At 44.7% G+C, this 72089-nt stretch overlaps 2 protein-coding genes across 2 annotated transcripts; one reads left to right on the plus strand and one right to left on the minus strand.

The window, feature by feature from the left end:
* Positions 1-9187: 9187 nt before the first annotated feature.
* LOC124654707 (endoribonuclease Dicer homolog 3a-like) lies at positions 9188-20729 on the plus strand. The gene is made up of 25 exons (XM_047193702.1): positions 9188-9364; positions 9494-9607; positions 10099-10233; positions 10332-10401; positions 10951-11015; positions 11186-11317; positions 11419-11571; positions 11701-11860; positions 14458-14563; positions 14638-14830; positions 14921-15081; positions 15191-15409; positions 15559-15833; positions 15966-16237; positions 16334-16841; positions 16926-17009; positions 17258-17478; positions 17570-17779; positions 17891-18367; positions 18478-18759; positions 18865-19188; positions 19292-19469; positions 19569-19793; positions 19923-20034; positions 20145-20729. The coding sequence occupies exons 1-25, from the start codon at positions 9230-9232 to the stop codon at positions 20329-20331; spliced, it is 4998 nt and encodes a 1665-aa protein (XP_047049658.1). The 5' UTR covers positions 9188-9229; the 3' UTR covers positions 20332-20729.
* An 8545-nt stretch (positions 20730-29274) lies between these two features.
* On the minus strand, positions 29275-31873 carry LOC124652339 (protein CLMP1). Its single transcript, XM_047191361.1, has one exon. The coding sequence runs from the start codon at positions 31856-31858 to the stop codon at positions 29513-29515; it is 2346 nt and encodes a 781-aa protein (XP_047047317.1). The 5' UTR covers positions 31859-31873; the 3' UTR covers positions 29275-29512.
* Between the last annotated feature and the right edge of the window lie 40216 nt (positions 31874-72089).

Genomic DNA, 72089 nt, shown 5'->3' on the forward strand with positions numbered 1-72089 from the left:
CGGCTCGCCCCGCCCCGCCCCGGCGACCTCCGCCGCGTCCCGGCAGGCCACGCCGGCGGCCAGCTCCGTCCCGCCCACGCCCGTGCCCGTCGCGGCGACCGCCGCCCCCGCCCGGCCACGGCTCGCCCCGCCCGGCGACAACCGCGCCCGCCTGCCCGCCCGTGGCCGAGCTGCAGCTGCTGCCTGGCCGGGCCTGCTCGCCCGTGCCCACGAGTGGCCGACGCGGCCGGCGGCGTGCCCGCCCGTGCGTGCCCGACGCGGCCGGAGTCGAGGCACGCACGGACAGCTCCGACCGGCTCCACCCCTGCTGACCGTTTCTCCCGTCTCGCCTCGGGGAACCTCGGCCCGACACAACGCCCACCACTCAGCGACCGGCGCTCCCCACTGCCGGTGTCGCGATTCGTGGCAAAACGGGGAGGCTCGCTCTCTGGTTTCTCTGTTCGCGGTAAGGTTCCCTAGGGGCGCCGCCGCCACTCACCGCCGGCCGCCTTCCACGTCCTCGAAGCGCCTCATCGGACGACCTGCACCGCCTCCTCCGTCCACCTCTCCTCCATCGACCTGCAATTCCTCCCCCAGCCACGCTTCCGCAGGTCGGCCTGCACCACCTCCTCTGCCAGACCTGCAGCGTGGTCGACCTGCACCACCTCCTCTGGCCGACCTACAGCGCTTCAACCACCGTGGCCAGCCTGCACCATCTCCTCTCCGACCTGCAGCACCTCAACCACCACGGAAAACAGGTATGATTATTTTTCCTTCTCTCAAAGTTTTGTCTCTGTTTTTGCCAAATATTAGATGATTGTACAACTCAGTGAGCAAATAGTTGATTGTACAATTCAGTGAGAAAATAGATGATTGCACAATTCAGTGAGCAAATTTGTTGTGATTAGGATGTTAGAAATTATTTGCATGTTAGATAGTAAGCTTTTTCCTGTCTTCCTGCAGCAGCTCATCACCTCGCGGTGGCGCCTCGACCCTACCGGGTGGTCGGCCCACACTCGACAACCTGCAGCGCCGCCGGAGCGCGCAGGAGCGTGGCCGGCCAGGGAGAAAGCCCGCAGCATGGCATGGCAGAGTTGGAGTGGTGCACGAGCTGACGGGATTATATTTTCTCTCTGGTGGCTCATACCAGATCAGTTGAGGTGGCCATACAACCTCTTCTCTAATTTCCGGTGACACTCTTGCCGTGCTGCTGGAGTTGTCCACGGATTGCCCATTTTTGCATTCGGCCGCCAGTGACATGGGTTTTTTTTTAGTTTGGCTGGTACATGCTGCTCCCGGTTGAGGTGAAGATTAGTGTTCGTGGGAGTTATTTCTTGGGATGTTCTGTTATCCATGTGTGTTCTTGATTCGATTTGCTGTTCCGTAGGCTGCCATGGGAAGGTGCACTTTTAAACATGCAGTAATTGTTGCAGGCTGGTTGGTTTGATGGATGAGTTGTCAGGTCATTTTTACGGTTTAACAGGATCAGCTAGCAAATTCGCCAAGGCAGGCGGCTGACTAATTGGCTCCATGGTTCTACTTCCTATTTGTGTTGGAAACAACCATCTTATATTATGTTGAGTGCTATTAAAATGAGAGAAACAATGTTAATTCCACGGCAATGTCTGTCCTCAATGCTTCATGTATTTGAATTACACAAAAGAATCATGTATTTATAAAGCCAAAGGTGGATTTGCGAAAAAATGTTTTATTTCTTTAATTTGTTTTGTAGGTACTTCGGATTTCGGTGACGTTGTTGGGTCATCAGTGCAAATGCCTGGACTGGTTATGGCTCTTCATTGCAATTTGGTTCGTCCGGTGTTGCTTCAGGTGAACTTTGTCAGCATCCTTATCAGTCACGTTTGCTAACCTATGTATACCTCAAATATTACTTGATGATATTTTCATGTTCTTTTGTTTATATATTTATAGTTTAAGATGAAAAATACTGGTGTCTTTCCGTATTGGTATATTACTTTGTACACCTCCACCGCCTTCCAGAATTTGCATGTTGCTGGTCCGATCCATTGTTGTACAAATCCGAGTATTCTATTTTGTTTTCTGTTGTTCTGATTTGGACCTTTTGGTCAGCTCAATTCGTACTGTCATGTCCTTTCGTGACATATGCACAATTTGCCTAGACTGGAATCGTCATAACCTGGAATTCATTGAGAAGTGTCGTCTTTTAGTATAGAGTGGCATGTTTTCCGTATTGTTTCTTGCATATTTCATAATTTTGTTTCACCTTTGCACACTCTTATATTCCTTTCTACAAGTAATGCTGAAGTTGGTTTTAGTTGATGCATCCGAAGATGATTATTGCACAGAATTAGTGCTACCTATAGTCGTTTTTCGTATAAAGAAATGGAGCTTAGTTTTACCAGTTTGTATTTAGGTGGTTACATGACAGACCATATGATATTTTAGGAAGGTCTGTACTACCACACTATTGTTTTGAGAAAAGAATCGGTAACATATTTTGGATGGGGAGGTTGTTCCTGCGATGGGACTGTCGCAACTGATTATCAGTGGCTTATAGCTGCCGGTGTGTCATTTACTGCGTAGTTTTCAGAGTAATCTATCTCAGCATGAACATGCTCGACGAGTTTTCAGATGATGTGCAGAGATTCAAAAATTATGCTACCTTTGTTGTTTAAGGGTGACAAAAAGGAAGAAGCCATGCAATTATTTACTGCCATTCTCAAAAATGGTTTAGCACATAGTGTGTGAACATGGTTGCTACATGGTCCTGATGATCCCTTTGTATCCATGACGCAGAATTATCTCCCTCACTCCAGGGACTGCCTAACTCCCATATGTCTGAGTTCAAAAAATGACTCCAATATACTTTGTTCTGCACCGAGGATAGGGAGGCAACATTTATCAGGGTTGATGATTCTCCTTCCCGGTTGACATCTCTTTTCTCTAGATGTGAGTATACACAACACTTGAGATATCTGATATCAGTCCTTTATAGAGTTCAAGTGTTGTAGTCTTTTATTCTTCGCTGCACGATAACCCTACGGGCGCGGCCGTTCCTGCTGGGAAGTCCTGTGATAGATTTAACTCAAATTTCTATTGATGGAGGTTGCAAGTGCCCAATCCTCGATGTATCTATGTGACACAGCTCCAGGTGCTGAACACTTTGTTTAAGCGCTGCAGTGCTTGGTTCTTAATTGTTATTATGTAGTAACTGCAGGCTCCTGTTATATGATAGTGTCGTGATATCTTTTTGTTGGAGTCGTTTTTGTTATTCTGAACTGTGCTGAGAGTTGGTAAATGCGTGTTGAATCCTATTGTGTTGCTTCTTTACTACTACTAAACAATGTTGCTCCTCATGGTTCTAATGTACCTCTCAAAGAGTAATCTCTATGCCCTTTACATTTTGTTCCTATCTGATTAGTAATTTCTCCCGTTTTAATTTTACCCAACTGCACTGCTGAACAAATAAAAGGGCCACCGGCTCTACATATCTCTACTTTTTTACTAGCTCTAACCTATGTGACCAGTTCACTTAGGAATGAGGTGCGACCTCTTTGTACTATATATTTGCTCTCCCATTGCAATTTTGCTTCATTATGAAAACATGCAGAAGGCCTCGATATGCATTGTTGGGTCCCTTTCTCATGTGTGATGCTTAGTCCTTAGACTGCCCTTAATAACTCAATTGTGCAGCTGCTAAGTGTTCTTCCTTCACTCTTTGCCATGAATGATATACAACAGTAATGGATGCATGATTGACATGTTGATTAATTCGTACAATGCTACCCGGATTACTTTCATTTTTTGGACAAGGAGAAGACCCCAGGTCACCAATTCTGTTTCAGCACAACCACAATATACATACTGAATTACATAGGCAATAATTTTTTCTGAATTTAGACCAGCACAAATAGGGCATTGCCTACTGCTATGAGTTGTACAATTGTATCTAAAGATAGGCTTTGAATCATTGCTATTGGCTTGATGTGCACAGTCAGGACTAACCAAACTGATGTCTCTTTTTTTCTTTCAAATATTGCAGCCTGTAGTTGAGCAACATTCTGAAAGGAGGCAAGGACACTAATTTCCAGCGTCACCTGTTGCACGGAAATGGAGTTTGTTGTTCAAGCTCTAGGGAGGCTAAGAGTTTTTTTTCCGGCGGTAGTGAGGGATTGCCGATAAGAAAAATGACTAGCACGGTATTTTCATGTAGTATATGAACTCTTGTTTTCATAGCTGGAGGCACGAACAATATGTATTTGTAGATGACCTATCAGTTTAATCTGGCCAGTTTGTGTTTGGCGTTCTTTTATTGTTTAGCATGACAAGATTTGAACTGTGCAATTATTGAGTGGTATACACTTCTGAAATTATTTCTTTGTGATAATTAGGATATATAATTTTCCAGTTCTGTATGACTGTGTATACATGGGGAGAAATCTTGCACAATTGCAGTGTCATATTTGCTTGTGCGTACTCAATGGCATTTTAGCAGAGCCCTATCCCTCTCCCTGTGTTAAACCCATTCTTTATGTCAGATTATAATCTCCTAATATGGCCATGTACTCACCTCACAAGTACAACATACCATGAAATTTCCTCCGCTTTTCAACTCGCAGGTACCACCTAGGCGCGGCGTGCTGCCGCGCCATTACATGCTAGCTACTATACCAAACCTGAACAGCTTCGATTTTTCTCAGTTTTTTGAATTTTTTTGGGATTAATGTGGTGCTAACACGTGGCTTAAACTGCTCTGTTATTGTTTTGTGTCCAGTTTTTGGTGCGTCTTGCATTTTCGGTCGGTTCTGTTTGGTCTGATTCTTCCAGTGGTGTTAGTTTTCGTTTTAGGCCTGGGTGTGTGTAGCCTTTTGTTCTTCGTGGTAGGGTCCACAGCCATGTGATGGGCGGTGCGGTCGTCAACCGTGTCACATGCTCCCTCTTCTCACTCATATTCTTCTCTCTCTCCAAACCGCCGTGGGAGACGACAGAGCAATGAGGGGAGGACGCACGGCGCGAGAGGCTCCGCGAGGTTGCCTCCGACGAGCGCGAGGAGGCACATCGTGCCGCCGGAGGATCCGCCACGCCGCCGCCCGCGAGCACGACGAGGCGCCACGCCGCCGGTGACGAACTGTGAGGCGCCTCGCGTCTCGGGAGACGCGCCTCTCGGGAGGCTCCGCCATGCCGCCAGAGACGACCGCGCCGACGCGAGTCGCCGGCAGCTCCTCCGCCAGACACCGCGAGAGGCTCCGCCACGCCGCCGACGACGACCACGACGAGGCGCGCCGCGTCTCGGGAGGGCACGCCTCGGGAGGTTGCGCCACGCCGCCGCCGCACGACGGTCGCGCCTCGGGAGGTTCTGCCACGCCGCCGCCAAGCAGGAGACGTGTCGCGTCTCGGGAGGCTCCGCCACACCGCCGGCGACGAGCACGAGGAGGCGCGCCGCGTCTCGGGAGGATGCGCCACGCCGCCGGCGACGAGCACGACGACGCGAGTCGCCGGCAGCTCCTCCGCCAGACGCCGCGTGAGCCTCCGCCACGCCGCCGGCGACGAGCACGACGAGGCGCGCCGCATCTCGGGAGGTTGCGCCACGACGCGGGGCGCGGGTGAAAGCGAAATGAGCGCGTGTGAGCTGGAGCGACCGATTTCGCGGACGCGATCGGTCGGCTCATTACAAATGTTTTCCTTCTTCTATCCCCACGCCTTCCATGTCGCCTACCGATTTTCCATTGCCTCGCCGCCGCCACCTACGGCTTTATCCGAGGGCCGCTGTCGAGGACAGGGACATCAGCGACGGGAGTATCACGCGGGTAGGAGCGGCATCGCACCGACTTTCCTAACCATTCCTCTATGGTTAGGAAGCACACCTCGCTGTAGACATCGCCTGAAGGCCAACAAACAAAGGGGGGCTTCAAAAGGTAGGAAACACTCTTAGCATGTAATTCAGTTTTGAGTGTGCTTCTTACCCTTACTGTGCAATTTAATATACTCTTCTTTCGATAAAAAACATCTACTCAGAGATTTGGATGGTGTATGACTGCCTATGCTACCATCCACCTTTTAGATTCAATACATTATGGTCGTCAATAGGTTTTGAGTTTTTTACAAGCCAATTTTTCTATAACTATTTTTGGGTGGTTTTATCTATGTGTTATAGGTCTCTCTATGCTTACTTTGCACTCTATCAACCCATCCATATCCTTAATTTTCTTTTTTGCAGGGCTTCCTTTCCGCCTTGGTTTTAGAACTTGTGTTCATGTTATTAGCTATAGAAATGCAACTGTGTTGTGTATGGAAATGGGGTTGCGACAAAGCAGAGCTCATTGCACTGCGCCCTCACATATCCCCACCAGCTACATGGGCCACATCACCTCCTGCGACAGCCTTGGCGCTCCAGGGCGATTCGAGCAACGCCCGGAGCCATCTCGGGCATCTGTGTGGCGTTGGACATCGAAAACTCAACGGGAAACGGTGGCCTCAAGCGCGGGTCTGTCTTAAGTCCATGTGCATTCTGTCCCACCGGTGCCCGGCAGCGTCGACGACCATTTTCTCCTTCCGTTGTCTTCTTTTCATCGCCCCAGCCAGATGTACTTCCGGCAAGAAGGGTGTAGATACGTGTCCCTGTTCTAACAGCTGTTCAGAAATTCATCTAATTCTTGCGTGCATTATATGCCTCATCTTAGTTCTAACACATGTTCAGAGATACTGATTTTGAAATTTGGCAGTCCAGTAATAATCTGTTAGCCATCAAACACATGCATACATTTGTTGATACTGACCGTATACGTACTAAAGACGCATAGGCACTACGTGGCGTAAACCTTATGCAGTATATATAGAGATGTAATGGTACCTACACGATATATTGCCCCTTAGGCTTTGGCCTGCCAAAACACCATAAGGTTCTTTACATCCATGTTTCTTCTTGCATATGTTTTCTGATTTTTTATGTAGATTGTTCTCTTGCAGTGGGAGTCAGCTGTGTTTTGTTCATCTTCCATTTTTTTAGCTATTTAGCTATTTTTTTATTTTACTACTCCCGTTAGACTTTGTGAGACTCGAAACTGTTTCTGAATCATTATTGCTTTCATGTAGAATATGATGATGATACTGAGGCTGGACAGGTCAGTGCAATCACTAATGAAACCCTTACTGTTAGTTAGTTCTCCACGAGCATACAAAATGTAAAAAAGCAGGAGAAAAACTCAATAGTTAATTCTCCATGAGCACCTCAACTATTTCTCATGTTGCAATCTACTGTCGCTCTTATTTTTTGAACTGGACACTACTGGATCGTCGCTTCCAGTATAAAAAAAATCGACAATACATAGTAGCCCTCCAGCGTGTCTGTTGTATTTGTCTTCCACCTGATGTGAGTACATATTTAGATATCTACAGGCAATAATAGCTGAGGTGTATTTTATTTCTACCAGTTAGGACATGTGCTCTTCGCATTGATTTAGCCCGAGTAGGTTTCTTACTCTATTCCAGCTACATCAATAGAGAATACTCTTTTTGATTCTTTATCACACCAGGCACATGGTTCTGTCTTCATTTTACATGCAAGAATACTGAGACGACCGGTAAATTTGCATGATTGCACACACTAATAAGTAAGATAATACTCATACTTCCAATTTGCGGCAACAATTATAAATATTCATCAGTGCACTATGTGCTGTGGATTTATTCAATGGCATATTGGCAGTGATAGCCCATTCTTTTCCCCTTAATTACGATGTCTAATATTTGACATGTCCAACATGAGCCGATAAGAGATAAAAGCATGGGATAGCTTCCTGCCTTCATATTCCTCATTTTCATGGCTGCAGACTCAAATTGTTCAAAACTTAACAACATGTGTTGTAACTTTATAAATAAAGTCCTCAAGTAAACAATTTTGTTCACAATGTCTTCTCCTATTGAAACTATGCAACATATTCTAAAAAAGGCCTACCTTTTGTTCTTCAACTTGCAACCACAATGGGCGTGGCGTGCCGCCGCGCCTTTCTTTGCTAGTCTAAATCATGGGGGATGGATACGGAAGATCCACTTTATATAGTTGCTCTAAGAAGTAAGAACCGAGAAGTTTTTTTTTTTTTTTGAGACACATAAGAACCGAGAAGTGCGACCCCTCTATCCCAGCCCATTGACAATCAATGGATCACCAGCCCACAGCGCCCCACGGTTCAGTATCCAGGCACACATGCCTTCCCGGGCAAGGAAAGCCGTAAATTCAGCTGCCAGTTTCCGGATACATAGGCGCCCGAGTAAATCTACAAGTACAGGTACGAGAGCCACAAGGCGTACCCGGCCGGTTGTCAAGCCCGCATCAGGAACCTGTCCCTGGACCTACCGAGGCGTACAATACAAGCACAGGAAGCAGGGCGTTCAAGCAGATGCGTCCTGGCTTGACGATTGCCTCGTACGAGTTGGGAGATTCATCCATGGCTGAAGCGGAAGCTAGAGCGGAGGCCACCCGTTTCACGGCCGGCGGCGAGGCCGCCGCCGCCGTCTCTGATGGTAACTAAACTAACCGAGAGACGCAGCTTTTGCTTGGCTTTGCCGTTGGGGTTTTTGTGTCAGATTCCGAGTTAGCGGGTGCACTGCAGTGCTGTTTAGGGCGTGATCAGGTCCGGGACTTGGTAATGCGCGCTAGATCTCCCCGAATCGTTCGCGTTACTGCGGGGGAATCAGAGCCATAGCCTGTTTTTGGAGCTGTGGTGCTGAATCGGGGCATATTGATGTTCACAGAAGCTTCCAGAACATTCGGGCGGCGTTTGTTTCTGCCGCGTCCACTTCGGCGTTTCTGCTTCGCTGGGTTTTGTTGGGCGGTTTTTCGCGAGGGTTTTTCATAACTCTTTTTTTGGTCGGCCCCTCTTGAGGATTAATCCTTTCTGTGCAAATCGGCTTTTCTAGTCGCCAAGGGGATTGCCACTGACCTCCATTGTTAAATTGATTTTTGCCTTTCTTTTTTAATAATAAACAGATCTGCTGTTGGATTTGCAGTTAACATGAACCCTCTGAAGAGGTCGTCGGAGTCGGAGTCATCTGCCCACGAAGATGAACCAGACACGCAGAAGCGGCACAAGAAAGGCTACACTCCAAGAGGGTATTTGTTTTCCTATTGCTTTCGCGTTCACTATCCTAGCATGATCTGAAAGGCAGAGTGTACGTTGTTCCCTGATGGACTTTGCTTCGCGGGATTAAAATCTCGGTCAGGTACCAGCTCGATGTCTGCGAGGTTGCCAAGAAGCGAAACACCATCGCGATGCTTGACACGGGAGCCGGGAAGACGATGATCGCCGTAATGCTCATGAAAGCTTTTGCGAGGGAGATCGACAGATCCAAGGACGATTGGAAGATCACCATTTTCCTTGCACCAAATGTTCAGCTTGTGGAACAGGTTGTACAACAAGCATGAAAGCTGGGTTTTTTTCTTTTCGAAATGGGGGATGACCCCAGCCTCTACATGAAAGCTGCTAGTTGTACATTCACTTGAGAGTTTGTTCTGACACTTTTTGTTTTGCCATAGCAATGCAAGGTGATTAAAACCCACACAGATTTCGAAGTGGGACTCTATTGTGGTGCGACGAGGGCCGATCAGTGGGGGGGTGATAGGTGGAGGGAACAAGTATCGAAACATCAGGTAAGTGCTGAGCCAAGCTTGGTGGTTCCTTTTGCTCTAAACGGGATCTGTATCCAAGTTAGTAACAATGGTTGTCTGAATTCATTATATCATGGGATGCTTTTTTTTTTCATGTCCTGTCGCCTTGTATTGAAAGGCCTTGACAAATACCCTTGTGTGACATGATTAATTGACTTACAAGCATATTCGTGCTTTCTGTTGTCGTGGCGAGAACTTTATTTTTATCTGTACTTGTCCTTAATCTCCCCTACTACCCCCCCCATGATATAATATTTTAAGATATCATTTTTTGAAGCTTTATCCATCGTAACTTCTGCCAATTGTCATCTGAGCAATAATATACATCTGATTCTCTACCGCTTTATTGATGCATTGGACTGATAGATAGGCTCCTTTCCTTACACCATCCTTAAATTTGATCAAGAACTACACTTTATTTCATTTGTATGTGGATTCTACAGTCACTTTGGAGCGTCATTGAAAAACTGCAGGTCATGGTGATGATACCAGATGTGTTGCTAAACGCTTTACGCAAAGCTTTCTTCAGCTTGGACATGGTTAATCTTATGATATTCGATGAGTGTCATAATGCAACTGGCAGTCACCCTTATTCGATGATAATGAAGGTATTGTGAAACAATAGAGCACCTTCTTACGCTCAACACTTCCTTTTGGAATAATCATTCTGAAATTTTCGTGTTCACCATCCCCGTGTTCTGAGCAGGAGTTCTATCACCACTCCGAATATAAGCCGAAGGTGTTCGGTATGACGGCATCACCTGTTATAAAAAAAGGCAAGCATTCACAAAGACAGAGAGAACTCTTTCGTTGTGTTACACTGCACAGAGCACCACATACTCTGCATTGCTTCTCTACTTACATGTCACATATGCATTAAATAAACCGATGGACATCGGGTCAGATACATAATTCAAGTTAAACAAATAATATCTAAACATAAATACGATGACATAGATGAACTTGATTGCAAACTATAACGAAATTAAGGTGTTGGAGTGGTGACAAGAGAGCTCCCAGTATCCACCAATTCAAGATGGCTGACACAAATATAGGTTGAACAACTTTACTGTTACATTCTTTTTGACAATAGCATATAGGTCATGTGCTAAATTACTAATCATGACTTGTGATGCCAAGCGAAAAAAAAAATGAAACCAGAGAAATAACACTTGGAGGGCATCATCTTCAGTTGTTCTTCTGCCATGGACTGCCAATATTTCTGAAGTCCCCTTGCTTCGTAGTTTCTACCATAAATTTTATTTGCTCTCTACACCCCATAAATCTTGTTCAACAATTTTTATTTTTATTCTTCATCTTTATAGGTGTCTCTTCTGATTTGGATTGTGAAGTTCAGTTCTCTGAACTGGAAAAGCTTCTAAATGCGAAGGTAAATCCTATTTTCTGGTTGCACATGTTCCGTAAAATTATGCAAGATATTCTAGTTGTGGTCACTGCAACACTCTATTTCGTATACTAAAGTACAAACGGATACCCATATCCAAATATGTTTCCAGATTTGTGGTTTTGAACATATGTGTTTATGATTTGCTCGAACAGATCTACACAGTGGCTGATAGAGAAGAGATAGAGCTTTGTGCCCCTCCCCCAGAATATTTGAAAATATACTATGACCAGAGAACCGTTTCTTTCAATGATTTGAGTGAAGAGTTGGCACTTCTACATTCCAAGGTTTCTCATCTTAGTTTTCCTGCTCTATTGTTCAAGCATGTTACAAAAGTTCTGTGGCCCGAAATTTTATGTCTAAGAACAGTTCGTTTTTGTCTGTGCAGTATGATGCATTAATAACAGCTTTGCAGAATAAACCAAACTACCAGAATGAAGAAGCGTATGCAATAGCAAAAGAATCACGAAAGTGCATATCTAATTATTCAGCAAAAATCTTGTATTGCCTCGACGATGTTGGTCTTCTTTGTGCTAGTGAGGTACCCCTTAGACTCATTGGTTCTAATTTCTCATGTACAAGACTTCTGTTGCAATTTTTATCTTATTTTTGTATCACCATTTGACATTTAGAGCTTCATGGTAATAGTTAACTAGCTTCTCTCTTGTAGGCCACCAAAATCTACAGAGGTTGGCTGAAAGTTTCTGATGCCACAAATATTCAAAGTGCTGCAAATAGTTCATTCCTGCATGCAGAAATCTCAGCCCTTTATCCGAAGTTCTTCGAGGCAGTGTCACATGTGTTAGACCTTGCTACTAGCTCCCACCCAGGTTTCACCCTACACAGATGGGCTTCACACGCACACCTTCCTCTTTTTCTCTTATGTTAGTCTTAGATGAGATGAAACTATATTTAATTTTCTCAATTAAGTGCAACCATGGTTTTCTTACAAAGGGTATACAACCTTATATAGGCCTTCTAAGTCGGTTACTGGATTCCAACTTGTAACATCTGGAAAATATTACAAAACTGCTCCTTTACAGGGTTATTCAAAACTGACTTGAACACCAAGACTCATGACTCTTATTTCTACAAGGACTCCTACATACCCTGAACTCCAAGATTACCCTGTACACTCTGTACAGGGTAATCTTGGAGTTCAGGGTATGTAGGAGTCCTTGTAGAAATAAGATTTTGTGAGTTTTGGTGTCCGGGTCAGTTTTGAATAACTTTGTAAACAAACAGTTTTGTAATACTTTCCAGCTGTTACAAGCTAGAGTTGTTGTAACCGGCAACAGACCTACAGAGTCTATATAATGATGTATCCCCTTTGTAAGAAAATCAAACTTGTACTGCATTGAGAGGAATAAATATAGCTTCATCTAACAACCAACTGTATCTTCTTAGATACACCACAACTATGGATATGCTCATATCCATAGTTGTGGTGTATCTAAGAAGATACAGTTGGTTGTTAGATGAAGCTATATTTATTCTTCTTATTGCACTACAAGCTTGTTTATTTTACAAAGGAGATGCATCATTTATAGGCTTTCTAGGTGTTGTTGTTCAATCCGGCTTGTAATAGTGGTAAACTATTACAAAACAGCTCCTTAGCTATTCGAAACTAACTTGAACACATATCATGGATATTTCAGGATTAAGCTAGCTCAATCTATCACTCAACTAGATTAGTTTAGATACACCGCAATTGTGGATATGATGATGATAAGATTACTGCCAGCATTCTTCCCCTTAATCTTGTCATGTCAACTTCTATATTCGCTAATTCAGATCACTTGTACCATGTTCTTCATCTTTTGATGGCCTCACGTCTAGCAACGACATCACAATTGTGGTTATGATGATGACAAGATTACTACCAACATTCTCTCCCTTCATCTTGTTGTCATCTATATCCGATAAGCCAGGGACCGTGTTCTTCATCTTGTGACGGCCTTACATCGCCTAGCAACGACATCACACCTTGCTTGTTAGCTTTGCACCAACCCCATATGAGATGGCATCACACCGCCGATGTCAGTCTCACTCTCACACCAACTCTTTCCACTTGACAATGGCATCGCAGCACTGTCATCTGCTTCCACGCCAACCATTCTGTTGACCATGTCATCACACCATAGTGGTCAGCCTCACACCAGCACTCTTTTTTAGGGAAACTTCAAGCTTTATATTAACTTAAGACCATAGTGTTACAATCAGTTGAAAGAACGCAATAAAAAGGCCGGTGGCTCATCATCCCATAAAAATGGCGCCTCTTGTAAAATAGCTGTCACACTGACACTCTCTACAAGGATGGTATCACACCACCGCCTCTGCACGCTGTCCAATATTGCACTTTCATCACCCCTCTCACAGGAGTACTATTCTTCACAAAGATCCTTAGCGGAATGCTTTATTTTTCTTCTTTGGACACTCATAAGCATAACGTCCAAATGAAAGACAGTTTTAACACGGGTGCTCTTTGTGAGCATAGCGTATGGAATGGAAACAATCTCTCCTTTCTCCATATCTCACTCTCTCTAACACAATGTAGCTCCACAACTAATTGTTAGAGCTAGATAGTAGCTCTCACCCAGGTCTCGCCCTTTCTAAACAGATGTGCTCCACACACACATTCCTCCATTTCTCTTGGTATATGTCATCACACACACAAGAGGCGAAGCTATATTTTATTCTTCTCAATGCAGTACAAGCTTGATTTTCTTACAAAGGGGTTACATCCTTATGTGTGCTTTCTAGGTTGGTGAGTATTTACTGAACAATAGGTGTCAGTTTAGTTACAGTAACTCCAGCTTGTAACAGCTGAAAATATTACAAAACTACTCCTTCACAGAGCTATTCAAGACTGACTTGAACACAATTACTTAGGACTCATACATACCCTTGATACTTCAAGACTAAGCTAGATCCATATAAAAGCCAACTGGATTCTCTTAGATACACTAGATTAAGTATGATATACCATATGGATGCCTGACGGCCAGTCAGAGCTGCTCCAGTGGTGGACATCGCTCTCCTGCCCGGCGCCTCACCACCGCGACCTGTGTACTGCCATTGCTCATGTATCTTGGGTGCATTTGGAGGCACCTAAACGCCACGGTCTTCAACGGGGCAACGCCTATGGCATCCGCGATCAGGAACAAGGTCAAGGAAGAGTATGATAGGTGGCACCTTGAGAAGCTTTTTCGCGGCGATGTTTTTTGGATTTCCAGAGCCGGTGCCCCCTTGGTTGCTTGTAAGAGAGTAATCACCTTCGTTTTTCTGAGGATTTGTGACCTCTTATTGACAGCAGAAAACAGCCTTCTTTGGCCTTGTTGATGCCTTTACATCCCTTCTATACAATTGATACACCTCTCCATGGTATATTCTCGAAAAAAATATCTTTGATAAATTATCATTTCAGGTAGCGATGTGCTTCTAAATTCTGAGAGTGGATGTGTGGAAGCAAGAAATATGGGTTATATTTCACCAAAGCTTTATGAACTCATCCAAATCTTTAACTCTTTCAGGTAGTGCTATTTTTAGCTGACTTGACATAATTCTGCTTCTTTACACTTACAAGACATTCTTCTGTTCCTAACAGTAACTCTGACCATGTCCGATGCCTCGTTTTTGTGGACCGAAAGATCACTGCTAGAGTTATCGAACGGACAATGAAGAAAATTGGACAACTCTCACATCTTACATTTTCTTTTCTTACTGGAGGGAATTCTTCGGTGGATTCTCTGACCCCTAAAATGCAAAAGGACACACTGGATTCGTTTCGCTCCGGAAAGGTTATTATAATCTGTAAACATTCGGAGAAAGAAAAACTCAACCTCATGTTCTAACACATTTTTGTCTTCCCATTATTAACTAAAATGTAGGTGAACATACTATTTACTACAGACGTTGCAGAAGAGGGTATCGATGTCCCAGACTGTTCATGTGTAATAAAATTTGATTTGCCGAAGACAACACGTAGTTTTGTGCAGTCATGTGGACGAGCACGCCAGAAGGCTTCTCAGTACATACTAATGATTGAGCGGTAAATTATTCAATTGGCCATTCTAAACTTTTTATGCTTGTGGTGAATGGTTACGGAAAGGAACAGTAAAAAGGAAAACAATAAGCCATAATTTTGGTGTTTTTTGCAGGGGAAATGTGAAACAAGATAATTTGGTATGTACCATTTTGAGAAGCAAGACCTCCATGGATGAGACTGCTTTGAACAGAGAGTCCGAGGATCTACTCCCTCGTTTCTTCCCTGTTAATGATACAAATGAATACATTGTAGGCACAACAGGTGCAAAAGTAACTGCCGCATCTAGTATTGCCATTGTCGTTGAATACTGTAACAAGATTCCAAAGAACAAGTATGGTGATCACATTTCAATTCTTTTTTCTCTGCAAGTATAGCAGATTTAACTGGTGTAGCCGATTCTAACATTGCTATACCAGTTTGTTTTTATTTTTGTGTGCAGAACCTTAATTCCATGTTCTTACATTTGCACTCATGTCACAGGTACTACACCACAAGACCTTTGTTTGAGTCCATCGCTCATAGTGATGGTTTTGAATGTGTATTAACACTACCATCTAGTGATGTATTGCCACCTTTGCGGGGTCCAAAAGCAAGAAGCAAGAAGGCGGCAAAACAACTTGTTTGTTTTGATGCATGCAAGAAGCTCCATCAACTGGGAGTACTTGATGAGTCCCTTCGTCCATTTGTTGTTAAGCCACTGCCACTGCCAGGAATTTCGAAAAAAGCAACCGCTCACTCATCTAGTGATGGTGTTGGTATGTGATTACTAAGCTCTAAAAACATGTCACATATAGTAGGGCTGGTCTTTGCAATATTGTTTGCTAAGATAATCCTGGTAAAGAAGTAACCGAAATTTCTCATGACAATCTTTTGTTACCTTCTGGAAGGTACAACCAAACGAAAGGAGCTTCATGGTACAACTGGAGTGCGTGCCTTGTATGGTACCTGGGCACTCGAGAAGAATGTTGTTAAGCTTCAAGGCTATAGATTGAAATTTTCTTGCAATCAAGTTGGCCAGAGATACTCTGATTTTGTTCTGCTGGTTGATGCAACTCTAGAAATTGAAGGTGATAATTTGGATATTGATCTGTATCTTCATGACAAGATGGTAAAAGCTTCAGTCTCTCCTTGCGGCCTTCTTGAGTTGGGTGTTCAACAGGTCTGTTCAAGTTTGTGTCTTCTCCTTGCAACGTTTATTGCTCCTTCTTTGCTTTTATTTATTATGAAATATTTCTTCTGTTTTTTTCTCGGTTAGATGGAGCAAGCAAAGCTATTTCAAGCGCTTATGTTCAACAGTTTGTTCGGGAAGTTGTTTACTGGATCAAAATCGTCAAGCATTCTGAGGGAGTTTATTTTCAATAAAAATGATGCATTTATCTGGAATGTTGCAAAAATGTATCTCATTTTACCTATTGATCCTACCCTGAAGCCTCATGACAATTTTTGCATTAACTGGAGAGTGATCGATGAAGCTGCTACAACTGTCAAACTAATGAAAAGGATATATTCTGGAGACAAAATGAATATACAAGGAATACTTGATTTCGAGCAAAACGATACAGAACTAATTCATTTAGCTAACATCTCATGTGAGGCTCATGCTCTTAGAAATGCGGTGGTGCTTGCAGTTCACACAGGGAGGATATATACTGCTATTCATGCTGTTGATTTATCTGCCAATAGCACATTTGATGGTGTATCAGACAAGAAAGAAACAAAGTTCCACACATTCACAGAATACTTTGAAAATACGTACGTTTGTTGTTGTCCACAATTGTGTTCTTCTCAAGCATAGATGTGTTCAACTCTGTTTGGATTAACATTTTTCATGTGCAGGCATGGGATAGTTCTTCGTCATCCTTCACAGCCATTACTAGCGGTGAAACCAAATCATAAACCTCATAACCTTCTTTCCTCAAAGTTCAATGAAGGTACTTATCTTGCCCTATGTAGCCATTTACAATTTCAAGTACTTCGTAGTTTTTTAAAGAATTATTACATAAAGAATCTTCATTTTTCATATGTCAAACATGAGTGGAAATAAGCTCATATAGACATGGAAATAAGCTCATATAGACAGGTGGATTCGCTATATATATCCTTGTTGTCCATGTTTATTTGTTGATTTTTTTCTGGGATCCTGTTAAAATTATTCGTGTTTGCTTGTTGCCTTTTCTAGGTAACCATGCGAAGACAAATGGTGACACATCACATGTAAATACTGGGGACAGCTGTGTTCACATGCCCCCAGAGTTGCTAATTCCCCTTCATTTATCTGAGGACATTTTAAGAGCATTTTATTTGTTCCCCTCTTTGATGCATCGTATAGAGACATTAATGCTAGCCAGTCAACTAAGAAGTGAAATTTCATATGACGATTCAAATATATCCAGCTTTCTGGTAAGAAATCGACATTTGTATTTTGGTCAATTATATGCATAATTTTCTACTTACTTGAAATGGACTTAATCAATTTGCGCACGATCTTTAGATTCTAGAAGCTATTACAACACTTCGATGCTCTGAAGACTTCTCAATGGAGCGCCTAGAATTATTGGGAGATTCTGTGCTAAAGTACGCCGTGAGTTGTCACCTTTTCCTGGAATCTCCTGATAAGGACGAGGGGCATTTATCATCCAGTAGGGCTGCTATAATATCCAATGCTGCACTTTATGGGCTTGGAATGGAACGCAAAATACAGGTAAATTGCATCTCATCCTGGGAAATCTATACAAATGTTGCATCTGCTCAATTGATTTCTAACATTATCACAGACTAATCCCATAACTGGTGGCATCCATGTGATTCATAGGGGTACGTACGTGATGCTGCATTTGATCCTCGCCGATGGCTTGCACCAGGACAGCTCTCAATTCGCCCCGTTCCTTGTAATTGCTCGGTAGATTCTGAGGTTGTAACTCAGGATATTCATGTTGTTGAGGACACGCCTACTGTTAAGATAGGCCAGGCTTGTGACAAGGGACATAGATGGATCTGTTCCAAAACGATTTCTGATTGTGTTGAAGCCGTAATCGGTGCATATTATGTAGGAGGTGGCTTAAGAGCAGCTGTGGCTGTTCTCAAATGGCTGGGTGTTGATGCTGAAATTGAGGAAGAATTGATTTTCCATACCATCTTGAGTGCTCCTGTGAAGAATTATCTTCCGAAAATTGGTGTAATTGGAATGCTTGAAGCAAAACTAGGCTATACTTTTTCATCGAAAGGTCTTCTGCTAGAAGCTCTTACCCACCCATCACAGCGTGAATTGGCAGAAAGATACACCTACCAGGTATTGGTCGATGTTATCCTAGAACTTTTAGCTTGTTAGTCATACTGGGTGTCTTTTAATCTTGTTATGCAATTTCTCTACAAGAAAACACTAAATATTCTTTGTACCAGCGTCTCGAGTTCCTTGGTGATGCTGTGTTGGATATCCTCATAACACGGCATCTTTTCAATAGTCATGAAAACACCGATGAGGGGGAGCTGACAGATTTACGGTCTGCATCAGTAAACAATGAAAATTTTGCGCAAGTCGCAGTAAAGCATAAGCTCCATCATTTTCTTCAGCATTCTTGCAGGAGTTTAGCAGACCAAATTACTGAATATGAGAATAGTTTGGAAAATTCTTCCATGGAAAAAATACAACTTTTATCAGATGCAGCATTAAGAGGGCCTAAAGTATGTTTCTCTTCCTCTGTCTTCGATGTGTCTCATGATGGGCTAGATAGATCATTAGTCACATTCTATGATCATGTCATAGTTTACTTGTCTTTTGCCGTGCAGGTTCTAGGTGATATCGTTGAAAGTATTGCAGGTGCGATTCTTGTAGATGCCAAACTTGATTTGGATGTAGTTTGGGGCGTTTTCAGACCTCTTCTTTCCCCGATTATCACGCCTGCGAACCTGGAGCTACCTCCTTTCAGAGAGCTTCTTGAATTGTGCAGCAAAAATGGATACTTCCTAGAAACTAACTTTACATATGGAGATAAAATTGAGGCTACTCTGCTAGTCCAGCTCAAGGAGAAACTCATTGTCAGGCGAAGTTGTGGCAAGAGCAAAAAAGATGCTAAAGCGCATGCAGCTTCCAAGTTACTCGAGGACCTTGAGGTATCCCTTTTCTTTTTTACACTTAACTATTTTCACATTACGGTTGTTGTTTAAGGTCCAGGAAAGTTTCTCAACCCCTTGATATTCAATTTTTCTTCTGCAGAAAGAAGGACTTCTAATCCCCAAGAATGCAGGCAGGATGCAACAATTACAGAAGCAACATGGTGTTACTGCAAGTCGTTGCAACAACGTGTTTGATGCAATGGATACACAGCCTCCAACACCAACGAGCGGAAAAAAGTCAGATGCTTCAAAGATAATTGCTAGCCTTGATAAACCAGGTATGTTTTTAATTCTCAGTGATGTTGTTTTGTTTGTTATCTGAAGTACGAGTTCTTGGTTCATGTCTGGACCTCATATATGGATACTCACCTACGCAGTGCACGTGCCTGTGAACACGAGTAGAGGAGGACCTCGTGCAGCGCTGCAGGGAGAAGGACTTCTAATCCCCAAGAATGCAAGCAGGAATGAACAATTACAGAAGCAAGGTGGCACTGCAGATCTTTGTAACAACTTGTTCGACGCAATGGATACACAGCTTCCAACAACAACCAACGGAAAGACATCATATGGTTCAAAGATAGTTGCTAGCCTTGATAAACCAGGTATGTTTTCAGTTCTCAGCAGTCTTGTTTTGTTTGTTGTCCCAAGTACGAGTTCTTCGTTCATGTCTAGACTTCAGATATGGACATCTAGCCAAGAGAGCTGTGTATGATATCTCACCACCTATGCAGTAAACGTGCTGGTGAAAACGAGTAAAGGAGGACCTCGTGCAGCGCTGTATGAGTTCTGCCAAAAGTTACAATGGCCAGTGCCTTATTTTAATTCTGTGAAAGTAGAACCAAGGTAGTGCTTCTGCCTCAAACTGATCTTTGGCTGTGATGAGTGTCCTTTGGGATAACTTGTGTCAAACTGTAAACTAACCTCTTGCATTTTTTATTTTTTTTGCACAATAGCTGTGCGAAGGCTACACCACAAGGGTTCTCCTTTGCTTCAACGGTAATATTAAACATACCAAATAGTGATGTGATCAGCCTCACAGGAGACAGTTTCGCGGATAAGAAGAGCACGATGGATTCCGCTGCACTGCTCATGCTCCAGGAGCTTCAGCGGCGGGGTAGACTGCAAGTCCAGGAGGCATGATTGAAGCAGCCGCCTGCGCACCGCCACAGAGTTGTGGCTGTTGAGGGCTCCCCCATTGACAGGGCATGTGTTAAGAGCATGTGTGGCATCTTCTGAATACATGGATGCAGGATGATTGCAAGAGGCAACTGGACACAGCTGAGCTGATCTGGTTTCTCCTGGTTCTGCGTTCAGTCGTTATGTATGTTGTATACTTTGCCTCCCTATGTTTGTGGTGTCAGGAACTAGATGAGCGGGAATGTTCCAGTTCGGCAGTACATCTATCTGTTCATCTTTGGCAAGCTCGGACAGGACTTATTTCATGCTCCTCTTCAGCAACAAAAAACATACTCTTTCCGTTCTATAAAGGTTGTCTAAGATTTATTAAAATGATCTTGTCGAGCAACTGTGGAGGCTTAAAGGAAACAATTAGATGATTTTACTTATTTTATGTCTATCATTCCTTATTGTAAAACTATTTATTCTGTGTGCTGCACTATTTGCTTGTATGCTAGACTATTTATCTGTGTGGTACAATATTTATTTTGCAATCACGGTTAAAGTTGAAAAAATAATAAACCATAGCCGAACAGTCATTTTGGAGGATGCCACTGGGTAGATACATTCCCCAAAGGCGACAACTCGCGCCGGCTCCCCAAACAGCTTGTGTGCGCCGGACGCCGTTTGAAAGACTTGGCTGGGGATGTCCTGGAAGAGCAATAAGCTCTCGTTGCTCCCAGTGTTATGTCCGTACCTATCAGTCTGTTATCTTCTGTTTTTCTTTTCAGCTCATGTGGCCGTGTGTCTGGCCGTCTGTTATTTTATCTGGTATGATACATCGGTCTAACAGTAGGCTCCACGTGTCATAATCCTTGTTAACACGGATGAAGAGAGCGGTCAGTGTTTTCTTTTAACTGTTACTCAATGCCAGTGGTTTTTTTTTGTCACGAAACACAATTGTGGTCTTTTTTCTTATAGTGACCTCAATTATAGTGTTTTTTTTTTTTTGTAATTTTCTCCATTGCAGCAGAGAAGAGACGCGATGAGCCCAAGCTTCTAGACAGTGTGTCCCACACCCCTCACGATTGCTGACTACGGTTGCCTCCTATCCTGGCACCCAGTGGCGGACGCAGTTGCCTCCTATCCTGGCACCCAGTGGCGGATGTAGGAAAGAATTGGAGGGGGCACACCTCAACAAAAAATTACGCCCCCTAAAATGTGAAAAACCTTTGCATAATGAATTAATGAATAGTATACAAGATAAATTCATTGTAAACATTAAAGTTTAAATACATATATCAAATATGCACGACATACAGAGACACATGTACGGAGCAGTTCATCTGAAAATAGCTGAAAGGTTGAATAGCAGAAATGCAGATTAGGGGCTCACTTCTGGTCGTGGCCTCGGTGGGAAGATCAGGGGCGACGCTCGGTGTTCAGTGCGGTGGCCGGCGGTCAGTGAGGCACTGCGGCGGCCGGGTGGCGGGGCTAGGCCTATCCTGACAATTGACACCACCTCTTCGCGCTGCCCGCTCCTGCATTGATCCTCTCTTTTCGTCCTCTCCTAGAAGGTTGCAGCAGCGAGCTAGGTTCCGGGGGAGGAGTGCTGGATACTGGAAACGGTAGCGTTGGGTTTGCTCATTGCATGTGCTTCACCTTTGTCGCCGACCGTTTGTTGCGTCTGCAAGGTCTTCCGCCGTTAACCTCAACCAGCCGTGTGAATGCCAACCAATCGCCGAGTTCCCCACAAAGCCGCATGGGTATCTGTATGGTGCCAACATCACTCTCTCTATGTGATCCTTTGGTGGCCTTCTCCTTCATCCCTCCCTCAAAATCTATTCAAATACGACATTCATTTGCCTAAAACGGGTCCCTGGATCCAGAAATCCCAACAATTGTCACTCCATTTTGCCAAAATATCTTACTTTGCAATAGCTAGTTCATCTCAAGCATGTGGGACACTGTTGTTTTGAGATCTCCCACATTGGAATTATTAGGACAATGCATATTTATTTTTTGTTTACGCTCGTTATAACTTCAATGGGTTTCTTTTGGAGGAACACCCATTCCTGCTCTTAACGTAATCTATTTCTGTAACCATATTCTGTTTTCATGACAGTGATCTGTGTGTACATTATTTTGATGTAGGAATAAAACAATGTGGTTTTCCTCTCCATTACAACTTCTCGGGTATTGGCTGAGAGTGACATGATATCGACTCTACACATGTTTCGTCGAGTTACCGGGTTCACTGAGGATATTATATTTTCTAGAAATTCTGAAACTGATTTAGAGCCGAGACTCATACTAGTTTCTCTCCTAACAATTAGGTAAGCCCTTGCACATCACATTGGCACAATGAAAACTGATTAAGAAAATAATCATACAGTCTTTCTACTTGGACATGTGCATTAGATAAAATCATGTTTTGTTAATTTTATACCATTCAGTCAATCTTTTAAGCTACATATTTCATCAGAATATAACTATACTATTACTTAAGCCTCTATGGAAGTCTGGACCTACGAGCTTCAAGTGGGAATGCATTTAATGTTTATTAATCAACCATTACTATTTAGCAAACATATTGCCAGTTGAGATTCTTAGGTTGGTCATAGTGGTAAGTATCATGTAGTAGTATCATGTCTGGACCTACGAGCTTCAAGTGGGAATGCATTTAATGTTTATTAATCAACCATTACTAGTATTTAGCAAACATATTGCCAGTTGAGATTCTTAGGTTGGTCATAGTGGTAAGTATCATGTAGTAGTAGATACTACTACATGATACTATCTCTATTGTGGTTAGTATCATGGAGTAGTATCTGTCATGCTATATTTATTGTTTTTTAGAATCTTAATGTGAATTTGTGTACAAGATTTGTTTAGCATTAAATTTTCTCGTTGTTTGCGCTATGATACGGTATCTATCTATCTATCTATGTTACTCTAATCTTCTCTATCTTCCTTAATTAGCTGTCACATCAGCATTTTTGTGGGACCAATGTGCATGATACAGGTATGATAATAGCACTATGGCTAGCCTTATACTTCCTATTTCATACTTAAAGCATCTCTAGCGTGTTCCCCAAAGCGACCATCAAAGGTTTTTGGGGTGCGCCGGATATTTTATCGGCCCCGGTCGCGCGTCCCAAAGACCCTTCCGGCCCCGCGCGGCTCAATATGTTGTCCGGCGCCTCGAGCCTGTCCCCACTCCATAGGGGACGCTTTGAGCGCGCCGAGCAGAGCACGAAACTGCGTCGCGAGTGGCGACTGTTTAAAAAATCTAAATTTAAATTCGACATCACCATCCGCGAACCAGCATAGCAACAGTAGAGGCGCGCTGGTGGCGCCCTCCTCGTTCTGAAACCGGAGGTGAAGGAGGAGCAGGACGACGAGGAGGCCACAAAGATGGCGGGGTACGAGCGGCGGCAGCGCCTCATCGCCAGCAGCGACGACCTCAAGGACTTCCCAGTTAATGGTGTTGTTGAACGACAAGGACGCCTGGAGGGGCGACATCGATGTGGCAATGGCCATGTCCATCCGCGACGCTGGGATGCCCACTCGTCGACCTCACCAACGACGACAAAGCTGGGCCCAGCCCGCCGAGCGCGGCAAGAAGGATGCCGTCGACGACAGCATGTACAACTTTCACCAGTACTACGACCCATTTGGGCGCCACAAGTACTACTAGATTAGGGTTTAGGTTTAAATTTCATCAAATTTCGTTCAAATCCATGTAATATATAGCAAGTTTGAATAAATTCGACTGTTTTTTATTCAATTTAAAAAAATCTAAATTTCTGTTTGGGGGACGCGACTGGGCAGCGATGCGCTCCAAACGCGGCACCAAAAAACAGTGTCCCCAAACGCTAAATCCGGCACCCGCTTGGGGAACGCAACTGGAGATGCTCTTAGTATCCCTTCTCTATTTGAATCTCGTGATTCTAGTATGAATGAACCTGGTCTATGTGACTATGTCGGTACATACTTATGGATTTTATTCTATAACTTCTGCATGTATAAGATCACTATTTTGATATAATCTTGTATCATAAGTAATGAAATATATTTGTATTCAGAAGCTTATTGTGCAAACAGTGTAGTATCTGCCTAGCTATTGCTCTTTTCAGTTTTGCCCGTCTACTACTATCTGGGCTTACGATGGTAAGGGTTGCATTTTTTGTATAATGTCCATGCATATTGTAGCAGCATATATCATATGACAAATTTACGCAATGTTAGCTACCAGAAATAGCCGTCGAGATTGGCTTTGCGTTTTCCTTTCATATATCCTCTCTTATGGGAGAAGACACTCCATAGCTTTGTCAAACAACTCATTCAGGCAACCGCCTGACAGTGGATTGAGTTTGGCAGAACAAGGATTGTCAAAACTTTCAAGTGCTTCTACTGATGTCACTGCTTCCAATTTTATTTCTGAAGAGATGGAAAATATCAAACCTGGAAGGTAATGTACATGCACATTTTTTATTTTCCCAGGGAATTTTCCTCCTTTAGTATAACTTCCAGTATTATAAGCCAAGCAATGTTCATTGCAATTCTGTCCTAGGGAATCTAATAACAACGGGAGAACACAGCCAGAATTTCAAGAAGCTAATTTCGAATCTCGTGGAGAAATTAATATAGATGTTAGCAGAGGTAAAATTGCTAAAACTAGGTTCCTTGTTTCTTTTTTTCTTTCTTGGTGGAGCATCCTAATTTTATCCTCATTGGCAGTCGATTTATGTTCAGAGGAGTAATTGCACAACTGTGGATTAAAGAGCGTACAACCGATAGAAGCAATTGAAATGATGAGCTTGATGTTATCACTCTGCCTGTTGGTGTAAAATCTCCTGGATCTCATTATGATCATTCTTCAAATATACAGCCTGAAACTTGTGATGCTACTGATAGCACATCGCCAGCTACTGGGCATGCTGCCTCTCGACCCTCACTTTCTGATGTTGGTTTGGAGAAAATGATGGAGATACATAATTAACATTCATATAATATTTGAAAACTAACATATTCAATTTGTGCTGATTCAAACAACATAGAGAAGTCCCATATACAAGAAATATATAAGAAAGATAAACTGCAAATTAGAAAGGGAAATCCCATGCAACAGATACGGGGTGGACTGACTGCATGATACGGGGTGGCCTTCGGACACCACCGCCTCAAGATCACCAAGTCCACTACGTGGACCGATGACTCGAGCCCGTGTCAAGGCCATCCAACACGAGGTGAATTCATTCCTCTCCACATATGATCTTGACACCCCGTTGGACGGATTGCTACTCAACGCAAACACTATCTATGTCATCAGGTGCATTGTGCAAGAACTACATCCATGGAACCAAGCCAACGGGAGAGAAGAAGACGATGAAAATGAGCTCCCAACAACAGGGCATGTACTACCGCCCGCACGCACTGGTACTACCGCCCCAAGCCTCCCAGAAGATCCACAGCCGGAACTTCCGCTGATCCTACCGGTACTACCGCCCAAGTTTCGATAAGCGCAGTTTTGCTCGTAGTAACCTTCTGTGGCCTCGGTAACCATTTCCAGAACTTGGCTAGGACTAGACCGGTACTTTCGCCACGGTACTACCGGCCTAAGTGACCGGAAGTTCCGGTCAACACTGTCAACACCCAAATCTGCCTATTTCGGCTTGTAACTTACCGTTTCGTACCTACCAGGCATAGCCTTCTTCGCTCAGATCTAGGATTAGAACGAGATTGAGATTAGAATTGAGCTATGCTCTTGACCCCTTGTGGGACAACCCCTACCATAGACTAAACATCTATTGTACCACCCATTCTCCATATCAAAGGATCTTTCCTCTTTGGTGACTTCTACCATAGTTGATATTTTGCTTGCACTTCTACCTTATTTGGTCTTTTGCTTGCACTTCTATCAACTTAGTCTTTTCACCCTTCTAGGGTTCTATCCATTGATTTGTCGATCTCTTTTCGGGACTACCAAAAGATCTTTTCTCACAACCTATCGAGTAGGTGTTTCAGCCCAACGAGGACAAAACCGATTTATGTGTGTGAGTTCCCATCCCAGACTTCCGCCCCGCGTTCATCCACCTCCCATGAATCCTACCCAAATCCGTGAAGATCAGGCCACATCTAGGGCTTAGCCCATGTATCGCCCCTTCAAGAAGAGCCTAAAAATACTAGTAAATCATGATGTCAGTGCGTTGTGACTACACTGGTTTGCTATATTGGAGTATGTTGCATCTGTGACCACCATTATTTTTTTCATGGACTTATTTATTCTACACTCTTTTCCGAGTCCAGGAAACATCCCTAACTAACTGGTGGGAAATCAACATCAACCTTTCGATAATACAGATTTGTTCACGGATGTATCAGGTGAAAATGGCCCAACTTCTGCAAATCTGAAAATGCCAACGTAAACTGTCGGATCGTGTACGAGCGCACAGATTTTCCTAGCTCAACCCACCCCGACTGTTTTGCAAAACAAACCCTAAACTCGTACCACCCTCTCGTTCTCACACATTGTTGTGATTTCTCTCTCTCTCTCTCTCTCTCTCTTCCCCATCCTCAGCACTCCCCAGGGAGGAAGCCTGCCAGCAGTTCGAAGAACGGAGGCGGTGTGAATAGCAAAACCAGCGGCGGGGAAGACCAGCAAGATGGCAGTATTTACTTCCATCTTCTCTCTCATTGCGGCCTGATTTGGAGCAGACTAGAACACATATTCAGTTTGTTTGTTGCCATTTTTTTTCCTCAAGCTGTACCAGATCTAATGGAATCATCATATATTTGGTAAGAACTTTTGTTTTGTTTTCTGTAAAAAAAAGTGAAGTCTATTTCAGATCTGAAATATTCATTTGGACAGTGAAATTTGATGTTCATTCTGGAATGTTCATCCAGAATGTTCCAGAAATATTTTTATTATGTCAATTCAGATTCGAAGTTTCTTTCAAAACCGGAACAAATTCTTTTGCCTGGAATTTCGAGGCTTTTTCAGATCGGAATTGTTCTTCAATTGTGAGTTTTTGGGTTGCCAATTTCAGGGTCGCTACCAAATACAGGAATCTCCAAAGTCCAAACTGACTAGGCTAATGATTTCCTGGAACATGAAATCTGTTAGTACTAGGGTGGTATGTGAAAAAACGTGCTTCATATCTGGTGCTGGTACAAAGACTCAAATCTCACCCTTGGTACATGATCGAAAGGCCAGGAGTAGAAATTTTCAGATTTTCAGAACATACGCATTTGCACCTGATATGTCCCCTCAGATTTGTTCTATGTAGATACTAGACAGCCATGTTACAGAACTTACTCACCTAAACATGGACCTACCACCGGCCAAATCACCTTTCTTCTCAATGACCCTTTCATGAGTCCACGATATGCTAAGTATGACTGGTCTCTGCACAGGGTTTTTTTTAGTCAAAAATAGTGGTACATTTTAGAGTGTACCAGATGCCATATCAATAAAAACGTGAACACGCGGATAAAACATTAACCGAAACCAGGGTGGTTTAGGGGAAGGGGCTGATATGCACCAGTTTCGACAATGAAGGGCTATAAAGTGACCAATTTCAAAGCTAAGGTATGTATAGTGGAATCCTTAAACATTTTAGGGAGTATAATGGACTTTGTAAATAAAAATTATACCAGATATTATTTTATATAAGAGGACCATGACTACACCCTTTGATAGTGACCACCAAATAGACAATGTCAGTAATACTAACAAAATAAGGAAGCATCACAAGAAAAAGTCTGATGAAAACTTGGAAAGCATTAGCCAATGATATGCAAATATATGCAATTAAGTTCAAACAAATACAGACACAAGTGGGCTGCACTGTGGAGAAACATACCAACTATCAGAGTCCTGTATCCAACTCATCAGAGCTGTCACGGCATCGCAGCACACCTTGCTGTTATTGCAAATGGCATTATATCCTGTAGCCTGTAATCTCCATCAGCATGGATGAATTAAATGATTGCTGGATAGGGATTAAATAGAACAAAACAAGTAATATAATCTAGCCACTCAATGTTTGCGATTACAGTCATCACTTGCTGGTAGGTGTTTACTGGCTTTGCTATCCCAAAGGATCCAGCATTTGTCCAGTTACCTTTTTGGTTGAATTTTCCCTTATCCATTTCTTTCATTTCATTTGTAGGTCGTGTGCGGAGCCTACTGCTCGCATGTTCCCCCCAGCCCTAAATACTTGCCACAGATTTAGGCAAAATGTAGGCTAAAATGTGTCTAGGTTCATTGAACCTGCGACAAGTAATTAGGTCAGGACGGAGTACTACGTTTGTCATTCTGTGGCTTTCTTTCTCAAATGCACAGATGTGCCGATCCCCTGTGTATTATATGTACTAGAGTCTAGAGAAAAGCCGGAGTTGTAGGACATGCAGTTAGTCAACGGAGATACTATGTTATAGCTTTGACACGAATTTTGAACCAAACTGAAAGTAATATGTTTTCCTGTTTCTCTGGAGCCAAATCCAATCGAATTCGAAGGCACACTTGCTACTAAGAAACATAAGATATTAGGGAGCGTTGCAATCTATATCAATGCTTCACAAATATATGTATAAGGTTCAGTAACTATATATACCCTGAAATATCATTGCAGTGACTGGAACATGCACTATGAATTTAAAAAAATGATTAGAGAACATTTACAAACATTCTGACAGTGGCTCATGTGATGTTCAAAATCTCCAATTATATACTCTGAAATACCATTGCAGTGACTGGAATATGCACTATCAATATAAAAAAAAATGATTAGAGAACATTTACAAACATTCTGACAGTGGGTCATGTGATGTTCAATATCTCCCATTATATACTCTGAAATACCATTGCGGTGACTGGAATAAGCACTATCAGTTTTAGAGAACATCATTTACGAACATTCTGACAGTGGCTCATGTGATGTTCAAAAATCTCCCATTATATATCCAATAACTGGCTCAAGAAATTCATCAAGAAATATTAAGATAAGACGAATCAATTATCAAGATGTTCATGTGAAGTCCACACTAGTTCTGCATATAAAAAACTCAGTATGATAATCATCTCTAAACTGGTGATCATGATACAACACCATGAAGATGTTATCAAGAACAAATAAGTCCTACCAAACAATAGAATACGTGACGCATCGCTTTCACCTTAGCTTAAAACAATGAGAACTTAGCTTTCAACAACAGACTCATCATCGATGTTTTCGCTTGTTTGGGAGCTTTCTGTGCCTGAAGGTGCGACATTCTTCTCTCCGGACTCAGAGACTGCGTTTGAAAAATGATTCTTGAGCACTGTGGAGATATCTGATTCTGAAGCTCCAGCCAGCTTAAACCTTTCGACAGAAGCATCGAGATTCTTCTTCCAATCACCAACACTAAGTTTGAATTCCACTTGAGAGCGCTCAAAAAGCATATTGCCCCAGAATAGGTGGATCTGTTGCCTCATTACCGCTGCCTGCTCAGCTGCCTCATCTGGTGTCAACTCCCCTTGACCATCTGCACTGTGTTGTTTTCTTCTTTTCTTCAATACCTCATCCTTGTCACTCGCGCCAGGTGTTTTTAAGTCTAACATTCTCTGTTCTTCCACTTTCTCCCACATGTCTGTTGCAGCCCTCATTTTCTCCTCAGCACTATCAAAAAGCTTGAATGTCTCTGAAGAATCCCAGATAGACAGGTCAACCTTGTCTGCCAATGCAAACGACCAATGAAGCTTTGCAGTCTCAAAGTGTTGCTGGCCTAGAGCAAGAAGGCCTTCATAGAAGTCTTGCTTGATTTTCAGGGACTCCTCGTACTTGTGCCCTGCAAGAGCATACCTCTCGCGCACCCAATCGTAAGCTGTGCGGAGCTGAGCAGACATGATTTCCTTTGGAGAAGATTCATCAAGAGGGATGCGCTTCCTTGCTGCGCACATATGCACATTTCCCCAGTTAAATAATGCCAGGGCGGCGACCTCCTGGAATTTCGCTGCAGCCATCTCAAAAAGGGATTGGGCCTCCTCGCTGGTGACCGTTTCCTCGAGTGCTTCGGAACACAGCTCCATTCCCAGTTCATGAAGGTCCAGATGCGCATCAGCATCAATCCCAACCTGGTTCCGGAACAGCTCTGCAAACTGAAGCAGCCAATCATCAATCTCAGCTTCCTTGCACTCGGAATGGCCACAATCTTTCTTCCCTGCCAGAGTGCTCTGTTCAGCAACTCCGTTCTCCAGAGCTGGCTTTGCCACCTCGGCATTGGTCACCTCTGCAGAAATATGTGAAGAGCTATCTTCAGCGGCGACCAACAACTCTTCCTCCTCCTCCTCCTCCAGCTTGATCTCCTCTATTGGCAGAGCAGGCTCCTGCTCTGGGCTTACTTCAACAACGTGCAGCCTCAACGTAGGGAGCTTATTATCAGCTTCTGCTACACCGGCGCCAACACCACAAGCCTCGGCCAACCGGAGCTCTGCCGTGCAAGTGATGGTAACTAGATCCCCATCGGCATCTTTATACTTTATCAGCACAGCCTTGGATGACGGGAACCGCTTAGAGACAACTTCCCGGAGCGTCTGGAAGGTGCATTTTTCTGGCATCTGCCCGAGCCTAATGTCATGGCCATACACCAGCTTGAGAGGCCTCCATCTGGTCACAACCTTCCTGTCGATGAGCGCCGTCCGCGTCGCTGGTTGGGATGAGGGCACTGAGAGTGCCGGCACGGTCTTCTGGGAAATGTCGGCAGCTGAAGCCTTGGCAGAGGATGACGGGGAGTTGGAGAAAGGCACCAGCTTGGGCGCTGGCGAGGGATTGAATTTAGACATGGCTGGTGGAGTTGGTTGCTGCTGCTGCGCAGGTGGAGGTGAGGGAGGCGACTGTTTCTTGGGGAAGGGGCGGGAGGGGAGGGATGGGCCAAGGCCGGCCACGACGGCGGAGGCGCCAAGGGCGGCGGGGGAGGGGCGGCTGGTGGGCTCGTGGGTGGAGGTGTTGGGGGAGGTGGAGATGCGGGAGCGTAGGCGGTGGGCGAGGTCGAGGGCGTCGCGGTGGTCGGGGTCGAGGGCGAGGAGCGCGAGGGTGTCGGCGAGCGCGAGGTCGTAGCGGCCGAGCGCGTCGAGCGCGCGGGCGCGGCGGAGGAGCGCCCGCGGGAAGCGCGGCTCGGCCTGGAGCGCGAGGGAGCACTCGTCGGCGACGGCCCTGTGGTCGACGGGGCGGAGCTGGAGGAGGCAGGCGGCGCGGTTGCTGTGGAAGACGGCGCGGTCCGGGTGGCCGCGCGGGGCGAGGCGGAGCGCGAGCTCGTACTGGCGCAGCGCGCCCGGGTAGTCGCGCGCCTGGAAGAGGCGGTTGCCCTCCTCCTTGAGCTCGTGCGCGCTGCGCAGGAGCACGGCCGGGGCCAGCGGGAGCTCGTGCGGCGCCGCCCCGTTCGCTGCGGGGGGCGCGGACGGCGGAGCCTTCTGCTCGGCTGCGACCGGAGGCGATTTGGCGGTGGCGGTGGGGACGGGGGCGGCGGCGGGGGACGGCTTCTTCTTTCGGGCGCCGGACTTGCCCATGGGGATAAGTTGGAGGAAGGGGAGGGGCGGGGTTGCGGAGACCGAGCAGAGCCGCAGTTGTGGCCTTGTGGGTGGGGGAGTGAACCCTAAACGAGAGAGACGGATGGGTCTGCACTCTGAAACTCTGCTATCATATGAACGTGTTTCTCTGTTACGAGTTTCAGCAGCTGTTGCAATTGGGGTCGACCTGGTGCTGGTTTGGGAAAAGGCAAGTGGTGGATATGAGATCTCTAAATTTGAATCAAAAAGTTGATGATAATCAGCAAATTGAAGTCGACTCTAGGCAACCTTAAGCAAACACACAATTCATGCCACACAAACTCACAAGCAAATCACAAAAGCTCAAGGAGCGATTTCGACAACTAGACAAAAAAAATTGTTCTCAGAGCTCGACACGATCATATATCTTGCTATGTAGTCGTCGTGACCTAGTATGTGTCCGAGACATCTAATCTCACAAAGACCCAGCCTTCTTACTCACGGTTAGCGAAACGAAGTAAACACAAGGTAATTGTAAAGAAAGAAAAGCGTAGTTCAAGAGGTCCCAAGGAAATCACAAAATTTTCTATATGAAAAACATAATAGATCAAAACGGTAGGGAAAATTGTAGACCGGTGAACCGCTCGGAAACACCTAGTGGCGGGTATCAGGTGTCCAGAACAATATGTGCCTCGTACCATGGTAGAGAAAATCATGCTTTTACTTTCATATGAACATTCTCCTAGAAATAAATTCTTCTACATTTTCTTCTTCTTGGTTGAGACTACTGATACGTCTCCGACGTATCGATAATTTCTTATGTTCCATGCCATATTATTGATGATACCTACATGTTTTATGCACACTTTATGTTATATTCGTGCATTTTCTGGAACTAACCTATTAACAAGATGCCGAAGTGTCGATTCGTTGTTTCTGCTGTTTTTGGTTTCAGAAATGCTAGTAACGAAATATTCTCGGAATTGGACGAAATCAAGACCCAGGGTCCTATTTTGCCACGAACCTTCCAGAAGACCGAAGAGGAGTCGAAGTGGGGCCACGAGGGGCCACCACCATAGGGCGGCGCGGCCCAGGCCTTGGCCGCGCCGACCGTGGTGTGGGGCCCCGTGTGGCCCCCCACGTTGCCCTTCCGCCTACTTAAAGTCTTCGTCGCGAAACCCCCGATGCGAAAAACCACGATACGGAAAACCTTCCGGAGACGCCGCCGCCGCCAATCCCATCTCGGGGGATTACGGAGATCTCCTCCGGCACCCTGCCGGAGAGGGGATTCATCTCCCGGAGGACTCTACACCGCCATGGTCGCCTCCGGAGTGATGAGTGAGTAGTTCACCCCTGGACTATGGGTCCATAGCAGTAGCTAGATGGTTGTCTTCTCCTCATTGTGCTTCATTGTTGGATCTTGTGAGCTGCCTAACATGATCAAGATCATCTATCTGTAATGCTATATGTTGTGTTTGTCGGGATCCGATGGATAGGGAATACCATGTTATGTTAATTATCAAGTTATTACCTATGTGTTGTTTATGATCTTGCATGCTCTCCGTTATTAGTAGAGGCTTTGGCCAAGTTGATGCTAGTAACTCCAAGAGGGAGTATTTATGCTCGATAGTGGGTTCATGCCTGCATTGACACCTGGGGAGTGACAGAAACCCCTAAGGTTGTGTTGTGTTGTTGCCACTAGGGATAAAACATTGATGCTATGTCCGAGGATGTAGTTGTTGATTACATTACGCACCATACTTAATGCAATTGTCTGTTGCTTTGCAACTTAATACTGGAGGGGGTTCGGATGATAACCTGAAGGTGGACTTTTTAGGCATAGATGTTGTTGGATGGCGGTCTATGTACTTTGTCGTAATGCCCAATTAAATCTCACTGTACTTATCATGACATGTATGTGCATTGTTATGCCCTCTCTATTTGTCAATTGCCCGACTGTAATTTGTTCACCCAACATTCTTTTATCTTACGGGAGAGACACCTCTAGTGAACTGTGGACCCCGGTCCATTCTTTTATACTGAAATACAAATCTGCTGCAATATTTGTTCTTTACTATTTTCTCTGCAAACAATCATCTTCCACACAATACGGTTAATCCTTTGTTACAGCAAGCCGGTGAGATTGACAACCTCATCTGTTTCGTTGGGGCGAGTACTTTGGTTGTGTTGTGCGGGTTCCACGTTGGCGCCGGAATCCCTGGTGTTGCGCCGCACTACATCCCGCCGCCATCAACCTTCAACGTGCTTCTTGGCTCCTCCTGGTTCGATAAACCTTGGTTTCTTTCGAGGGAAAACTTGCTGCTGTGCGCATCATACCTTCCTCTTGGGGTTCCCAACGAACGTGTGAGTTACACGCCATCAAGCTCTTTTCCGGCGCCGTTCCGGGGAGATCAAGACACGCTGCAAGGGGAGTCTCCACTTCTCAATCTCTTTACTTTGTTTTTGTCTTGCTTTATTTTATTTACTAATTTGTTTGCTGCATTATATCAAAATACAAAAAAATTAGTTGCTAGCTTTACTTTATTTACTATCTTGTTTGCTATATCAAAAACACAAAAAAATTAGTTTACTTGCATTTACTTTATCTAGTTTGCTTTATTTACTACTGCTAAAATGGCCACCCCTGAAAATACTAAGTTGTGTGACTTCACAACCACAAATAATAATGATTTCTTATGCACACCTATTGCTCCACCTGCTACTACAGCAGAATTCTTTGAAATTAAACCTGCTTTACTGAATCTTGTTATGAGAGAGCAATTTTCTGGTGTTAGTTCTGATGATGATGCTGCCCATCTCTATAATTTTGTTGAACTATGTGAAATGCAAAACTATAAAGATGTAGATGGTGATATTATTAAATTATAATTGTTTCCTTTCTCATTAAGAGGAAGAGCTAAAGATTGGTTGCTATCTCTGCCTAAGAATAGTATTGATTCCTGGACTAAATGCAAGGATGCTTTTATTGGTAGATATTATCCCCTGCTAAAATTATATCTTTGAGGAGTAGCATAATGAATTTTAAACAATTGGATAATGAACATGTTGCTCAAGCTTGGGAAAGAATGAAATCTCTGGTTAAAAATTGCCCAACCCATGGACTGACTACTTGGATGATCATCCAAACCTTCTATGCAGGATTAAATTTTTCTTCGCGGAATTTATTGGATTCAGCTGCTGGAGGTACCTTTATGTCCATCACTCTTGGTGAAGCAACAAAGCTTCTTGACAATATGATGATTAATTACTCCGAATGGCACACGGAAAGAGCTCCACAAGGTAAGAAGGTAAATTCTGTTGAAGAATCCTCTTCCTTGAATGATAAGATTGATGCTATTATGTCTATGCTTGTGAATGATAGGACTAATGTTGATCCTAATAATGTTCCGTTAGCTTCATTGGTTGCTCAAGAAGAACTTGTTGATGTAAACTTCATTAAAAATAATAATTTCAACAACAATGCTTATCGGAACAATTCTAGTAATAACTATAGGCCATATACTTATAATAATGGTAACGGTTATGCTAATTCTTATGGGAATTCTTACAAAAATAATAGGAATACACCCCCTGGACTTGAAGCTATGCTTAAAGAATTTATTAGTACACAAACTGCCTTTAACAAATCTGTTGAGGAAAAGCTCAATAAAATTGATATTCTCGCTTCTAGAGTTGATAGTCTTGCCTCTGATGTTAATCTTTTGAAATCTAAAGTTATGCCTAATAGGTATATTGAAAATAAAATTGTTACTACAACAAATGCCATCCAAGTTAGAATTAATGAGAATATAAGATTAATGGCTGAACTGCGTGCTAGGTGGGATAGAGAAGAAAATGAAAAACTAGCTAAAGAGAAAAATGTAGCTAAAGTTTGGACTATTACCACCACTAGCAATGCTAATGATTCACATGTTGCTGCACCTCCTACTATCAATGGTAAAATAATTGGTGTTGGCAATGCTTCTACTCCTAGTGCAAAGCGCGCAAAATTACTCGAAACCGCTAAAACCGCTGAAACCGCTCGTGATAAAACTACTGAAATTTTTTCCAACCTTGGGGATGATAATCCCATTGCTTTAGATTGTAATGATTTAGATTTTGATGATTGCCACATCTCTGAAGTTATAAAGTTCTTACAAAAACTTGCTAAAAGTCCTAATGCTAGTGCTATAAATTTGGCTTTCACAAAACATATTACAAATGCTCTCATTAAAGCTAGAGAAGAGAAACTAAAACTTGAAACTTCTATTCCTAGAAAGCTAGAGGATGGTTGGGAGCCCATCATTAAAATGAGAGTCAAAGATTTTGATTGTAATGCTTTATGTGATCTTGGTGCAAGTATTTCGTTATGCCTAAGAAAGTCTATGATATGCTTGACTTGCCACCATTGAAAAACCGTTATCCGGATGTTAATCTCGCTGATAATGCTAAAAAGAAACATTTGGGGAGAGTTGATAATGTTCATATTATGGTTAACAATAACCTTGTCCCCGTTGATTTTTTTGTCTTGGATATTGAATGCAATGCATCTTGCCCCATTATATTGGGAAGACCTTTTCTTCGAACCGTTGGTGCTACTATTGATATGAAGGAAGGTAATATTAAATATCAATTTCCTCTCAAGAAAGGTATGGAACACTTCCCTAGAAAGAGAATGAAGTTACCTTATGATTCTATTATTAGAACAAATTATGATGTTGATGCTTCATCTCTTGATGTTACTTGATATACACTTTCTGCGTCTAGCTGAAAGGCGTTAAAGAAAATCGCTTATGGGAGACAACCCATGTTTTTACTACAGTATTTTTGTTTTATATTTGAGTCTTGGAAGTTGTTTACTACTGTAGAAACCTCTCCTTATCTTAGTTTTGAGTTTTGTTGTGTCAAGTAAAGTCTTTGATAGTAAAGTAAGTACTAGATTTGGATTACTGCGCAGTTCCAGATTTCTTTGCTGTCACGAATCTGGGTCTATCTCCCTGTAGGTAGCTCAGAAAATTAAGACAATTTACGTGCATGATCCTCGGATATGTACGCAACTTTCATTCAATTTGGGCATTTTCATTTGAGCAAGTCCGGTGGCCTAATAAAATCCATCTTTACGGACTGTTCTGTTTTGACAGATTCTGCCTTTTATTTCGCATTGCCTCTTTTGCTATGTTGGATGAATTTATTTGATCCATTAATGTCCAGTAGCTTTATGCAATGTCCAGAAGTGTTAAGAATGATTATGTCACCTCTGAACATGTGAATTTTTATTATGCACTAACCCTCTAATGAGTTGTTTCGAGTTTGGTGTGGAGGAAGTTTTCAAGGATCAAGAGAGGAGTATGATGCAATATGATCAAGGAGAGTGAAAGCTCTAAGCTTGGGGATGCCCCGGTGGTTCACCCCTTCATATTATAAGAAGACTCAAGCGTCTAAGCTTGGGGATGCCCAAGGCATCCCCTTCTTCATCGACAACATTATCAGGTTCCTCCCCGAAACTATATTTTTATTCCGTCACATCTTATGCACTTTGCTTGGAGCGTCGGTTTGTTTTTGTTTTTGTTTTGTTTGAATAAAATGGATCCTAGCATTCACTTTGTGGGAGAGAGACACGCTCCACTGTAGCATATGGACAAGTATGTCCTTAGGCTCTACTCATAGTATTCATGGCGAAGTTTCTTCTTCGTTAAAATGTTATATGGTTGGAATTGGAAAATACTACATGTAGTAACTCTAAAATGTCTTGGATAATTTGATACTTGGCAATTGTTGTGCTCATGTTTAAGCTCTTGCATCATATACTTTGCACCCATTAATGAAGAAACACTTAGAGCTTGCTAATTTGGTTTGCATATTTGGTTTCTCTAGAGTCTAGATAATATCTAGTATTGAGTTTTGAACAACAAGGAAGACGGTGTAGAGTCTTATAATGTTTACAATATGTCTTTTATGTGAGTTTTGCTGTACCGTTCATCCTTGTGTTTGTTTCAAATAACCTTGCTAGCCTAAACCTTGTATCGAGAGGGAATACTTCTCATGCATCCAAAATACTTGAGCCAACCACTATGCCATTTGTGTCCACCATACCTACCTACTACATGGTATTTACCCGCCATTCCAAAGTAAATTGCTTGAGTGCTACCTTTAAAATTCCATCATTCACCTTTGCAATATATAGCTCATGGGACAAATAGCTTTAAAACTATTGTGGTATTGAATAGGTACTTATGCACTTTATCTCTTATTAAGTTGCTTGTTGTGCGATAACCATGTTTCTGGGGACGCCATCAACTATTCTTTGTTGAATATCATGTGAGTTGCTATGCATGTCCGTCTTGTCTGAAGTAAGAGAGATCTACCACCTTAATGGTTGGAGCATGCATATTGTTAGAGAAGAACATTGGCCGCTAACTAAAGCCATGATTCATGGTGGAAGTTTCAGTTTTGGACATATATCCTCAATCTCATATGAGAATAATAATTGTTGTCACATGCTTATGCATTAAAGAGGAGTCCATTATCTGTTGTCCATGTTGTCCCGGTATGGATGTCTAAGTTGAGAATAATCAAAAGTGAGAAATCCAAAATGCGAGCTTTCTCCTTAGACCTTTGTACAGGCGGCATGGAGGTACCCCATTGTGACACTTGGTTAAAACATGTGCATTGCAAAGATCCGGTAGTCCAAGCTAATTAGGACAAGGTGCGGGCACTATTAGTATACTATGCATGAGGCTTGCAACTTGTAAGATATAATTTTCATAACTCATATGCTTTATTACTACCGTTGACAAAATTGTTTCATGTTTTCAAAATAAAAGCTCTAGCACAAATATAGCAATCGATGCTTTCCTCTTTGAAGGACCATTCTCTTTACTTTTATGTTGATCAGTTCACCTATGTCTCTCCACCTCAAGAAGCAAACACTTGTGTGAACTGTGCATTGATTCCTACATACTTTCATATTGTACTTGTTATATTACTCTATGTTGAGAATTATCTATGAGATATACATGTTACAAGTTGAAAGCAACCGCTGAAACTTAATCTTCCTTTGTGTTGCTTCAATACCTTTTACTTTGATTTATTGCTTTATGAGTTAACTCTTATGCAAGACTTATTGATGCTTGTCTTGAAGTACTATTCATGAAAAGTCTTTGCTTTATGATTCACTTGTTCACTCATGTCATTACCATTGTTTTGATCGCTGCATTCATTACATATGCTTACAAATAGTATGATCAAGGTTATGATGGCATGTCACTTCAGAAATTATCTTTGTTATCGTTTTACCTGCTCGGGACGAGCAGAACTAAGCTTGGGGATGCTGATACGTCTCCGACGTATCGATAATTTCTTATGTTCCATGCCATATTATTGATGATACCTACATGTTTTATGCACACTTTATGTCATATTCGTGCATTTTCCGGAACTAACCTATTAACAAGATGTCGAAGTGCCGATTCGTTGTTTTCTGCTGTTTTTGGTTTCGTAAATGCTAGTAACGAAATATTCTCGGAATTGGACGAAATCAAGACCCAGGGTCCTATTTTGCCACGAACCTTCCAGAAGACCGAAGAGGAGTCGAAGTGGGGCCACGAGGGGCCACCACCATAGGGCGGCGCGGCCCAGGCCTTGGCCGCGCCGACCTGTGGTGTGGGGCCCCCCGTGTGGCCCCCCACGTTGCCCTTCCGCCTACTTAAAGTCTTCGTCGCGAAACCCCTGATGCGAAAAACCACGATACGGAAAACCTTCCAGAGACGCCGCCGCCGCCAATCCCATCTCGGGGGATTCTGGAGATCTCCTCCGGCACCCTGCCGGAGAGGGGATTCATCTCCCGGAGGACTCTACACCGCCATGGTCGCCTCCGGAGTGATGAGTGAGTAGTTCACCCCTGGACTATGGGTCCATAGCAGTAGCTAGATGGTTGTCTTCTCCTCATTGTGCTTCATTGTTGGATCTTGTGAGCTGCCTAACATGATCAAGATCATCTATCTGTAATGCTATATGTTGTGTTTGTCGGGATCCGATGGATAGAGAATATCATGTTATGTTAATTATCAAGTTATTAGCTATGTGTTGTTTATGGTCTTGCATGCTCTCCGTTATTAGTAGAGGCTTTGGCCAAGTTGATGCTAGTAACTCCAAGAGGGAGTATTTATGCTCGATAGTGGGTTCATGCCTGCATTGACACCTGGGGGAGTGACAGAAACCCCTAAGGTTGTGTTGTGCTCGTTGCCACTAGGGATAAAACATTGATGCTATGTCCGAGGATGTAGTTGTTGATTACATTACGCACCATACTTAATGCAATTGTCTCGTTTCTTTGCAACTTAATACCGGAGGGGTTCGGATGATAACCCGAAGGTGGACTTTTTAGGCATAGATGCAGTTGGATGGCGGTCTATGTACTTTGTCGTAATGCCCAATTAAATCTCACTGTACTTATCATGACATGTATGTGCATTGTTATGCCCTCTCTATTTGTCAATTGCCCGACTGTAATTTGTTCACCCAACATGCTTTTATCTTACGGGAGAGACACCTCTAGTGAACTGTGGACCCCGGTCCATTCTTTTATACTGAAATACAAATCTGCTGCAATACTTGTTCTTTACTGTTTTCTCTCGCAAACAATCATCTTCCACACAATACGGTTAATCCTTTGTTACAGCAAGCCGGTGAGATTGACAACCTCACTGTTTCGTTGGGGCAAAGTACTTTGGTTGTGTTGTGCAGGTTCCACGTTGGCGCCGGAATCCCCGGTGTTGCGCCGCACTACATCCTCGCTGCCATCAACCTTCAACGTGCTTCTTGGCTCCTCCTGGTTCGATAAACCTTGGTTTCTTTCTGAGGGAAAACTTGCTGCTGTGCGCATCATACCTTCCTCTTGGGGTTCCCAACGAACGTGTGAGTTACACGCCATCAACCATTGGAACGCAACAACAACACAAGTTATTGCCACACAAGAGTTTCATATGTGGTACTAAGGAATGTTGTTACGAGATAGAAATCTTCTGTCTGATCGCGGTAGAGCCACCATAACATGTCTCACAATTGTTGGACGGTTGTGATACGTGAGTTGGTGCATGCTCGATAATGGGTGGACACGGTGAACATAATGCAATGCGATGTAGAATACCGTTTAGTGTAATGATGGTGTGTGCTGTAGAGCACAACAACATTTTTGCACAAAAGCCTTTCTGCAACACATAATCCTCTTTTGGGGGGGGGGGGGCAACACATGCCCTCTTTTAGGTCTTGATCCCAGACTAGCGAAACTTACATATACCTTATCCAAAAATAGAACTCATCATTCCTTCACATATATCTCCTTGAAAATTTCAAATCCGACTTCACTAAATCCTTGCGTGAGCCAACATTCTCCTCTTTGTCTTCTTCTTGTTGGATGCAGCGACAAGCAACACAACGACAACACAAGCCCTTGTCACGCAATAGTTTGGCTCGTGGTAGCAAGAAACATTTTTGCACCAATGAAATATTATGTGTGGACATGGTAGATCCACCACAACATGTGGCCTGATGTGTTCGTTCTACGCGAGTCGGTGCACCGATGATGTGTGTGACATGAGGAAACGGTGGCACGGCAAATAGAGACAGAGCTAGCTAGGGCGGATTAGGTACCAGTTAATTGCTCTTGTGGCGAATCCGTGTAAACCTACTTCAAATTCGAGTTTCTGGCCTCGAATCTGCAATACTACCGTAATTCAGGACGTGCCGCTTTAGGACTTATCGAAAACTGAAGCCAGCTAAGTTATCGGGTACCCAACGTGTCCGCTGGGATTTTCTTCACATCTGTTGATGTGGATAAAGTGGGAGAGCACATTCGTGTGCGATGCCACGCACGGGTCTTACCTTTGTGACCCTTTTGTAAATCACGACATTCAGAGCTTTTATCGCGGCAGACACGCTCTGAGAATATATTGTTGAGTGCCTTTGTTTGGCTGATGGAATACTTGATTTCTTCTAGTTGATATTTTTTATTGAATAATATCTTGACTCTCCCGATGGGAGTACATGACGAGTTTATAAAAACTCGAAGATGTCTACCCATGGCCGAAATTCTTCGAATTAATTCTATATTGACTTGCTCTTTATTTATTGATAATTTTCATCGGGTGCACGACCAGCGCTCCCGATGGAAGTAGCCCCCGAGGCTACAGCCGAGTGTTTGCACTTGGGTGTAGGTTCAACTTTGCTTTTAATCAACTCCATACTTTTCCATCATTTACATCTTATCTGGAGTATGAACAACACTGCTGACAAGAGTAGCCCCCGAGCCTATGATCGGGTACTTGCAGCTGGACATAGGCTCCAAATTTTATAGTTCCCATCCTGTATTGTCTTATCAACACGAATATTTTCTTGTCCTTGACACTGATGCTGACGAAAGCAATGTGTTGTCGACTCGGTAAGCTGCAACTGTTGGTGGACCACTATTTTGTGGGTCCAAAATAACTGCCATTCCCCCTATGTTGCACTAAGTGAGGTTCACACGTTCCGTCCAGCACACGCGCAGTAACTCCGGCACTTCCAAAATGAGCTGTAAAAATATTTTTACTTCTATGCCACGCGTAAGGTTAAGATTGTCCTCTGTCCATCGAACGGCCCATCCACTTCATCTTCCGGGTTAAAAGGTTAACCCTGGACCTCATTCACTCTGTTATATTGTGATCCAAATTCATATACTAAAGGGAGGCTAACTTCTGACGAGCGGAGCGAAGACTGACGCTGGTAGGCTTGGGCCGAAGCGTAGCGGATATACATCTTGTAAGCCGCCGACTATATATACATCTTGTAAGCCGCCAGCTAGGGTTTATCAGATTATAAGATAACCCACAGCGTTTGTTAACACTCCCCGATATAGTGAAGGTTTGTTGGCTGACGCCCGTGGTTTTTCCCCCTTCTGTGTTGGAAGGGGTTTTCCACGTTAAATCTTGTGTCTCCGCTGCGTTTACCTTTATCGTTCTTCGTTATTTGCTTGTCGCTTTTATAACACACCCCCTTCTCACTCCGCCGCACAAATCATCTCTCCGCCATTGCCTGCACTCTCCACTCCTTGCTTCAACCTCACACCCTAGATTTGCGCCGCCACTGCGATGACTAGGACCAAGCGCGTCAAGAACACCTCCGCCGGTGTCGCTGCCATTCAAGCGGAAAATAAGAAGGTGTTCGGATGGGATAGATCCAAGTTCACCTCCACAGAGCATTGGAAACTAAAGAAGCTGGGGTTGCTCACCGATGCCCAGAAGGTGAAAGCTCCTGGGGATGAAACAACCCTGAAAGGACACGGATGTCGCCTAGAGGGGGTGAATAGGCGATTTAAAACTTTTACGAGATGGTCTTAACAAATGCGAAATAAAACTAGCGTTTACTTTGTCAAGCCCAAAGCCTATATACTATGGTTCACCTATGTGCACCAACAACTTATGCTAAGCAATACAAGCAACTATGTGATAGCAAGATATATAACTTCAAACAAGATGGCTATCACAAGGTAAAGTGCATAAGTAAAGAGCTCGGGTATAGAGATAACCGAGGCACGCGGGAGACGAAGATTTATCCCGAAGTTCACACTCTTGCGAGTGCTAATCTCCGTTGGAGAGGTGCGGTGGCTTAGTGCTCCCGAACGCCACAAGAGGCTCACCTTGAGGTGTGGTTGCCCGATGCACACCAAAGCCACAAAGGCCTCACCCCAAGATGCGATACTCACATCACACACCGAACGCCACGAAGGCGCCTCACCTTATTCTCCGGTGACCCTCGCCACAAAGGCCTAGGTCACGGTTCCACTAAGGGATTTCCTTCGAGGCGGAAACCGAGCCTTACACAAAGGTTGGGGCACACATCCGCAACTTAATTGGAGGCTCCCAACAAATTGCCACAAAGGCCTAGAATCCGTCTAGGGTTCCAAGAACCCAAGAGTAACAACCTTCTTGCTTTCACCACCATGAATCACCGTGGAGAACTCAAACCGATGCACCAAATGCAATGGCAAGAACACCACAAAGATGCTCAAGTCGTTCTCTCTCAAATTCCAACAAAGCTACAAAAGCTATTGGGGGAATAAGAGAGGAAGAACAAAGGAATTCACAAAGAACACCAAGATCAAGATCTAGAGAGTTCCACTCACAAAAAGATGGATTTGATTGGTAGAAATGTAGATCTAGATCTTCTCTTCCTTTTCCCTCAAATGGATTCAAGAATCATTGGAGGAGTAGAGGGATGTGGCAAGCTCTCAAGGTCAACAATGGTGGAGAGCAAAAGGAGGAAGAAGAAGTGGGGAGAAAGAGGAGGAAGAAGGATTTAAATAGGGGTCTTAGATTTCTGCCCATTGGGGCCAAAATCACAACAGGGCGGCAATGCCGGCCTTGTGCCACCAGCAGTGTCGCCCCCCTGTTTTTACCCAAACACCCGATACGAAAACCTTAAGATTTTTTGCATCCGGACTACAATTTCGATGATCTTGGGCTCGTTGAAATCACAACAACGAGCTATACAACAATATTCATAGAAACATCATAGTCCAGCAAAGTAGTATAGAAACAAATGAATAAAGGTTTTACCTATTTATAAAAGGCAAACCGGTAAAACCTCCAATATGGAAAATGCAACAACTTGAGTTAGGAAACTCGAATTTAGGTGAAACCAATTTTGTTGTAAAGAAGATGACAAGAGCTACCCCACAAAGAGTGAAAAGCTTAAGAACAAGTGGGGTAGGTTTTTCTATGTATTTTAGAGTGAAACCTCTCAATATGAGAAACCGAGAAAAACTCCAATATCGAAAACGCAACAAGTTATTCATGTGGAATCCGTTTTCGATGAACTAGAGCTTGTCATGAGAATAAGCACAATCTCTAAAACACCATATGGATAAGATCCAAATAACAACCAAGAAAGATGATGCAAGGATGCAAAGGTTTGAGCTCTCCGAAGGATACGACCGAGTTACTCACATGAGAGCCCTCTTGATAGACGACAACTAAACTATAAACCGGTCTCCAACTACACCATGAGACCGGTGAGAAAGAAACCCTATCAAGAGCAAACCTTAACCTTGCGCATTCCACTTGAGCTTGATGATGACGGTCTTGACCGCAACAAGATGGAACGCCTTTCTTGATTGTGCTTGCTTGATGAAGTCATGCGAAATGCTCCCTGATACGTCTCAAACGTATCTATAATTTCTTATGTTCCATGCTACTTTTATGATGATACTCACATGTTTTATACACACTTTATGTCATTATTATGCATTTTCCGGCACTAATTAACCTATTGACGAGATGCCGAAGAGCCAGTTGTTGTTTTCTGCTGTTTTTGGTTTCAGAAATCCTACAAAGGAAATATTCTCGGAATTGGACGAAATCAACGCCCAGGGTCTTATTTTTCCACGGAGCTTCTAGAAGACCGAAGAGCATACGAAGTGGGGCCACGAGGGCCCGTAACCATAGGGCGGCGCGGCCTGCATGGGGCCCGCGCCGGCCTATGGTGTGGGGCCCCTGCACCGCCTCCAACCCTGCCCTTCTGCCTACTTATAGCCTTCGTCGCGAAAACCCCTGTACCGAGAGCCACGATACGGAAATACTTCCAGAGACGCAGCTGCCGCCAATCCCATCTCGGGGGATTCAGGAGATCGCCTCCGGCACCCTGCCGGAGAGGGGAATCATCTCCCGGAGGACTCTTCATCACCATGATCGCCTCCGGATTGATGTGTGAGTAGTTCACCCCTGGACTATGGGTCCATAGCAGTAGCTAGATGGTTGTCTTCTCCTCTTGTGCTATCATGTTAGATCTTGTGAGCTGCCTATCCTGATCAAGATCATCTATTTGTAATGCTACATGTTGTGTTTGTTGGGATCCGATGAATATGGAATACTATGTCAAGTTGATTATCAATCTATAATATATGTGTTGTTTATGTTCTTGCATGCTCTCCGTTGCTAGTAGAGGCTCTGGCCAAGTTGATACTTGTAACTCCAAGAGGGAGTATTTATGCTCGATAGTGGGTTAATGCCTCCATTGAATCTGGGACAGTGACAGAAAGTTCTAAGGTTGTGGATGTGTTGTTGCCACTAGGGATAAAACATCAATGCTTTGTCTAAGGATATGTGTGTTGATTACATTACGCACCATACTTAATGCAATTATCTATTGTTTGCAACTTAATACTGGAAGGGGTGCGGATGCTAACCTGAAGGTGGACTTTTTAGGCATAGATGCAATGCTGGATAGCGGTCTATGTACTTTGTCGTAATGCACTGATTAAATCTCATAGTAGTCATCATGATATGTATGTGCATTGTTATGCCCTCTCTATTTGTCAATTGCCCAACTGTAATTTTTTCACCCAACATGCTATTTATCTTATTGGAGAGACACCATTAGTGAACTGTGGACCCGGTCCATCGTTTTACATCTGAAATACAATCTACTGCAATACTTGTTCTTTACTGTTCTTCGCAAACAAACATCATCTTCCACACTATACATTTAATCCTTTGTTTACAGCAAGCCGGTGAGATTGACAACCTCAACTGTTACGTTGGGGCAAAGTACTTTGATTGTGTTGTGCAGGTTCCACGTTGGTGCCGGAATCCCTGGTGTTGCGCCGCACTACACTCCGTCACCAACAACCTTCACGTGATCCTTGACTCCTACTGGTTCGATAACCTTGGTTTCTTACTGAGGGAAACTTGCTGCTGTACGTATCACACCTTCCACTTGGGGTTCCCAACGGGCATGTGCTATACGCGTCATCAAGCTAAATTTCTGGCGCCGTTGCCGGGGAACTGAAGAAAAAGTTACACCACAGAGATTGCTAACTCCCACGGCAACAGCTAAATTTCTGGCGCCGTTGCCGGGGAGATCAAGACACGCTGCAAGGGGAGTCTCCCACATACAATCTCTTTACTTTGTTTTTGTCTTGCTTTACTTTATTTTATTTACTGCTTTGTTTGTTCTTTATATCAAAAATACAAAAAAATAGTTACTAGTTTTACTTTATTTACTGTCTTGTTTGCGTTCTCTATATTAAAAACACAAAAAAATAGTTACTTGCATTTACTTTATTTAGTTTGCTTTATTTACTACTGCTAAAATGGGTACTCCTGAGAATACTATGTTGTGTGACTTCACTAGCAAAAATGATTTCCTATGCACACCTATTGCTCCACCTGCTACTACAGCAGAATTTTTTGAAATTAAACCTGCTTTACTAAATCTTGTTATGAGAGAGCAATTTCTGGTGTTAGTTCTGATGATGCTGCTGCCCATCTTAATAATTTTGTTGAACTTTGTGAGATGCAAAAGTATAAGGATGTAGATGGTGACATTATAAAATTAAAATTGTTTCCTTTCTCCTTAAGAGGAAGAGCTAAAGATTGGTTGCTATCTTTGCCTAAAAATAGTATTGATTCATGGACTAAATGTAAGGATGCTTTTATTGGTAGATATTATCCTCCTGCTAAAATTATATCTTTGAGAAGTAGCATAATGAATTTTAAGCAATTGGATAATGAACATGTTGCTCAAGCATGGGAAAGAATGAAATCTTTGGTATACCCATGGACTAACTACTTGGATGATCATCCAAAACTTTTATGCAGGACTGAATTTTTCTTCGCGGAACCTATTGGATTCAGCAGCTGGAGGTACTTTTATGTCCATCATCTTAGGCGCGGCAACAAAGCTTCTTGATAATATGATGATCAATTACTCTGAATGGCACACTGAAAGGGCTTCACAAGGTAAGAAGGTAAATTCTGTTGAAGAAACCTCCTCCCTGAGTGATAAGATTGATGCTATTATGTCTATTCTTGTGAATGGTAGATGTAATGTTGATCCTAATAATGTTCCTTTAGCTTCATTGGTTGCTCAAGAAGAGCATGTTGATGTGAACTTCATTAAAAATAATAATTTTAACAACAATGCTTATAGGAATAATTCTGGTAACAACTATAGGCCTGTTATCACCGGAATTTTGACCAGATCAGAGGTGGGCCACGATCAAGATGGGCTTGAAGATATATACATAGAAGGAATACGTGAATCGGCCTTTTATACCAAGTTGGGCTAAACTGCCCGTGTATCTGTAACATAGTAGATCGCATCTTAGATTAGAAGTTATAGTTTTACCCGTGCACGGTTTAGTGCACGCCCACATTAGAAAGTCCCTTGGACTATAAATATGTACCTAGGGTTTATGGAATAAACAACAACCAACGTTCACCCCAAACAAATCTCGGCGCATCGCCAACTCCTTCGTCTCGAGGGTTTCTACCGGTAAGCACCATGCTGCCTAGATCGCATCTTGCGATCTAGGCAGCGTAATGCCTATCCCCGTTGTTCAAGCGTTGCTCGTACTGAAGCCTTTTTGATGGCGAGCAACGTAGTTATCTTAGACATGTTAGGGTTAGCATTGTTCCTCGTATAATATGCTATCGTAGTGCGACCCTTGCATGTCTAGCCGCCCTTACACCTATCTTAGGTGTAGGGGCGGCACCCGCTTGATCATGGTTTAGTAGATCTGATCCGTTACGGTTACTCCTTGATTCTTCAAGGATTAGTTTAATATCTCGCAATAGTTAGGCCTTACAAAGGGTTGGAGGATCCAGCGGCGTGTAGGGTGACGTTCGCTAGCCCTAGAAAGGATGTTCCGAGGATCAACCTCGTGTTGGTTTTTAGGCCCTGTCTAGGATCGGCTTACGGTCACCGTGCGCGAGCGCGAGGCCCAATCGTGAGTAGGATGATCCGATTATGCGGTGAAAACCCCAAATCGTCGTAGATCTAATCAGCTTTATCTTGATCAAGCGGGACCACCATATATTCGGACACGCTGTCCGAATCATGGGTGAATCGGCTCTTTGAGCCGATTCGCGAGATAACTCGAGAGCCGATCGAGGCTCGTATTTAACGTTTACGTGTGTGCCCTGCAGGAAACCAAGCGAGGCATCATCCACACCTTCCCGACCGGGTATAGGTCGGGTGGCACGCCCTTGCGATAGCATCGGACGTGCGACCAGGAGGCTTTGCGGGCCGTCGCTCCGAGGGACCGGGGCCGGCCGCAGCCCTAGTTGTTCCCGGCTCTCTCGTGTTGCCCGTCTCTGCCCGCCGGGGGTTTCGACGACAACACATTCCGGCACGCCGGTGGGACACCTTTCGACATCCACAACATCGCCATCTACATCCGAGATGGCGGAAGGCACTCCGGTCAAGTACGAGGATCCGCTCGATGAGCTCAAGAAGAAACATGACGAGATCAAGGCAACCCTCGAAGCCGAACTCATCGGCTCTTTCCACCGAACCCGCTCCCATGGCGTCAGGTGGAAGGGTTTCACACCTGAAGGCGCGCTCGATGGAGTGGACTTGTCCGCCCCGTCAGAAGAACGCACCAGGTCGCTGCGGCAGGAAATCAACTACATGGTGGCTCATTCGCTGCACCGCCACTCTGAGAGCCTGGTGAACACTTTGGAGCGTGTCGCTCCGCGCGTGGTCCAGAAGTCATGAGCCACCGGTATTCTCCGTCGGGACCCGCTCCGGGGACTTTCAAGGGAGAGATGCCGCTCCAGCCCCGGCCGTTCGCATGGGCAGCACCTGAACTGCCGAACTCATCGGCATACGTCGTCTACAAGATTGGTGGTGATCCTAGTGACTACCAATTCCTACCTGAGGCACCCAAGGAGATCCCGCACGGATACGCGTGCGCATACGTGCCAGACTGCAACGCTTGGGCACTCTCGAACCAGGCTGCAACGACAGGGGCCTCTGGGACGGCGGGAGGAACGTCGGGAGCCGATCCTGAGAAGCAAACGTGGCTAGCTAAGTACGCCACTCCGACAAACCTCCAAAGCCCAGCTCCTGCAGTTGGCTTAGAACCGGAAAAGCAAGCATGGTTGGTTAAGTATGCCACCCCGGCGAATCTTCAGGGTTCGACACCTTCAGCCATCACAGCGGATCAGGTTTGTGCAATCCTGAAAGATCAGTTCGGCATGATGCCGAAAAGGAAGACGTTCGGCTACACCAAGCCGTACCCCAACGACTATGAACTGATCCCGCTACCATCCAAATATCGGCTCCCGGACTTCACAAAGTTTAGTGGATCAGATGGTTCCAGCTCCATTGAGCATGTGAGCCGATATTTGGCACAGCTGGGCACGATCTCAGCATCAGACGAGTTGCGTGTGAGGTTTTTCGCACGAGTCCCTCACGGGATCGGCTTTCGGGTGGTACACATCGCTGCCACCGAACTCCATCCGGACTTGGAAGCAGTTGGAAGAGCGAGTTCCATGAGCAGTATCACTCGGAGGCTTCCGATGTTGGTATTGCCGATCTAGCGCAAGTGCGACGAAGCGCGGGGAGACGAGTGTCGAATACATCCAGGCGCTTCAGGACCATTAGGAACCGATGCTTTTCGGTTCACGTAAGCGAAAAGGAAGCAGTCGAGTTGGCGGTGGTGGGTCTCTCATCATCGATCAAGGACGTGGCCTCCCAAGCAGACTACCCTTCGTTGGCGCACATGGTGCAGAAGCTGTCAGCATACGAACAGCGCCACCCAGACGTTTACCAGGACAAATTCAAGCGTGCGGTGGCCCTGGTTGAGGCAGACGAAGACGAAGGTGCTATGGGAGATCAGGAGGTAGCAGTGGCTGAATGGACTCGGACGACAAGCCCCGTGTCCTGTAAATGGATAAAACCACCAGGACCTCCAAAAGGGTTCGACTTCGACGTGACCAAAACGGAGCAGATTTTTGATCTCTTACTCACGGAGAAGCATATAAAGGTACCCGAAGGCCACAAGATCCCCACGGCGCAAGAGCTGAACGGAAAGCCATACTGCAAATGGCATAACACGTTCTCCACCAACGACTGTAGGGTGTGGCGACAGCAGATCCAAATGGCGATAGAAAATGGACGGTTAATTTTTAACCAGTACGCCATGAAGGTCGACACACACCCCTTCCCCGCCGTTAACATGGTGGAGTATGCTTACCATGGAGGGTGCCAGCCAGGTTTCTCGTGCAATATCAACATGGTAGAGCTTGGGCACTACTCTGGTAAGGACGGAGACGAGGGCAGCTGCTCTCATAGCAAGGACACAGAGGAAGCCGCTCCAAGCGATCGGCTCCGCCAAGATGGCAAGCGCTACGTCACAGAGGGAGAAGTGAAGAACATAAGATATCAGCGACCCCTCTCTGATCACCTCCTCAACAAGTATGTGAGCCAGTATGGTCAACGCCGGCGATCCAACAACGATGGCGAAAGAGATCGTATGGCGGGAGAAACTAGAAGACATCGTCGGCACGATCACGATGAGGAGGAGCACGAGCGCCATGCCAAGGGGGAGGCAAGGGAGCGAGACGACAAGGACAAGCACTGGGACTGCCCCTTCTTCAGACACTGCTGGGATTCAGGAATGAGCCGATTGCCCACAATCGGCAATTGCCCAGAATGCAACCGGAAGAAGAAGGAGGCAGCCAACGTGTCCGTGTTCGAGCGCTTAGGGCCTCTCCCGCCACAAAGCAAACGCGCTGAGTCCCCTCGATGGGAAGATCTCGAGGATTTAGAAAACGAGGGACAAGAAGAAGAAGACAAGTACCACCGGCCAAGGTGGTGCCCTGATGGGCTCAGCCGTTCCCAGAAACGCAGGGTTCAGCGATTGCGCGGCCTGGAGGAAGCCGAGAGGTTATACTTGCATACATTGAGGAAGGCAAGGCCTGATCTGGCTGCGAAGGTTCAGCGAACCCTGGATGAAGAGGGTCGTCCACAGAGAAAGGAGTGGCGCCCCAAGCAAAGGAAAGCCGATGATGAAACATCGGCTGACACAAACATGGTGCTCGTCCTTCCGACGAAGCTTAGTGCTCCACGTTTACACGATGCACTCAAGGTGGACGACAACAAGCGCTCCAACATGGTAAAGTCAGAGATTGGGCTGGTTTTATCCACCGACCTAACCATGTAGTTGGAGCAAATCAATGAACAAACGCGACGAGGCTGATCCTTGTGATCGGCCCCAAAGGATCTATGAAGGGACATTACGAAACCTTCACCGAGCAAGCAACGTGGAGGCCGATTCCAGTAATCGGCCAAAATTATCCTCACCATCCATTCTGCCTGGGTTCAACTGTAATCTGACAGAGCCGATACCATCAATTCTCTTGACAGAATCGGCTCGGGGGGCACCCAGGTGGATAAAACACGAGGATATGCAATGGAAGCGTCTTCCTAATGCCCAGTAGTTCAAGACAATCTTTGATGGGTATTGAAGTATGGGGGCCGATACATAAATCAGCCGCAAAAAATTCAAAAAATTTTAAGCACAGCCGATGTGCAGACATCGACTTAAGTCTGAGGGCTCATAACCATGACCAATGCCAAGGGCAGCATGGACATGCAGATCAGGTTAAGGATGGTTGCATCAAGTCCGCTAAAGGAAAGAAGCCGATCTGGCCAGCAACTGAAGAAGCTCGGGGGGCAGCTCACCCTGGAGGATCTCTGCTCTAGGGGGCCGATGTTGTTGAAATCGGCTGCCTCTGCGTTATGACTTGAGACCAATGGCGGTACATTTGGGCTGACTCTATATGACAGTTTTGGTGCATGTCCACATCATTGTCTTCGCCTCGACTAAGGCTCGGGGGGCAACTAACTTGGTAGATGCTCTATTTTTGGGAGCCGATTGGAATTGCATCGGCTTACCCTACATCGTGGCCTTCTCCGAAAATGCTGAGCTGTTCTCTGAAGAAGACTGCTGAGGCTACGGAGGGGAGCCAGAAAGGGAGGCCGTCATCTTTACAGGGTTTGGACCGCCCTGTTGCTGCAAGAAAGGGAAGGAGACTGGATTCTCAAAATGGCTGATGAACGGTCATCGGCTGTGGGATTGTGGAGTATCAAATCACAGTCCGAAACTGAGAAGTGCTTGACTGACGGTCTAATCGATATTTGAGTCCGGCTTCGTGGGCGTCTAAAAGAGGAAGGGTCTGATACGTTGCTATCGGCCTTGGTGAGACGAGCTGGAGGAGTGAAATTGAACTAATTGAAACATAAATCGGGAGGACATTTTTCGTTAGTTCAAAGGAGCAACTTTACAAGGAAGAACCGATGGCTCTCAAAAGAGGGATCTGGTGCCTAGTGCACTGCTACTACTAGTCCTACTCTACTAGTCGTCGTTGTCCTCATCATCGCCGTCGTCGACGTCGTCGGCGCTGCTCCCGGGAAGCTCCTCGTCGCTGCTGCCCCAGCCTTTGGTTGGAGCTTCGTCTTCCTCATCATCATCATCATCATCATCCTCGCTGTCCGCCCAAGAGCGGAAGCGTTTCGTCGGCGGGTACCCAGCGGAAGAGGAGGAATCGTCTTCCTCTTCCTCATCTTCTCCTTCGTCGTCATCATCTTCGTCCTCGCTGTCCGCCCACATGCGGGAGCGCTTCTTCGGAGGGAGCTTGGCGGAGGGAGAGGCCTTGGCCTTCGCTACTTCTCCTTCTTTCTTCTCCTTGTCGGAGGAGATGGGGTTTACCCCGGAGTGAAGGTCGTCCTCGTTCTTGCTCTTCGACAAGGATTGGAGGGAGAGGCTTGAGGGGGAAGAGGAGGAGGAAGACATTGTTACGGGAGGAAAGGGTTTTTTAGTGCCGACCGCTAGAACAGAGGAAGGGGATGAAGAGGACTGATCGATTGGCACGGTTAAATAATGAGGAGCCTAGTGGAGATTTAATGCCATTGCAGTTTCCAAGGAAGTGATGCTAAAGCTATCAAATTTCACAGAGAAGTTGGGAAGACAAAGTGTCATGATGAAGGATGCTGCAACAGTTCTGCTCTGCCACGACATGACCCGACGAAAGAAAGCATAATGATTTTGGAAATGTCATTTCCAAAACCAGGGGGCATGTGTTATCACCGGAATTTTGACCAGATCAGAGGTGGGCCGCGATCAAGATGGGCTTGAAGATATATACATAGAAGGAATACGTGAATCGGCCTTTTATACCAAGTTGGGCTAAACTGCCCGTGTATCTGTAACATAGTAGATTGCATCTTAGATTAGAAGTTAGAGTTTTACCCGTGCATGGTTTAGTGCACGCCCACATTAGAAAGTCCCTTGGACTATAAATATGTACCTAGGGTTTATGGAATAAACAACAACCAACGTTCACCCCAAACAAATCTCGGCGCATCGCCAACTCCTTCGTCTCGAGGGTTTCTACCGGTAAGCACCATGCTGCCTAGATCGCATCTTGCGATCTAGGCAGCGTAATGCCTGTCCCCGTTGTTCAAGCGTTGCTCGTACTGAAGCCTTTTTGATGGCGAGCAACGTAGTTATCTTAGACATGTTAGGGTTAGCATTGTTCCTCGTATAATATGCTATCGTAGTGCGACCCTTGCATGTCTAGCCGCCCTTACACCTATCTTAGGTGTAGGGGCGGCACCCCGCTTGATCATGGTTTAGTAGATCTGATCCGTTACGGTTGCTCCTTGATTCTTCAAGGATTAGTTTAATATCTCGCAATAGTTAGGCCTTACAAAGGGTTGGAGGATCCAGCGGCGTGTAGGGTGACGTTCGCTAGCCCTAGAAAGGATGTTCCGAGGATCAACCTCGTGTTGGTTTTTAGGCCCTGTCTAGGATCGGCTTACGGTCACCGTGCGCGAGCGCGAGGCCCAATCATGAGTAGGATGATCCGATTATGCGGTGAAAACCCCAAATCGTCGTAGATCTAATCAGCTTTATCTTGATCAAGCAGGACCACCATATATTCGGACACCTTGTCTGAATCATGGGTGGATCGGCTCTTTGAGCCGATTCGCGAGATAACCTGAGAGCCGATCGAGGCTCGTATTTAACGTTTACGTGTGTGCCCTGCAGGAAACCAAGCGAGGCATCATCCACACCTTCCTGACCAGGTATAGGTCAGGTGGCACGCCCTTGTGATAGCATCAGACGTGCGACCAGGAGGCTTTGCGGGCCGTCGCTCTGAGGGACTAGGGCCAGCCGCAGCCCTAGTTGTTCCCGGCTCTACTGTGTTGCCCGTCTCTGCCCGCCAGGGGGTTTCTGACGACAACAAGGCCATATCCTTCTAATAATGGTAATGGTTATGGTAATTGTTACAACAATAATAGGAGTGTACCCCTGGTCTTGAAGCCATGCTTAAAGAATTTATTAGTACACAAACTGCTTTTAACAAATCTGTTGAAGAAAAGCTTGGTAAAATTGATGTTCTTGCTTCTAAGGTTGATAGTATTGCCTCTGATGTTGATCTTTTAAAATTGAAAGTTATGCCTAAAGAAGATAAAGATATTAAGTCATTTGCTACAGCAAACGCCATCCAAGTTCGAATTAATGAAAATATTAGATTGATGGCTGAATTGCATGCTAGGTGAGAAAGAGAAGAAAAACTAGCTAAAGAGAATAATGTAGCTAAAGTTTGGAATATTACCACCACTAGTAATATTGATGATTTACATGTTGCTAAACCTCCTACTATCAATGATAAAATAATTGGTGTTGGCAATGTTTCTACTCCTAGTGCAAAGCGTGCAAAATTGCCTGAAACTGCTAAAACTGTTGAAACTGCTTGTGATAAAACTGCTGAAATTTTTCAAAATATTGGGGACAATGATCCCATTGCTGTAGATCATAATGGTTTACATTTTGATGATTGTCATATCTATGAAGTTATTAAGTTCTTACAAAAACTTGCTAGAAGTCCTAATGCTAGTGCTATAAATTTGTCCTTTACAAAGCTTATTACAAATGCTCTCATAAAAGCTAGATAAGATAAATTAAAACTTGAAACTTCTATTCCTAGGAAGTTAGAAGATGGTTGGGAGCCCATCATTAAGATGAAGGCCAATGATTTTGATTGTAATGCTTTATGTGATCTTGGTGCAAGTATTTCTGTTATGCCTAAGAAAATCTATGATATGCTTGACTTGCCACCATTGAAAAATTGTTATTTGGATGTTAATCTTGCTGATAATGCTATAAAAAAACCTTTGGGGAGGATTGATAATGTTCGCATTATGGTTAACAATAACCTTGTCCCCGTTGACTTTGTTGTCTTGGATATTGAATGCAATGCATCTTGTCCCATTATTTTGGGAAGACCTTTTCTTCGAACTGTTGGTGCTATTATTGATATGAAGGAAGGTAATATTAAGTATCAATTTCCTCTCAAGAAAGGTATGGGACACTTCCCTAGAAAGAGAATGAAGTTACTTTATGATTCTATTATTAGAACAAATTATGATGTTGATGCTTCATCTCTTGATAATACTTGATACACACTTTCTGCGCCTAGCTGAAAGGCGTTAAAGAGAAGCGCTTATGGGAGACAACCCATTATTTTACTTCTGCACTTTTGTTTTATATTTGAGTCTTGGAAGTTGTTACTACTGTAGAAACCTCTCCTTATCTTTATTTATTGCATTGTTGTGCCAAGTAAAGTCTTTGATAGTAGGGTTGATACTAGATTTGGATTACTGCACAGAAACAGATATCTTACTATCACGAAATTGAGCAGCCCCGTCTGTAGGTAACTCAGAAAAATCTGTGAATTTACGTGCGTGATCCTCAGATATGTACGCAACTTTCATTCAATTTGAGCTTTTTCATATGAGCAAGTTAAGTGCCCCAGAAAAATTCGTCTTTACGGACTGTTCTGTTTTGACAGATTCTGCCTTTTATTTCGCATTGCCTGTTTTTCTATGTTTGATGGATTTCTTTGTTCCATTAACTTTCAGTAGCTTTGTGCAATGTCCAGAAGTGTTAAGAATGATTATGTCACCTCTGAATATGTGAATTTTTTTATTATGCACTAACCCTCTAATGAGTTTGTTTTGAGTTTGGTGTGGAGGAAGTTTTCAAGGGTCAAGAGAGGAGGATGATACAATATGATCAAGAAGAGTGAAAAGTCTAAGCTTGGGGATGCCCCTGTGGTTCATCCCTGCATATTTTAAGAAGACCCAAGCATCTAAGCTTGGGGATGCCCAAGGCATCCCTTCTTCATCGACAACTTATCAGGTCACCTCTAGTGAAACTATATTTTTATTCCGTCACATCTTATGTGCTTTACTTGGAGCATCTGTATGTTTTTATTTTTGTTTGTGTTTGAATAAAATTGGATCCTATCATTGTTTGTTTGGGAGAGAGACACGCTCCGCTGTTGCGTTGATACGTCTCCAACGTATCGATAATTTCTTATGTTCCATGCTATATTATTGATGATATCTACATGTTTTATACACATTATATGTCGTATTTATGCATTTTCCGGCACTAACATATTAACAAGATGCCGAAGAGCCGATTGCTTGTTTTACTGCTATTTTTGGTTTCAGAAATCCTAGTAACGAAATATTCTCGGAATTGGACGAAATCAACGCCCGGGGTACTATTTTGCCACGAAGCTTCCGGAAGACCGAAGGAGAGTCGAAGTGGGGCCACGAGGTGGCGACACACCAGGGCGGCGCGGCCCAGGCCCTGGCCGCGCCGACCTATGGTGTGGGCCCCTCGTGCCGCCTCTTTACCTGCCCTTCCGCCTACAAATAGCCTCCGTCGCGAAACCCCCAGTACCGAGAGCCACGATACGGAAAACCTTACTGAGGCGCCTCCGCCGCCAATCCCATCTCGGGGGATTCAGTAGATCGCCTCCGGCACCCTGCCGGAGAGGGGATTCATCTTCCGGAGGACTCTTCACCGCCATGGTCGCCTCCGAAGTGATGAGTGAGTAGTTCACCCCTGGACTATGGGTCCATAGCAGTAGCTAGATGGTTGTCTTCTCCTCATTGTGCTTCATTGTTGGATCTTGTGAGCTGCCTAACATGATCAAGATCATCTATCTGTAATTCTATATGTTGTGTTTGTCGGGATACGATGGATAGAGAATACTATGTTATGCTAATTATCAAGTTATTACCTATGTGTTGTTTATGATCTTGCATGCTCTCTGTTATTAGTAGAGGCTCTGGCCAAGTTTTTACTCTTAACTCCAAGAGGGAGTATTTATGCTCGATAGTGGTTCATGCCTCCATTAAATGCGGGACGATGTGACGAAAGTTCTAAGGTTGTGGATGTGTTGTTGCCACTAGGGATAAAACATTGATGCTATGTCCGAGAATGTAGTTATTGATTACATTACGCACCATAGTTAATGCAATTGTCTGTTGTTTTGCAACTTAATACTGGAAGGGGTTCAGATGATAACCTCGAAGGTGGACTTTTTAGGCATAGATGCATGCTTGGATAGCGGTCTATGTACTTTGTCGTAATGCCCAATTAAATCTCACAATATTTATCATATCATGTATGTGCATTGTTATGCCCTCTCTATTTGTCAATTGCCCGACTGTAATTTGTTCACCCAACATGCTTTTATCTTATGGGAGAGACACCTCTAGTGAACTGTGGACCCCGGTCCTATTCTTTACATCCGAAATACAATCTACTGCAATACTTGTTCTTTACTCGTTCTCTCGCAAACAATCATCTTCCACACAATACGGTTAATCCTTTGTTACAGCAAGCCGGTGAGATTGACAACCTCACACTGTTTCGTTGGGGCAAAGTACTTTGGTTGTGTTGTGCAGGTTCCACGTTGGCGCCGGAATCCCTGGTGTTGCGCCGCATTACATTCCGCCACCATCAACCTTCAACGTGCTTCTTGGCTCCTCCTGGTTCGATTAAACCTTGGTTTCTTTCTGAGGGAAAACTTACTGTTGTGCGCATCACACCTTCCTCTTGGGGTTCCCAACGGACGTGTCAATTATACGCGCATCAAGACTGTTTTCTGGCGCCGTTGCCGGGGAGATCAAGACACGCTGCAAGGGGAGTCTCCACTTCTCAATCTCTTTACTTTGTTTTTGTCTTGCTTTATTTTATTTACTACTTTGTTTGCTGCATTATATCAAAACACAAAAAAATTAGTTGCTAGCTTAACTCTATTTACTGTCTTGCACTCTATATCAAAAACACAAAAAAATTAGTTACTTGCATTTACTTTATCTAGTTTACTTTATTTAATACTGCTAAAATGGCCACCCCTGAAAATACTAAGTTGTGTGACTTCACAACCACAAATAATAATGATTTCCTATGCACACCTATTGCTCCACCTGCTACTACAGCAGAATTCTTTGAAATTAAACCTGCTTTACTTGAATCTTGTTATGCGAGAGCAATTTTTCAGTGTTAGTTCTGATGATGCTGCTGCCCATCTTAATAATTTTGTTGAATTATGTGAAATGCAAAAGTATAAGGATGTAGATGGTGATATTATTAAATTAAAATTGTTTCCTTTCTCATTAAGAGGAAGAGCTAAATATTGGTTGCTATCTCTGCCTAAGAATAGTATTGATTCCTGGACTAAATGTAAGGATGCTTTTATTGGTAGATATTATCCCCCTGCTAAAATTATATCTTTGAGAAGTAGCATAATGAATTTTAAACAATTGGATAATGAACATGTTTCTAAAGCTTGGGAAAGAATGAAATCTTTGGTTAAAAATTGCCCAACCCATGGACTGACTACTTGGATGATCATCCAAACCTTCTATGCAGGACTAAATTTTTCTTAGCGGAATTTATTGGATTCAGCTGCTGGAGGTACCTTTATGTCCATCACTTTGGGGGCCTCTGATGTTGATCTTTTGAAATCGAAAGTTATGCCTAATAAGGATATTGAAAATAAAATTGTTACTACAGCAAATTCCATCCAAGTTAGAATTAATGAGAATATAAGATTGATGGCTGAATTGTGTGCTAGGTGGGATAGAGAAGAAAATGAAAAACTAGCTAAAGAGAGTAATGTAGCTAAAGTTTGGACTATTACCACCACTAGTAATGCTAATGCTCCACATGTTACTGCACCTCCTACTATTAATGATAAAATAATTGGTGTTGGCAATGTCTCTACTCCTAGTGCAAAGCGTGCAAAACTGCCGGAAACTGCTAAAACTGCTGAAACTGCTTGTGATAAAACTGCTGAAATTTTTTCCAACCTTGGGGATAATGATCCCATTGCTGTAGCTCATAATGATTTAGATTTTGATGATTGTCACATCTCTGAAGTTATAAAGTTCTTACAAAAACTTGCTAAGAGTCCTAAAGCTAGTGCTATAAACTTGGCTTTCACAAAACATATTACAAATGCTCTCATAAAAGCTAGAGAAGAGAAACTAAAACTTGAAACCTCTATTCCTAGGAAGTTAGAAGATGGTTGGGAGCCCATCATTAAAATGAGGGTCAATGATTTTGATTGTAATGCTTTATGTGATCTTGGTGCAAGTATTTCTGTTATGCCTAAGAAAGTCTATGATATGCTTGACTTGCCACCATTGAAAAATTGATATTTGGATGTTAATCTCGCTGATAATGCTAAAAAGAAACCTTTGGGGAGAGTTGATAATTTTCATATTATGGTTAACAATAACCTTGTCCCCGTTGATTTTGTTGTCTTGGATATTGAATGCAATGCATCTTGCCCCATTATATTGGGAAGACCTTTTCTTCGAACTGTTGGTGCTACTATTGATATGAAGGAAGGTAATATAAAATATCAATTTCCTCTCAAGAAAGGTATGGAACACTTCCCTAGAAAAAGAATGAAGTTACCTTTTGATTATATTATTAGAGCAAATTATTATGTTGATGCTTCATCTCTTGATATTACTTGATTTACACTTTCTGCGCCTAGCTGAAAGGCGTTAAAGAAAAGCGCTTATGGGACACAACCCATGTTTTTACTACAGTATTTTTGTTTTGAATTTGAGTCTTGGAAGTTTTTTACTACTGTAGCAACCTCTCCTTATCTTAGTTTTATGTTTTGTTGTGCCAAGTAAAGTCTTTGATAGTAAGGTTCATACTAGATTTGGATTACTGCGCAGAAACAGATTTCTTTGCTATAACGAATCTGGGCCTAATTCTCTGTAGGTAACTCATAAAATTATGCCAATTTACGTGAGTGATCCTCAGATATGTACGCAACTTTCATTCAATTTGGGAATTTTCATTTGAGCAAGTCTGGTGCCTTAATAAAATCCATCTTTACGGACTGTTCTGTTTTGACAGATTCTGCCTTTTATTTCGCATTGCCTCTTTTGCTATGTTGGATGAATTTCTTTGGTCCATTAATGTCCAAGTAGCTTTATGCAATGTCCAGAAGTGTTAAGAATGATTGTGTCACCTCTGAACATGTTAATTTTTATTGTGCACTAACCCTCTAATGAGTTGTTTCGAGTTTGGTGTGGAGGAAGTTTTCAAGGATCAAGAGAGGAGTATGATACAATATGATCAAGGACAGTGAAAGATCTAAGCTTGGGGATGCACCGGTGGTTCACCCCTGCATATATTAAGAAGACTCAAGCGTCTAAGCTTGGGGATGCCCAAGGCATCCCCTTCTTCATCGACAACATTATCAGGTTCCTCCCCTGAAACTATATTTTTATTCCATCACATCTTATGTACTTTGCTTGGAGCGTCGGTTTGTTTTTGTTTTTGTTTTTGTTTGAATAAAATGGATCCTAGCATTCATTGTGTGGGAGAGAGACACGCTCCGCTGTTGCATATGGACAAATATGTCCTTAGGCTTTACTCATAGTATTCATGGAGAAGGTTGAATCTTCTTCGTTAAATTGTTATATGGTTGGAATTGGGAAATGCTACATGTAGTAATTCTAAAATGTCTTGAATAATTTGATACTTGGCAATTGTTGTTCTCATGTTTAAGCTCTTGCATCATATACTTTGCACCCATTAATGAAGAAATACATAGAGCTTGCTAATTTGGTTTGCATATTTGGTCTCTCTAAAGTCTAGATAATATCTAGTATTGAGTTTTGAATAATAAGGAAGACGGTGTAGAGTCTTATAATGTTTACAATATGTCTTTTATGTGAGTTTTGCTGCACCGTTCATCCTTGTGTTTGTTTCAAATAACCTTGCTAGCCTAAACCTTGTATCGAGAGGGAATACTTCTCATGCATCCAAAATCCTTGAGCCAACCACTATGCCATTTGTGTCCACCATATCTACCTACTACATGGTATTTCTCCGCCATTCCAAAGTAAATTGCTTGAGTGCTACCTTTAAATTTCCATCATTCGCATTTGCAATATATAGCTCATGGGACAAATAGCTTAAAAACTATTGTGGTATTGAATATGTACTTATGCACTTTATCTCTTATTAAGTTGCTTGTTGTGCGATAACCATGTTTCTGGGGACGCCATCAACTATTCTTTGTTGAATATCATGTGAGTTACTATGCATGTCCGTCTTGTCTGAAGTTAGAGAGATCTACCACCTTAATGGTTGGAGCATACATATTGTTAGAGAAGAACATTGGGCCGCTAACTAAAGCCATGAATCATGGTGGAAGTTTCAGTTTTGGACATATATCCTCAATCTCATATGAGAACACTAATTGTTGCCACATGCTTATGCATTAAAGAGGAGTCCATTATCTGTTGTCCATGTTGTCCCGGTATGGATGTCTAAGTTGAGAATAATCAAAAGCGAGAAATCCAAAATGCGAGCTTTCTCCTTAGACCTTTGTACAGGCGGCATGGAGGTACCCCATTGTGACACTTGGTTAAAACATGTGTATTGTGATGATCCGGTAGTCCAAGCTAATTAGGACAAGGTGCGGGCACTATTAGTATACTATGCATGAGACTTGCAACTTGTAAGTGTTGCGGTCAGAAACCCACCGGCGGGCAGCGACGGGCAACACCGTAGAGCCGGGAATCTCCCAGGACTGCGGCTGGCCCTGGTCCCTCCGAGCGACGGCCCACAAAGCCTTTGGCACGCACGTCCGATGCTGATGCAAGGGCGTGCCACCTGACCTATACCTGGTCAGGAAGGTGTTGGAGAATGCCTCGCTTAGTTTCCTGCATGGCATACACGTAAACATTAAATACGAGCCTCGATCGGCTCTCAGGTTGTCCTGTGAATCAGCTCAAAGAGCCGATCCACCCATGATACGTACGAGGTGTACGATCGGATGGTGGTCCTGCTTGATAAAGGTAAAGCTAAAGCGACCTACTACGATTTGGGGTTTTCACCGCACAATCGGAACATCCTACTCGTGATTGGGCCTCGCGGCCGCGTAGGGTGATCGTAAGCCGATCCTAGACAGGGCCTAAAAACCAACACGAGGTTGATCCCCGGAACATCCTGTCTAGGGCTAGCAAACTACACCCTACGCGCCGCTGGATCCTCCAACCCTTTGTAAGGCCTAACAATGCAGATATTAAACTAATCCTTGAAGAACAAGGAGCAACCATAACGGATCGGATCTACTAAACAATGATCAAGCGGGGTGCCGCCCTTACACCCAAGGTAGGCGTAAGGGCAGCTAGATGCCTAAGGGTTGCACGACGATAGCATATGATACGATGAACAATGCTAACCCTAAGACACCTATGATAACTACGTTGCTCGCCATCAAAAAGGCTTCAGTACGAGCAACGCATGGACGACGAATAAACGTGTGCTGCCTAGATCGCAAGATGCGATCTAGGCAGCATGGTGTTTACCCGGAAGAAACCCTCGAGACGGGGGAGTTGGCGATGCGCCGAGATTGGTTTGTGGTGAACGTTGGTTGTTGTTTATTTCATAAACCCTAGATACATATTTATAGTCCGGGGGACTTTCTAATTCAGGCGTGCACCTAACCGTGCACGAGTTAAACTCTAACTTCTAAACTAAGATGCGATCTACTATGTTACAGATACACGGGCAAATTAGCCAAAACTTGGTATAGAAGGCCGATTCATGTACTTCTTCTATGTATATTCTTCAAGCCCATCTTCAATCGCGGCCCACCTCTGATCCGGTCAAATTCTGGTGATAACACATGCCCCCCTGGTTTTGGAAATGACATTTCCAAAATCATTATGCCTCTCCTTCGTCGGGTCATGTCGTGGCAGAGCAGAACCATCGCAGTATCCTTCATCATGATGCCTTACCTTCTTGACTTCTACGCGTGATTCGTCAATTCTCCGGCACCATTTCCTCGGAAACTGTTGTAGCATTAACTCTCACCAATATCCCATTATTTAACCGTGTCGAGCAGTTCGCCCCTTCATCCTCCTGCTCCGTACTAGCCATCGGCAAAAACCCCCGTTCCTCCGTAGCCATGTCTTCTTCCTTCTCCTCCTCTTCTGCCTCCTCAAACCTCTCCTATGTATCATCTCCCTTCCGTGAGCCGACGCCAGAGTGGGGCTCGTTGGCGGCGCACGACATCCTCGCCCCAACGACGTGGGACAAGGAGGAACACGATTCCTCCATCTGGTCCGAAGATGACAAATCCCTGACCGACGGAGAGGACGACCTCCGATTCCTCGTCGACGGGGAGGAGGAAGCGGAGAGCGAGGACGACCGCTTCTCCTGGGACGACTTCACCTCCTCCGAGGAAAAGGCGGAGGATGACGACGACGACTCCCTCGAAGGTTACCCACCGGCGAAACGCCTCCGTGCCTGGTGGGACGACGACAGTGATGACGACGATGAGGAAGACGAGGCTCCCGTAAAAGGTTATGGGAGCAGCGATGAGGAGCCTATCAGCAGCTGCGCCGGCGGCAGCGATGACGACGACGAGGGCAGCAATGGCCCTTAGATTAGGGACTAGTAGTAGTAGTCGGCTTTTGTTCTTTCTTCCCTGAGCAATCGGCTCTTTCTTTGTAAGAAATCCCACTATTAATGAAGAGAGTATTCCTTGATTAGTCTTGCTTTCTTGTCAACTTTGCCGATCGTCGAACGAAGTCGTTGTACAAAGAGCCGATGACAAGGCATCGGCTTGTACTATAAACGCGATTTGAGGCCAAGCCGTTGCCTATCCACACGGTCCAGCAGGTCTAGCTCCTATCCAAACCATCTTAAACGTGCAGATCGAACTCCTCAACAAACCACTAGGAGATCTATCCCAAATATCTGGTTTGAAAACCGATCTGTTAACCTGCTTAATTGAGATTATTCCTCTAGAGTCGATGGCAATGCATCGGCTTTTATTATTCTGAAGTCGATGCCCGTGCATCGGCTGTACGCATACTGTTGTCTCCACATGTTTTCTCAAGTCGATGTCTGTACATCGGCTGTGATTTCTGTTTTGATTTTTTTTTACTAGCCGATCTTAAATCGGCCTCCATATCTTACTGCCCATCCTCCCACATGCTTGGGAAATACTTCTTGAGATGTTGGCCGTTGATGGCCACTGGGAACTTCACACCATCCAACTGTTCAAGCATGTAGGCATTGCCCTTCAGAAACTGGATGACTTTGTAAGGACCGTGCCAATTAGGAGACCATTTGCCGTATGCTTTATCCCTGGTTCCTAGTGGCAATACGGCTTCCCATACTAGATCACCAACTTGAAACTCCTTTGGTCTTACTTTTTTATTGTATGCCCGAGCTACCCTGGCTTTGTTCTCTTTAATCTTCTCTAACGACCAAAGTCTAAGTTCCGTTGCATCCTCAACAGTGTCACTCATCAGGGTTGCATATTCCTCAGGTGTCAGGTCATTCTGAAACGTGACACGCCTCGATCCGGCCGTAATTTCCCAAGGTAATACGGCCTCCTGCCCATAGACAAGCTGGTACGGCGAAGTATTTATAGCTCCATGGCATGACATGCGATAGGCCCACAAAGCCTCTGACAACGTCTCATGCCACACCCTGGGGTTCTCCTCAATCTTCCTCTTAATCAGCTTGATCAGGCTTTGATTGGATGCTTCGGCTTGCCCGTTGGCTTGAGCGTAGTACGGAGATGATCGGATTAGCTTAATCCCCATGTCATCGCAAAACTTTCTGAATTATTTAGAGACAAAGACCGAAACCTCCATCGGTCGTGATGGTTTGGGGAATCCCGAACCTATGAATGACATGTTCTTTGACAAATTGGATAACATCTTCTGATTTTACTTTCTTCATGGGAACGGCCTCCACCCACTTGGTGAAATAATCTGTAATGGCCAGAATACACTCATGGTTCTTACTTGACAGAGGATGTATTTTGCCGATCATATCCATGCCCCAACCTCGAAATGGCCAAGGTTTGATGATGGGGTTCATCGCTGATGCGGGTACCATCTGGATTTTTCCGAACATTTGACACGCTTGGCATCCCTTGTAGTAATTGAAGCAGTCTTCCAGCATGGGAGGCCAATAGAACCCCGATCGCCTAATTAACCACTTCATCTTATGGGCCGATTGGTGAGTTCCACAGGCGCCTTCATGCACCTCATGTAAGAGCCGATTAGACTCAGTTGGTCCCAGGCATTTGAGTAGTAACCCTTCCAACGTCCTGTAGAACATGTCATCTCCTATAAGGACATATTTCATAGCCTTGTATCTTATCCTTTTGGGTGCCCCCTGAGCTGAATCCTTCAAATAATTGAAGATATTGGTTCTCCAATCATCCTGTTCCAGGGAATTGCACTCGAACTTCGACCCGTCGGGTATGTCCTTGTATCCCGACGCCATCCGTGCGAGATCATTGGCGTCGGTATTCGAGACCTTGGGACCCAATTGAAATTGATGTACCGAAAATGTGTCATCAGCTCACGACACTCCACCCAATATGGAAAAAGTGACTCGCTCTCGCACTTGTATTCGTCCGTGAGTTGAGAGATCACCAACTTCGAGTCTCCAAAAAGCTCCACTGCTTCTGCCCCGGCTTCCAAAAGCAACTCCATTCCCTTGCGCACTGCCTCATACTCAGCAACATTGTTGGTGCAAGGGGTAGATAGCCTGATGGCGAAAGAATATGTTGCCCCCCGAGGCGACACGAGCAGAATGCCGATGCCACAACCATCGTCACAAGCCGATCCATCGAAGAACATAGCCCACGCACGTACGGATAGTGCCGCTATATTAGTATTAATCCATTCAGCTATAAGATCGGCCAACGCTTGTCCCTTGACTGCCTTCGCAGGCTGATACCGAAGATCGAACTCCGTCAACGCGAACATCCACTTACCAAGCCGGCCTTTCAAAACAGGGGCCGACAACATGTGCTTGACCACGTCTGACTTGCAGATGACGATGATCTCTGCCGTCAAAAGGATGTGATGAAGCTTGGTGCAGGTGAAGAACAGGCAGAGGCAAAGCTTCTCGACTTCAGGATACCGTGTCTCTGCGTCCAACATCCTTCTGCTGAGGTAAAAAACGACCTTTTCAACACCCTCATAGAGTTGCACCACTACCGAAGCGATGGACGTGTCAGCTACTGACAAGTAGATATAGAACGGCCTGTCCTGTTGGGGCGGAACTAGCACAGGCGGCGTTGTCAGATACCGCTTAATCTCGTCAAACGCCTGCTGCTGTTCTGCCCCCCAGTGAAACTCGTCATCAGATTTAATCTTCACCAGCGCCATGAACGGCTCAATTCGTCCTGACAGGTTAGAGATGAATCGTCGGACGAAGTTGATCTTGCCGATAAGACGTTGGAGCTCTTTCTTCGTGGTGGGTGGCTGCATGGTACGCACTGCCTCCTGACTTTTCAGGCCGATCTCAATTCCCCGTTCATGAACCAGAAAACCTAGGAACTGACCGGCCGTCACACCAAAGGCACACTTCTTCGGATTCATTCTCAGTCCGAACTTCCGAGTTCGGTCTAGGATGCGTCGCAAATCATCCAAGTGTCCCTCCATGGAGACAGACTTGACCACCACGTCATCGATGTAGATTTCCACCAACTTGCCGATCAGATCGTGAAATATATAATTCATGGCTCTTTGGTACGTTGCACCGAGCATTCTTCAACCCGAAGGTCATGACTACATATTCAAACAAGCCTACTGCTCCTGGCACTCTGAATGCGGTCTTGTGTATATCTTCTGGGGCCATGAAAATTTGGTTATAGCCGGCGTTGCCATCCATGAAGCTCAACACCTTATGGCCAGCAGCTGCATTGATCAACGTTTCTGCCACAAGCATCGGATACTCATCTTTTGGGGTGGCTCTATTGAGGTCTCGAAAATCGATGGCCACACGCCATCGGCCGTCCTTCTTTTCTACAGGAACGATACTGGAGATCCATTCAGCATACCTGCATGGCCTGATGAACCCGGTGGCCAACATATTCTCGATCTCTTTCTTGACCTCTTCCAGAATTTCGGCCTTCATCTGACGTGCCCGTTGTTGAAACGGCCGAAACCCTTTCTTAAGGGGAAGCCGATGTTCAATGATGCTCCTGTCCAACCCAGGCATCTCTGTGTAATCCCATGCAAAGCAATCTGGGTATTCTTTTAGCAGAGCTATCATCTGACCCCTGAGATGTGGATCTAACTTCTTGCTGATAAAAGTTAGTCGCGGCTTATCCCCAGGACCGATGTCGACTTCTTCTAGCTCATCAGCCGATGTAAACCCATATCCCAGCTTCCCGTCACCTGTGAGGTCGACACCAAACACAGGGAGAGCGTGTGGTACGGACAATGCGGGCCGGTCGCTGGAATCGGCCTTCATCTTGATTGTAACCAGGATTTTTTGGAGGTGTCGGGGCCGATCACGTGGAACAGCTTCCTCCTTGTCTTCGCTGTGAGAGCTGCTGCCCTCGTCTCTGTCCTCACCAGGGTGGTACCCGAGCCCTATCATGTTGATGTTGAACGAGAATCTTGGCTGGCACCCTCCAGGGTGAGTGAGCTTCGCCATGTTAACGGCGGATGCCGGTGAATTCGGCACTTCTGGTGCTGCCAACGCGAATGGCAGCGGTGGACGGGACTGGAGTGGCATCTCTCCTTGGTGAGTCCCCAGAGCTGGTCCTGACGGAGAGTACTGATGGCTCATGATCTCCTGGATCACCCGAAGAGCAACACGCTCCAGAGTGTTCACCAGGCTCTCAGAATGGCGGTGTAGTGAATGAGCCACCATGAAGTTGATCTCCTGACGCAGCGACCTGGTGCGTTCTTCTGACGGGGTGGACAGGTCCACTCCATCGAGCGCGCCTTCAGGTGAGAACCCTTTCCACCTGACGCCATGTGAGCGGGTTCTGTGAAAAGAGCCGATGAGGTCGGCTTCGAGGACTGCTTTGATCTCGTCATGCTTCTTCTTGAGCTCCTCAGTCAGATCCTCGTACTTGACCGGAGTGCTTTCCGCCATCTCAGATGTAGATGGCGATGTGGTTGATGTCGAAGATGGTCCCACCGGGCGTGCCAGAATGTGTTGTGGTCAGAAACCCACCGGCGGGCAGCGACGGGCAACACCGTAGAGCCGGGAATCTCCCAAGACTGCGGCTGGCCCTGGTCCCTCCGAGCGACGGCCCGCAAAGCCTTCGGCACGCACGTCCGATGCTGATGCAAGGGCGTGCCACCTGACCTATACCTGGTCAGTAAGGTGTTGGAGAATGCCTCGCTTAGTTTCCTGCATGGCATACACGTAAACATTAAATACGAGCCTCGATCGGCTCTCAGGTTGTCCTGTGAATCGGCTCAAAGAGCCGATCCACCCATGATACGTACGAGGTGTACGATCGGATGGTGGTCCTGCTTGATCAAGATAAAGCTAAACCGACCTACTACGATTTGGGGTTTTCACCGCACAATCGGAACATCCTACTTGTGATTGGGCCTCGCGGCCGCGTAGGGTGATCGTAAGACGATCCTAGACAGGGCCTAAAAACCAACACGAGGTTGATCCCCGGAACATCCTGTCTAGGGCTAGCAAACTACACCCTACGCGCCGCTGGATCCTCCAACCCTTTGTAAGGCCTAACAATGAAGATATTAAACTAATCCTTGAAGAACAAGGAGCAACCATAACGGATCGGATCTACTAAACAATGATCAAGCAGGGTGCCGCCCTTACACCCAAGGTAGGCGTAAGGGCGGCTAGATGCCTAAGGGTTGCACGACGATAGCATATGATACGATGAACAATGCTAACCCTAAGACACCTATGATAACTACGTTGCTCGCCATCAAAAAGGCTTCGATACGAGCAACGCATGGACGACGAATAAACGTGTGCTGCCTAGATCGCAAGATGCGATCTAGGCAGCATGGTGTTACCCGGAAGAAACCCTCGAGACGGGGAGTTGACGATGCGCCGAGATTGGTTTGTGGTGAACGTTGGTTGTTGTTTATTTCATAAACCCTAGATACATATTTATAGTCCGGGGGACTTTCTAATTCAGGCGTGCACCTAACCGTGCACGAGTTAAACTCTAACTTCTAAACTAAGATGCGATCTACTATGTTACAGATAACCGGGCAAATTAGCCCAAACTTGGTATAGAAGGCCGATTCATGTACTTCTTCTATGTATATTCTTCAAGCCCATCTTCAATCGCGGCCCACCTCTGATCCGGTCAAATTCTGGTGATAACAGTAAGATATAATTTACATAACTCATATGCTTTATTACTACCGTTGACAAAATTGTTTCATGTTTTCAAAATAAAAGCTCTAGCACAAATATAGCAATCGATGCTTTCCTCTTTGTGTTATCACCTGAATTTGACCGGGTCAGAGGTGGGCCGCGATTGAAGATGGATTTGAAGAATATACATGAAAGAAGTACATGAATCGGCCTTTTATACCAAGTTGGGATAAATTGCCCGTGTATCTGTAACATATTAGATCGCATCTTAGTTTAGAAGTTAGAGTTTTGCCCGTGCACGGTTTGGTGCACGCCTCAATTAGAAAGTCCCCTGGACTATAAATATGTATCTAGGGTTTATGGAATAAACAACAACCAACGTTCAACACAACCAATCTCGGCGCATCGCCAACTCCTTCGTCTCGAGGGTTTCTCCGGTAAGCACCATGCTGCCTAGATCTCATCTTGCGATCTAGGCAGCATAAGCCTATCTACGTTGTTCATGCGTTGCTCGTCTTCGAAGCCTTTTTGATGGCGAGCAACGTAGTTATCTTAGATGTGTTAGGGTTAGCATTGTTCTTCGTATCATATGCTGTCGTAGTGCAACCCTTATGCATCTAGCCGCCCTTACACCTATCTTAGGTGTAGGGCGGCACCCCGCTTGATCATTGTTTAGTAGATCCGATCCGTTACGGTTGCTCCTTGTTCTTCAAGGATTAGTTTAATATCCGCAATAGTTAGGCCTTACAAAGGGTTGGAGGATCCAGCGGCGTGTAGGGTGTTGTTTGCTAGCCCTAGACAGGATGTTCCGGGGATCAACCTCGTGTTGGTTTTTAGGCCCTGTCTAGGATCGGTTTACGATCACCGTACGCGAGCGCGAGGCCAAATCGTGAGTAGGATGATCCGATTATGCGGTGAAAACCCTAAATCGTCGTAGATCGCATTAGCTGTATCTTGATCAAGCAGGACCACCATATATTCGGACACCTTGTACGAATCATGGGTGGATTGGCTCTTTGAGCCGATTCACAGGATAACCTGAGAGCCGATCGAGGCTCGTATTTAACGTTTACGTGTGTGCCTTGCAGGAAACTAAGCGAGACATCATCCAACACCTTCCTGACCAGGTATAGGTCAGGTGGCACGCCCTTGCGATAGCATCGGACGTGTGACCAGAAGGCTTTGCGGGCCGTCGCTCTGAGGGACTAGGGCCAGCCGCAGCCCTGAGTTGTTCCCGGCTCTACGGTGTTGCCAGTCGTTGCTCGACGGTGGGTTTCTGACCGCAACACATTCTGGCACGCCCGGTGGGACCATCTTCGACATCCACCGCATCGCCATCGACATCTGAGATGGCGGAAAGCACTCCGGTCAAGTATGAGGACCTGACTGACGAGCTCAAGAAGAAGCATGACGAGATCAAGGCAGTCATCGAAGCCGACCTCATCGGCTCTTTCCACAGAACCCGCTCCCATGGCATCAGGTGGAAGGGGTTCTCACCTGAAGGCGCGCTCGATGGAGTGGACCTGTCCACCCCGTCAGAAGAACGCACCAGGTCGCTGCGTCAGGAGATCAACTTCATGGTGGCTCATTCGCTGCACCGCCATTCCGAGAGCCTGGTGAACACTTTGGAGCGTGTCGCTCTTCGCGTGATCCAGGAAATCATGAGCCATCGGTACTCTCCGTCAGGACCGGCTCTGGGGACATACCAAGGGGAGATGCCACTCCACTCCCGTCCACCGCTGCCGTTCGCGTTGGCAGCGCCAGAAGTGCCGAACTCATCGGCCTACGTCGTCTACAAGATTGGTGGTGACCCAAGTGACTACCAATTCCTACATGAGGCGCCCAAGGAGATCCCGCACGGATACATGTGCGCATACGTGCCAGACTGCAGTAACTGGGCACTCTCGAACCAGGCTGCAACAGCAGGGG

This window comes from Lolium rigidum, chromosome 5 (assembly GCF_022539505.1).
Source record: "Lolium rigidum isolate FL_2022 chromosome 5, APGP_CSIRO_Lrig_0.1, whole genome shotgun sequence".
NCBI lineage: Eukaryota > Viridiplantae > Streptophyta > Magnoliopsida > Poales > Poaceae > Lolium > Lolium rigidum.

Excerpts from the sequence above, each read along its gene's own strand:
- LOC124652339 (XM_047191361.1), bottom strand. The coding sequence starts at position 31,858 with ATGGGCAAGTCCGGCGCCCGAAAGAAGAAGCCGTCCCCCGCCGCCGCC.
- LOC124654707 (XM_047193702.1), top strand. The coding sequence starts at position 9,230 with ATGCTTGACACGGGAGCCGGGAAGACGATGATCGCCGTAATGCTCATG. Across the intron at positions 17,479-17,569 it reads CAAATATATCCAGCTTTCTG|ATTCTAGAAGCTATTACAAC; the intron begins GTAAGAAATCGA and ends CACGATCTTTAG. Across the intron at positions 18,760-18,864 it reads CAGCATTAAGAGGGCCTAAA|GTTCTAGGTGATATCGTTGA; the intron begins GTATGTTTCTCT and ends TTTGCCGTGCAG.